This window comes from Scyliorhinus torazame, chromosome 21 (genome assembly GCF_047496885.1).
Source record: "Scyliorhinus torazame isolate Kashiwa2021f chromosome 21, sScyTor2.1, whole genome shotgun sequence".
In the NCBI taxonomy this organism is placed as follows: domain Eukaryota; kingdom Metazoa; phylum Chordata; class Chondrichthyes; order Carcharhiniformes; family Scyliorhinidae; genus Scyliorhinus; species Scyliorhinus torazame.
The window spans coordinates 116870859-116942947 of record NC_092727.1 but is presented as its reverse complement, the minus strand read 5'-3'; the positions used below and the strand labels follow the sequence as shown (position 1 = coordinate 116942947).

General features: G+C 45.0%; 2 protein-coding genes across 2 annotated transcripts in view; both read left to right on the top strand.

Annotated features, from left to right (window-relative positions):
- The window catches only part of LOC140398562 (ORM1-like protein 3), a 55986-nt gene extending 47949 nt beyond the window's left edge, over nucleotides 1–8037 (top strand). The window contains exons 3-4 of the mRNA XM_072487355.1: nucleotides 6198–6349; nucleotides 7104–8037. Coding sequence (XP_072343456.1) covers nucleotides 6198–6349; nucleotides 7104–7239 — 288 coding nt within the window. The 3' untranslated portion in view covers nucleotides 7240–8037. The remainder of the gene's footprint in view (nucleotides 1–6197; nucleotides 6350–7103) is intronic.
- A 15457-nt stretch (nucleotides 8038–23494) lies between these two features.
- On the top strand, nucleotides 23495–63179 carry psmd3 (proteasome 26S subunit, non-ATPase 3). Its single transcript, XM_072487354.1, has 12 exons — nucleotides 23495–23724; nucleotides 39218–39408; nucleotides 42547–42684; nucleotides 44788–44924; nucleotides 47344–47534; nucleotides 48388–48491; nucleotides 48658–48772; nucleotides 50798–50917; nucleotides 54911–55014; nucleotides 58042–58197; nucleotides 60041–60091; nucleotides 62810–63179. Exons 1-12 carry the CDS (start codon nucleotides 23547–23549, stop codon nucleotides 62885–62887), a joined length of 1563 nt encoding a protein of 520 aa, XP_072343455.1. The 5' UTR covers nucleotides 23495–23546; the 3' UTR covers nucleotides 62888–63179.
- The last annotated feature ends 8910 nt before the right edge of the window (nucleotides 63180–72089 follow it).

The following is a 72089-nucleotide window of genomic DNA, read 5'->3' as shown; positions in this document are numbered from 1 at the left end:
GAGCTTTAATCGGGCCAAGGCGGTGCTTCATAAAAAGAAGATAAAATTTGGAATGCTGCAACCGGCAAGACTGTGGGTCACATATCGAGGGAGGCACCACTACTTTGAGACGGCGGATGAAGTGTGGACTTTTATTGTGGAAGAAAAACTGGAATGAGCGGGTTATTTAAAAGAACGTTTGAACAAAGTGGTGGGGCGAATGTGGGGGGCGAAGAGGGGGGTTAAAAAGGGGGGAAAGAGGAGTTTTATGTACTAATCCTGCGATGTGGTAACTTTTCTCTCTTCCACAGGTGGTGATGGGGGAGGTGGAGGAGATGGGGCGTTGGCCATTGGGGGCGGGGCCAAGGGAGAAGCGCGGGCTTGGTTCCCGTGCTATGATAATCATGGCGGGAATAGAGAAGCAGGAAGGAGGGGGCGTCGCACGGTGTGAGCCGAGGTCACGGGGGGAAGCCGAGGTCGTCCAGAGTTTGCTGACTTCTGGGAGCAACATGGGGGGAGTAATTACGCTAGCGGGGGATCTGGTGGGAGGGGGGAATTACTGGGTTGCTGCTGCTGGGGAGAGGGGGGAGCTGGTATGGGAGGGGATGGGCGGGGGGGCACCGCCTGGGGGAGATACAGCTGCGTGGGAACCAGGTGAGGAGCTGGAAAAAGGGGATGGCTAATCGACAAGGGGGGGGGGTAGGAAGCCCCCCAACCCGGCTGGTCACGTGGAACGTGAGAGGGCTGAACGGGCCGATAAAGAGGGCACGGGTACTCGCAAACCTTAAGAAACTTAAGGCAGATGTGGTTATGTTACAGGAAACGCACCTGAAACTGATAGACCAGGTTAGGCTACGCAAAGGATGGGTGGGGCAGGTGTTCCATTCGGGGCTAGATGCGAAAAACAGGGGGGTGGCTATATTAGTGGGGAAGCGGGTAATGTTCGAGGCAAAGACTATAGTGGCGGATAACGGGGGCAGATACGTGATGGTGAGTGGCAAACTACAGGGGGAGACGGTGGTTTTGGTAAACGTATATGCCCCGAACTGGGATGATGCCAATTTTATGAGGCGGATGCTAGGACGCATTCCGGACCTAGAGATGGGAAAGCTGATAATGGGGGGAGATTTTAATACGGTGTTGGAACCAGGGCTGGATAGGTCGAAGTCCAGGACTGGAAGGAGGCCGGCAGCAGCCAAGGTACTTAAAGATTTTATGGAGCAGATGGGAGGTGTAGACCCGTGGAGATTTAGCAGACCTAGGAGTAAGGAGTTCTCGTTTTTCTCCGATGTCCATAAAGTCTACTCGCGAATAGACTTTTTTTGTGCTGGGTAGGGCATTGATCCCGAAGGTGAGGGGAACGGAGTATACGGCTATAGCCAATTCGGATCACGCTCCACACTGGGTGGACTTGGAGATAGGGGAGGAAACAGGAGGGCGCCCACCCTGGAGAATGGACATGGGACTAATGGCAGATGAGGGGGTGTGTCTAAGGGTGAGGGGGTGCATTGAAAAGTACTTGGAACTCAATGATAATGGGGAGATCCAGGTGGGAGTGGTCTGGGAGGCGCTGAAGGCGGTGGTTAGAGGGGAGCTGATATCAATAAGGGCACATAAAGGGAAGCAGGAGAGTAAGGAACGGGAGCGGTTGCTGCAAGAACTTTTGAGGGTGGACAGACAATATGCGAAGCACCGGAGGAGGGACTGTACAGGGAAAGGCAAAGGCTACATGTAGAATTTGACTTGCTGACTACGGGCACTGCAGAGGCACAATGGAGGAAGGCACAGGGTGTACAGTACGAATATGGGGAGAAGGCGAGCAGGTTGCTGGCACACCAATTGAGGAAAAGGGGAGCAGCGAGGGAAATAGGGGGAGTGAGGGATGAGGAAGGAGAGATGGAGCGGGGAGCGGAGAGAGTGAATGGAGTGTTCAAGACATTTTATAAAAAATTATATGAAGCTCAACCCCCGGATGGGAGGGAGAGAATGATGGGCTTTTTGGATCAGCTGGAATTTCCCAAGGTGCAAGAGCAGGAAAGGGTGGGACTGGGAGCACAGATCGAGGTAGAAGAAGTGGTGAAAGGAATTAGGAGCATGCAGGCGGGAAAGGCCCCGGGACCGGATGGATTCCCAGTCGAATTCTATAGAAAATATGTGGACTTGCTCGCCCCGGTATTGACGAGGACCTTTAATGAGGCAAAGGAAAGGGGACAACTGCCCCCGACTATGTCTGAAGCAACGATATCGCTTCTCTTAAAGAAGGAAAAGGACCCGCTACAATGCGGGTCCTATCGACCTATTTCCCTCCTAAATGTAGATGCCTAGATCCTGGCCAAGGTAATGGCAATGAGAATAGAGGAATGTGTCCCGGGGGTGGTCCACGAGGACCAAACTGGGTTTGTGAAGGGGAGACAGCTGAACACGAATATACGGAGGCTGTTAGGGGTAATGATGATGCCCCCACCAGAGGGGGAAACGGAGATAGTAGTGGCGATGGATGCCGAGAAAGCATTTGATAGAGTGGAGTGGGATTATTTGTGGGAGGTGTTGAGGAGATTTGGTTTTGGAGAGGGGTATGTTAGATGGGTGCAGCTGTTGTATAGGGCCCCGATGGCGAGCGTGGTCACGAATGGACGGGGATCTGCATATTTTCGGCTCCATAGAGGGACAAGGCAGGGATGCCCTCTGTCCCCATTATTGTTTGCACTGGCGATTGAGCCCCTGGCGATAGCGTTGAGGGGTTCCAAGAAGTGGAGGGGAGTACTTAGAGGAGGAGAAGAACACCGGGTATCTTTGTATGCGGACGATTTGTTACTATATGTGGCAGACCCGGCGGAGGGGATGCCAGAAATAATGCGGATACTTGGGGAGTTTGGGGATTTTTCAGGGTATAAATTGAACATGGGGAAAAGTGAGTTGTTTGTGGTGCATCCAGGGGAGCAGAGTAGAGAAATAGAGGACCTACCGTTGAGGAAGGTAACAAGGGACTTTCGTTACCTGGGGATCCAGATAGCCAAGAATTGGGGCACATTGCATAGGTTAAATTTAACGCGGTTGGTGGAACAAATGGAGGAGGATTTCAAGAGATGGGATATGGTATCCCTGTCACTGGCAGGGAGGGTGCAGGCGGTTAAGATGGTGGTCCTCCCGAGATTCCTCTTTGTGTTTCAGTGCCTCCCGGTGGTGATCACGAAGGCTTTTTTTTAAAGGATTGAAAAGAGCATCATGGGTTTTGTGTGGGCCGGGAAGACCCCGAGAGTGAGGTAGCAGGGATAGGGGGGGGCTGGCACTACCGAGCCTAAGTGAGTATTATTGGGCCGCTAATATTTCAATGGTGAGTAAGTGGATGGGAGAGGAGGAGGGAGCGGCGTGGAAGAGATTAGAGAGGGCGCCCTGTAGGGGGACTAGCCTACAGGCTATGGTGACAGCCCCATTGCCGTTCTCACCGAGGAACTACACCACAAGCCCGGTGGTGGCTACACTGAAGATTTGGGGACAGTGGAGACGGCATAGGGGAAAGACTGGAGCCTTGGGGGGGGGGGGGGGGTCCCCGATAAGAAACAACCATAGGTTTGCCCCGGGGGGAATGGATGGGGGATATGGAATGTGGCAAAGAGCAGGAATAACGCAACTGAAAGATCTGTTTGTGGATGGGAAGTTCGCGAGTCTGGGAGCGCTGACCGAGAAATATGGGTTGCCCCAAGGGAATGCATTCAGGTATATGCAACTGAGGGCTTTTGCGAGGCAACAGGTGAGGGAATTCCCGCAGCTCCCGACACAAGAGGTGCAGGTCAGAGTGATCTCAAAGACATGGGTGGGGGATGGTAAGGTGTCAGATATATATAGGGAAATGAGGGACGAAGGGGAGACTATGGTAGATGAACTAAAAGGGAAATGGGAAGAAAAGCTGGGGGAGGAGATCGAGGAGGGGCTGTGGGCAGATGCCCTAAGCAGGGTAAACTCGTCGTCCTCGTGTGCCAGGCTAAGCCTGATTCAGTTTAAGGTATTACACAGGGCGCATATGACTGGAGCACAGCTCAGTAAATTGTTTGGGGTGGAGGATAGGTGTGCGAGGTGCTCGAGAAGCCCAGCGAATCATACCCATATGTTTTGGTCATGCCCGGCACTACAGGGGTTTTGGATGGGGGTGACAAAGGTGCTTTCAAAAGTAGTGGGGGTCTGGGTCGAACCAAGCTGGGGGTTGGCTATATTTGGGGTTGCACAAGAGCCGGGAGTGCAGGAGGCGAGAGAGGCCGATGTTTTGGCCTTTGCGTCCCTAGTAGCCCGGCGCAGGATATTGCTAATGTGGAAAGAAGACAAGCCCCCGGGGGTGGAGACCTGGATAAATGACATGGCAGGGTTTATAAAGCTAGAGCGGATTATGTTCGTTCTAAGGGGGTCGGCTCAAGGGTTCACCAGGCGGTGGCAACCGTTCGTCGAATACCTCGCAGAAAGATAGATGGAATGGAAAAAAGAAGGCAGCAGCAGCAGCCCAGGATCGGGGGGGGGGGGGGGGGGGGGGGGAGGAGGAAACAGAAGGACTCTCAGGGTTGTTAATATATACTGTATAATATGTATAGATCGTTGCTACAGATAATTATATATTGGACTGTTAAATTATATTTTTGGAGAGTGTTACTTGTGATAAGGCAGTTGCCAATTAGGGTTAGTTTTCATTTTTGTTATTTATTATTTATTCATTTTCTGTTTATAAAATAGGTCATTGTTATTTGTGTTGTTATAATGTGTAAAGGATGCACAATGTACTGTGTTGGTTGACCAAAAATTTTCAATAAAATATTTTTTTTTTAAAAAAGGAAAAGAGGCGATGGAAGAATCTAGTGAGGGGATTCCAGAACTTGCTGCTTGACAGATAATAGTGAAAAAAAATGAAAATGAACAGGGGGGTGAAGGGATGGGGGGATGCATAAAGGGCCAGGGTCAGAGTTTATGTGAGGGTTTGTACAACTGCAGGAGGTCACAGAAATAGGTGTGAAGCCAGGAAAGGATTTGAACACTTAAGCTGAGAACATCAAATTTGAGGTTTTGGGAAACCGATCAAAAGACCAACAGTGGAGGAGTAGAATCTTGGAATTTACAGTGCGGAAGGGGGCCATTCGGCCCATCAAATCTGCATCAGCCCTTGTAATGAACACCCTACTCAAGTCCACACTCCACCCCATCACGACCTAGTAACACCATCTAACCTTTTTGGTCACTAAGGGCAATTTATCATGGCCAGTCCACCTAATCTCATCTTTGGACTGTGGGAGGAGGCCGGAGAACCCGGAGGAATCCCACGCAGACACTGGGAGGAAGTGCAAACTCCGCACAGTCACCCGAGGCCAGAATTGAATCCGGGACCCTGGAGCTGTGAGGCAGCAGTGCTAACCACCATGCCGCCTATTGGATAGGATTGGAAAGGGGAAGCAGAATTATAAATAAACTGGGTTGCGACGAGGAGGATGGGAAACTACAGAGTATTAAGAGTCTGGAGGTAATGCTTCACAGGGTCAGGTTGGTCTAGCCTTCCGTGGTCCAATGGCCTGCGGATACTCTTTAGTCGTGGAAATGGTGAATAATGGGTGGAATACCAAGTTGCCACTTGAACTGTACCCCAGTATAAACCTCTGTCTTCCTGAGATGAGAGAGGTTTCCTAAATGAGTATTTATGTCGGAACTAGGTTAGCTGAATTGCAAAATATAAGACCATAAGAAGCAGGAGCAGGCCATTCGCCCATGAAATCATTGGCTGATCCAATTATGGCCTTAACACCACTTTTCTGCCTGACCCCCCACAACCCTTGTCAACATAAATCTGGCAAACTCTGCCTTGAATATATTTAAGATCAAAAATGCTGATTGATCTAATGAAGATTGTTTTAAAATATTTTGTAATTTTGTGGTAAAGTATTTATGGGATTATTTTTTTAAATCTAAGCGGCCTCACACTGTCCAAAGTTCTAGACAGAATAATGAGCCATGAGCATCCATAACTTTATTAAAATGTGAAAGCTGTCGAAGTCAACAGACTTGGGAAGCATTTTACGATTGGCACTGGATATTTTCTGAACTGAAACACTATCTTGTATAATGGTGCCTGCTGTCTCGAGATAGGTTTAGTATTTACTGATCACTGGATTGAAGGAATGTACCACTATTGCATGTTTACAGGATTGAATGCCTGTGTAACTCTCTCTTCCCTTCTCTCTCTCCAGGGAATGTACATATTCCTGCACACTGTAAAGGGAACACCGTTTGAAACTCCAGACCAAGGGAAGGCTCGGCTGTTGACACACTGGGAGCAGATGGATTATGGAGTGCAGTTTACAGCCTCGCGCAAATTCCTCACAATCACACCTATTATCTTGTGAGTCTGAGAAGTAACTATTGAAGACTGAGTCGACCCAAGGAGCGGTGACCAATCTGTCACTTGTGAATTTATCTTCCTTTAAGCATAGACTTTCTAATGCATCATCCCTGAAAAATAATAGGTATCTTCCCTTTTCCATGAGTTCCAAGGTTCGATGTACAAATCTATGATCCTGAGCTGTACACTCCAGAAAGCTACCAACTTCTGGTACAGCCAAAGTACCATTGGGGTTCTGACAGTTTGCTTCACATGCTGTTATCAAGCCAAAAGGGTTGAGGATGGGTTTTGCAAATTGGCCGGGGTTCCCTTTGTTGGTAGTTACCTTTGATACCGGAACTCCCTTCTCAGGTTACACGGTGACCTTTTGGTCCCAATAGCCTCCAAGATCAAATGACCTGACAGTGCAATGCTGCCTGGTGGTCAAGTTGGTGAGCCATTGGAGGACTTTTATCACCCGCAGCAACACACCCTGACATAACGCCCTGCCTTGAAGAGAAATATGGGGGGGGGAATAAAAGGTTCGAGAAAGCTGTTCCATTTTTGGCTGTGCTATTGACATGCTCAAATATTTGTATAAAATTCAAAAATTCAAGTAATTTATGAAAAATGTAAAGCCCGTATGAGTTGTCAAAATTTTGAATCTTTACGGTGTTAAAAATCTGTAACTGGTTTTGGCTTTGTTGTGAAAATGCTGCTGAGTTTTCAGGAAGGTTTTGATGCTTTATTTTGTCTTTTCTCATTTCAAAACCAGGTATTTTCTTACCAGTTTTTACACAAAGTACGACAAGTTACATTTTGTTGTAAATACAATTTCGCTGATGAGTGTCCTCATCCCAAAGCTGCCTCAACTTCATGGAGTCAGAATCTTTGGCATCAACAAGTACTGAATGCAACATGGCGAGAGTGAAAGAAAATGCTTTTGAGACAAACCTTCGCAGCAAGGACACATCATATTCAGATGTTAGGACTTCTACCCTGCACCCTATAATCTCATCATGAACTTTTTATTATGAGTAGTATCTTTGTGAATGAAGCAGCTCATGTTGGTTGCTCAGGTATCACATTAAATATTTGCAGTGCTCGGAATAGAAAGCCTGCTTTTTCGTTTACTGCCTGTAGATCCTATTCTCCTTGACAATATTTTTGATGCCTTGATTGCCATATTAAGTGAGGAGACTTTGGTATTGTAGACATTTTAGTTGATACAGTGTGCAAACTTTGCTGTCTATTGTGACCAAACGGATGTAAAAGTACAACATGTAAATACTGCAATGGAAGTAGATTTATGAAGGGATGCTGTTTGATATTTGCGGAAGATTTGTTTTCAGTGTCACAATGGACGCAGTTGCTGAAGGCCATAATATCAGTACATTTATGTGCATGCTCCAATATGGCAGGATTAGGTGTCCTTCACTATACCGAGGTACTTGGAAGCATGGTCTTATATGGCTTCGTAGCTCTTTAAAGAAACAGTGCTGGTCTTACTGTGCATTTTAATTACTATCTTTTGCTGATAATTTTATTTATTGTGTTTTCTTTTTCTCAATCTCCTATACGTTCAGTGTTGTGTGTGGAAAAATTAATTTGGGAGAATGTAAACACTAGTGAGGATGTGTTTTGAAGCACAACTTACGAATGTTTGATTTTTCTTTTTAAATAAAAAGGTGTTTTGGGTTTTTTTTTTTTTTAAAAAAGCATATAAAGTGTTAAATAATATAGATCCTGTGTGTTAAACAAGGACAGTGATTGAGTCTGGATGCTTAAATTTGTCTACCCAGGACCTGTTTGTATGGAATCTCAGAACGTAATTATTTTTTTAACATTCAAAAACAAATCAGGATGCGTTAGTTGTTGGAATACTGCAAAACATCAGCAATCATGCAATTTTCCTGTAAGCTTGCCATGTTGTCTAACTTTTCTGTCCCTTTTTTAACAAAAATGTAATTTTGGTTGTCTGGACCTGATCTGTTTTCCTGTCGGAGTACATTGTGATCTGACCAGCTGAAGAAATGTGTACGAATTTCATCTGATTTTTTTCCTGGATGGTAGCAATGTACCTGACTTCTTTTGTATTCTTTGATATTCCTGCTGCATACTTGAAGTACGGGCTCGTACAGCTGGTCCTGCTTGCAGTCTGCTAGGACTACAAAAATCATAGCACTGTGAATCATGATTTTAAGCAATAACGTATGAAGACATGTACCGTAGCAAGGTATTGAAGCTATGCCTGGCCCGGGGGGGGGGGGGGGGGGGGGGGGGGGGCAGGCAATGGCTGGTACATAGTGGGTTCGACTGCTGAACTTCTTTTGGGAATTGGGCTTTGAAGTCAGTTCTTGGTGGGAGGAAAGAGCTGACGTTAGATTTTGACATCTTAGCCCAGCTCCCAACATTGTAAAACAGCAGAATTTTAGCAAATTCTGTCAAGACCATAAAGTTAGCCGATCTAGGAAATGCTATTGTAATGGTGCAGTTGGGGTTAAGACACATATCTGTGACTTCAGTGAACATCTGATTTGTGCCATCCCTGATCTAGGAAGTGTCCGATGCTGGTGCAGATGCTTAGGGAGATGTGAAGTATTATTTTCCCCAATAGTTTTTGACAAAGAAGTTGTCAGCCAATCAATTGGTTCAGTGTGTTTCGAGAACGATTACTTGAGTCATATGAATCAGGAAGGACAAAGAGGACAGGGACTTGTCCTGTTTTTAATTCCTGTTGTGTTATCTCACTTTAGCTAAGGCAGTGGTAGAGACCCATGATTGGATTAATTGTCTCTAGTATACAGAGAAGAATATCAGTCTATTCGTAAGCATAGTTAACAACTATCCTCATTTGGAGATGTGCTTGTGAGCATATTGAACAAGAAGATTACTGAACTCTGCTAAAATTTCCCCTTAATGACTGAACAAGTCACTCTGAAGGCTCACGCATTTATAACGAGCAACAAAAACAGGAATTGATTGAAATAATGCATTGTCCTGAATAGTGGCCACTTGTGACGAGCTATTGGTGTGAGGAAAGGTACACCAGCGAGAGTTTTATGGCTTTGGTGGAATAAGAGAGTGGAAAGTTGGCATAGAGAGGAAAGAACTAGAGAGAAATTAAACCAATTTCCATTCCCATCTTTAATTCCCTGCTGAGGTGCACATGCAAATATGTTACTACTTTTCAATTAGACCTTCAAAATATTGAAAAATCCTGATCATCTGAAGAAATCTGCCATATATTTGTCTTTTAGAAAGTTATCCTTGCACTGGGAAGAATATCCTGAGGTGTTTTGGGTCAAGAGCCAACATGGAATTGTCTACCAGTATAAGTGAATGAGAAGAGTACTCTATTGTTGGCAATAATTGAAAGTTTACACATTTTTAAATCTTGGAATTTAATCAGAATCCTCTCTCTTGCACTATTACTCAATTGTAGAAGAAATGCTAAAGTTGCACATTTTTAAAAAATGTTTACAAACACACCAGTTTTCTGCGGTGGAAAGGAAAGTTGGAGGAAAACAATTGGACTCCAGACTCGCATTAAAAGTTCAGTGCAAAATTGAACAACTTTCCACAAGTCAATTGTAATTAAAAATGAAACATTACTTATCAAACAAACTAACACTTGCAGCCGTTAACCCTGTCATTTTGACCCGAATAGCAGTACAGATTAAGAGTGCAAGCCTCTGATTACTTTGGACTATTGCTGAAGTCTGTTGAACTTTACTCGCAAATTGCTACAGGCATTGGTTTTGTGTCAAGTTGTTCAAACTCAGTGTAAGGGTGTACCAGTGAAAAGGTTGACCTGCTGTAATCAGGAATTGTTAAACATTTTAAAATATTGCTTTACTATACTAATCCAATGCCTTGTACAAGATGATTAAAGCCTTGAATTTATACATTTTTTGAATGCTGTTAAATTAAGACATCATGGAAGGCTGTTTTTAATAGTGTTTTGATGGGTTCTGGATTGTCAAAAAGTAGCAAACCTTTGTGGTGAAGTACAGTATATATATTTTTGTTTAACTTGCAAGTTCCTTCCATTTTCAATAGCGTATCTTAACTAAATAGTAATGGGTGACAGGTTGGTGCTGCTGCAGTACCAGTGCTGCCCCCAAAGTAGCAAATGTGGGAATTGATGGGGTGATGCAAGTTCAGGACAACCCAGGGTCAAACACCTGCACTATTTTGTATAGTGGCTGTAAGAGGTACGAATACCAAAACTATTTTGGTGGAATCTGAATTAAATATGTGCCAGGCTGGGCCTTTTGAATTTTATACCAGTCTATCAGTTGTGATGTGAACCATTGAAGAATACGTTGAGTTGGGGGCTAGTGTGCTTGTGTATTTGAACATCTTGTAAATAAGAGTTAATTTAGCATCTGGTTGCAAAAGGGTAAGCCAACTGCCCTTCTGCACGCAGATGTTTTTCATTTAGATCTTTGTAAGAAAGTGTGAATAATATTTTTATTACTCCTTTGTACAGTATTCTGATATTTAATAAAGGCCAGTATTCATGTAAATTGTGCAGTCTCTTTTGATCTCGCGTTACAAAGCCAGTTGAATACCTGTCACATTCGCTGGATCTTTCAGTTTTATGGGGAGAGTGGGTGTAAGATTGAAGATAACTTATTGGCCCCAAATTTTCTTCCAGCATACACATCCAAAGTAGACTTAAATATAAGTGAGTGATCATGCCTTAGCCCCACAACCCCAGCATGACCTATTGTTGTAATCAGAATGTTTAATAAACTACAGTAATTGCCACTGTGACCTCAATCACAGACTATTTTTTAATTTAGAGTACCCAATTCTTTTTTTTTCCAATTAAGGGGCAATTTAGCATGGTCCATTCACCTACCATGCACATCTTTTTTGAGTTGTAGGGGTGAGACCCACACAGTCACAGGGAGAATGTGCAAACTCCACATGGACAGGGGCCAGGATCGAACCCAGGCCCTCGGTGCTGTGAGGCAGCAGTGCTAACCACCGTGCCGCCCCTCTCAATCATTGAGACTTGTTCTGTTTAACAGTTGCAGCTTTATTGCAAGATGTGGCCGCATTTACCCCCCCCCCCCCCCCCTAATTACTTTAATGATAAATGTAGAACTTGTAAGATTTTTAATTAGGTGAGCTAATGGAATGTTATTGTTTATTGTCCAGGCAGTTGATTTCAGAAGTAGGGAGGTTATGCCTCAGTTGTACAGGGCATTGGTGAGACTGCATCTGGAGTATTGCGTACAGTATTGGTCTCTTTATTTAAAGAAAGATGCAAATGCATAGAAGCAGTTCAAAGAAAGTTTATTGGACTAATACCAGGAGTGCAGGAGGTGAAATTACCCAGGAGTGGGCAGGCTGTCTTATGAGGAAAGGTTAGGTTTGTATCCACAAGAGTTTAGAAAAGTAAGGGGTGACGTTATCAAAACCCTTAAGATCCTGAGGGGAATTTGCAGGGTGGATGTGGCGAGGATGTTTCCTCTTGTCGGAGAATCTAGAACTAGGGGTCACTCAAAGGATCAGTTTTCATTTTCAATTTAAGACAATGGGATTGCATTACCAAATTTGATGTATTATTACTGGGCGGCAAACATTGAGACTGGGGGTGGGTTGAGAATTTTGGGGTGGCTGGAGGAGGCTTCTTGTGCAGGTTTGAGTTTAAGGGCGCTTGTTGTTGCTACTGTTCCCTTCTCCCTGGCCATGTACTCTGCGAGCCCCGTGGTAACTTCGCTGAGAATATGGAACCAAGTCAGACAGCAGTTTTAGAGTCTGTCGCTACCGATGTCGATCTGTAGGAACCATAGGTCCATACCGACTGGGATGGGTTTGTCGTATATGATCTGGAGAGGGAGGGGGCCGAGAGATTTAGGGTTTTGTTCGTGGAGGGTAGGCTTGCTGGGCTGGAGGAATTGGTGGAGGGTTCCAACTCCGGGAGGGAATGTTTTTAGATATTTGCATGTACGAAACAAACTCTTTTCCTTGGTTACCGCACCTGTTATGGATAAGGTACTGTCTTTTGACAATGGGAAGGGAAGATATCCGGTAAAACTGGGCAATTGAGGGAGTAAAGAGAAAATGGGAGGAAGAGTTGGGTTTTGCTTATGGGTGGGGTGTGGAGCGAGGTGCTGCATAGGGTCAACTCTACCTCGTGTGCAAGACCGAGTTCGAATCAGTTTAATGTGGTACATATGGCGCACATGGCGGACACGTATGAGTGGGGTTTTTTCTGGATGGAGAGGATTGATTTCTGCGTTGCTCGAAAGGGCTGGTGAACCACTTGCATATGTTTCGACCTGCCCTATGTTGGTTAATTTCGGAGCTTCCTTCTTCAAGTCAATGTTTGGAATTCTCAAAGTTAGACCAATGTGTTTTGTATGTGTGGCATATGCACTTTCTTAACCCCTGGTAATTTGTTCCAATTTAAATTATTCCAGCAGTAAGCTTTTTTGTGTATTTTGAAATAAAATTATCTTGCCTCCCAGAGGTTTTAAGAAACATGACATCTCGATCACTTGACTCACCCGTACTATCGCCCTCCCGAATATTAGGTACAGATTTTTAAATTACAATCGCAAAAGTATAATTTGCCTCAGTTTCTCGTCCATGGCAGACCTGTAGTTTCTGAGATGACTTGATACTTTCAGTTGAAGTGAAGTTCTTTTATGCAGTGGATTTCTCAGGAAGCTTTGAGGTGTTTTATTTATTTAATTTCTTATAAATAAATTTAGAGTACCCAATTCATTTTTTCCAATTAAGGGGCAATTTAGCGTGACCAATCCACCTGGCTTGCACATCTTTGGGGTTGTGAGGGTGAAACCCACGGCAACACGGAGAATGTGCAAACTCCACACGGACAGTGACCTAGAGCCGGGATCGAACCTGGGACCTCAACGCCGTGAGGAGCAGTGCTATCCACTGAGCCACCGTGCTGCCCTTGAGGCTTTTTATATTTGTATTTCAAGGAAGCTGGTTAGAACATAGAAAATACAGCACAGAACAGGCCCTTCAGCCCACGATGTTGTGCCAAACTTTTGTCCGAGATTAAGAACAAATTAATCTACACCCCATCATTCTACCGTAATCCATGTATCTATCCAATAGCCGCTTGAAGGTCCCTATGTTTCCGACTCAACTACTTCCAAAGGCAGTGCATTCCATGCCCCCACTACTCTCTGGTTAAAGAACCTACCTCTGACATCCCCCCCCTATAGCTTCCACCATTCACCTTAAATTTATGTCCCCTTGTAATGGTTTGTTCTACCCGGGGGAAAAAGTCTCTGTCTACTTTTATCTATTCCCCTGATCATCTTATAAACCTCTATCAAGTCTCCCCTCATCCTTCTCCGTTCTAATGAGAAAAGGCCTAGCACCCTCAACCTTTCCTCGTAAGACCTACTCTCCATTCCAGGCAACATCCTGGGCACCTTTTCCAAAGCTTCCACATCCTTCCTAAAATGAGGCGACTAGAACTGCACACAGTACTCCAAATGTGGCCTTACCAAGGTTTTGTACAGCTGCATCATCACCTCACGGCTCTTAAATTCAATCCCTCTGCTAATGAATGCTAGCACACCAGAGGCCTTCTTCACAGCTCTATCCACTTGAGTGGCAACTTTCAAAGATCTATGAACATAGACCCCAAGATCTCTCTGCTCCTCCACATTGCCAAGAACTCTACCGCATTCATATTTGTCCTTCCAAAATGGACAACCTCACACTTTTCAGGGTTAAACTCCATCTGCCACTTCTCAGCCCAGCTCTGCATCCTATCTATGTCTTTGCAGCCGACAACAGCCCACCTCACTATACACAACTCCACCAATCTTAGTATCGTCTGCAAATTTACTGACCCACCCTTCAACTCCCTCATCCAAGTCATTAATGAAAATCACAAATAGCAGAGGACCCAGAACTGATCCCTGCGGTACGCCACTGGTAACTGGGCCCCAGGCTGAATATTTGCCATCCACCACTTCTATCGGTTAGCCAGTTCGTTATCCAACTGGCCAAATTTCCCACTATCCCATGCCTCCTTACTTTCTGCATAAGCCTACCATGGGGAACGTTATCAAATGCCTTACTAAAATCCATGTACACTACATCCACTGCTTTACCTTCATCCACATGCTTGGTCACCTCCTCAAAGAATTTAAGACTTGAGGCAAGACCTACCCCTCACAAATCCATGCTGACTATCCCTAATCAAGCAGTGACTTTCCTTTTTAAAAAAAAAAATATTCTGATTTTTCAACAACCCCCCCCCCCCCCCCCCCCCACAAAAAGAAAGAAACAAGAACACAACAATCAGAAATTGTACATTGGATTTCCCCCATATACAATAACCCCCCATATATCACTTTAAAACACAAATAGGAACCCCCCCCCCCCCCACACATTCACCCAAACGCCACCTCAAAAGAACCCCTCCCCCACCCCTGGGCTGCTGCTGCTGACCACCTCCTAACGCTCCGCGAGATAGTCTAGGAACGGTTGCCACCGCCTGAGGAACCCTTGCACAGACCCTCGCAAGGCAAATTTTATCCTCTCCAGCTTGATGAACCCTGCCAAGTCATTGATCCAAGCTTCCACACTAGGGGGCTTTACATCTTTTCATAATAGCAAAATCCTCCACCGGGCTACCAGGGACGCAAAGGCCAGAATACCGGCCTCTTTCGCCTCCTGCACTCCCGGCTCATCCGATACCCCAAATAATGCCAATCCCCAGCTCGGCTTGACCCGGGCGTTCACCACCTTGGACATAGTCCTTGCAAAACCCCTCCAAAACCCATCCAGCGCCGGGCACAACCAGAACATATGGACGTGATTTGCCGGGCTCCCCGAGCACCTCCCACATCTGTCCTCCACCCCAAAGAACCTACTCAACCTCGCCCCTGTCATATGCGCTCTGTGAGTAACTTTGAACTGTATTAGGCTGAGCCTGGCGCAAGAGGAGGAAGAATTAACCCTACTCAGGGCATCAGTCCACAGACCCTCATCTATCTCCTCCCCAAGCTCCTCCTCCCACTTGCCCTTTAACTCCTCCACCGAGGCCTCCTCCTCTTCCTTCAGCTCCTGGCAAATCGCCAAAACCTTGCCTTCTCCAACCCATACACCCGAAATCACCCTGTCCTGAATCCCACGTGCCGGAAGCAGCGGGAATTCCCTCACCTGCCGCCTCACAAACGCCCTCACTTGCATGTACCTGAAAGCGTTTCCCGGGGGTAGCCCAAACTTCCCCTCCAGCGCCCCTAGTCTCGCATACGTCCCATCGATGAACAGGTCCCCTATTCTTCTAATCCCTACCCGATGCCAGCTCCGAAACCCCCCCATCCATCCTTCCCGGGACGAACCGATGATTCCCCCGAATCGCGGACCAAACCGAGGGTCCCACCTCGCCCCTGTGTCGCCTCCCAGATCTTCAGCGTCGCCGCCACCACCGGACCCGTGGTGTACCTTGTTGGCGAGAGCGGCAGCGGTGCCGTCACCAGCGCCAAGCATGCTCAGAATGCTCAGAAATCCTATCCCTCAGTACCCTTTCCATTACTTTGCCTACCACCGAAGTAAGACTAATTGGCCTGTAATTCCCAGGGTTATCCCTATTCCCTTTTTTGAACAGGGGCACAACATTTGCCACTCTCCAATCCCCTGGTCCCACCCTGTTGACAGTGAGGACGTAAAGATCATTGCCAACGGCTCTGCAATTTCATCTCTTGCTTCCCATAGAACCCTTGGATATATCCCGTCAGGCCCGGGAGACTTGTCTATCCTCATGTTTTTCAAAATGCCCAACACATCTTCCTAACAAGTATCTCCTCGAGCTTATCAGTCTGTTTCGCACTGTCCTCTCCCAATAGTATGGCCCCTTTCATTCGTAAATACTGACGAAAAGTACTCGTTCAAGATCTCTCCTATCACTTCAGACTCAATGCACAATCTCCCGCTACTGTCCTTGATCGGACCTACCCTCGCTCTAGTCATTCTCCTATTTCTCACATGTGTAAAAGGCCTTGGGGGTTTTCCTTGATCCACCTCTCCTAATCCCTTTCTTCAGTTCCCTCCTGGCTATCTTATATCCCTCCAGTGCCCTGTCTGAACCTTGTTTCCTCAGATGAACTTGAAGTTGGAACAGGTTGGGGAGTGTCCTCCCAGTTTCAAGGTATTATTTATTACCTTGGCTGCTTAGTTGACCTGCAGCAGGTTCAATTACTTTTTTGATGTGCCCCGCTGGAATTCTTGTCTATGCAAGCTGCTTTTCATGTTTTTTAAAGCTGATAAAAAACCTTGTGCTCATCATGTGACTTGTGCAAGATGAAAGTTCTTTGACAAAAAAAGGGCAGTGTATTGTTACGACCATCATGATACACCAAAAGGTTGATGGGATCCATTTTGCATTCATCTGGGCATGCCCGTTTCTTTTGCCCACGGTGAAACAAATGCGTCGGCTGGAATGTTCTTTTGTTGTCTTGTGTTTCTTTAAACAAAAGGATGTGTGAATTTCTCCGCTGGATGTGTCCATGTTTAATTTGGTATTTGCTTGAGACTGGACTGCCTGCAGCCCTAAATGATAATCGCATGACATTCTGTGGCCATTCTAATAGACTTCAAAATTTTAAAGTATTATCTGAAAGTTAATAATATACTGGAGCATAGAACCAGCTATTGGATTACAATGGGCGGCATGGTAGCACACTTGAGTCACAGCGCCAGCGACCCGAGTTTGGGTCACTGTCTGTGCGGTGTCTAACATGTTCTCCCTGTGTCTGCGTGGGTTTCCTCACGTATTCCGGTTTCTTCCCACAAGACCCGAAAGACGTGCTTGTTAGGTGAATTGGACATTCTGAATTCTCCCTCGGTGTACCTGAACAGGTGCTGGAATGCGGCGACTAGCGTATTTTCACAGTAACTTCATTGCAGTGTTAATGTAAACCTAAATGTGACGCTAATAAAGATTATTATTTTTTAAAAAAAAATTTAGAGTACCCAATTAATTTTTTCCAATTTAAGGGGCAATTTAACGTGGCCAATCCACCTACCCTGCGCATCTTTTTTTTAAATTTAGAATATCCCATTAATTTTTTCCAAGGGGCAATTTAGCGTGGCCAATTCCCCTATCCTGCACATCTTTTGGGTTATGGGGGCAAAACGCACGCAAACACAGGGAGAATGTGCAAACTCCACATGGACAGTGACCCAGAGGCGGGATCGAACCTGGGACCTCGGCGCCGTGAGGCAACAGGGCTAACCCTCTGCACCACCGTGCTGCCCAATAAAGATTATCATTAAAAGTCCATGGAGCACATTGCTTAGGACCAGGGTTAACCCTGCAGCAGGCACAGATATGGATGATTACTTTGTCCTGGTTGTCGTATAACCAACTTGCACTTCCCACGGACAGTTCTGTTCGTTCAGATGCTACACTAACAGCAACATTTAAGACTCCAGTCACATTTTTCCTCCATAATTTCATCCTTGCCAACATTTTAGTTGTAAACCAACTAATAGCCATTTATAGATTCATCTCGTTACTTATCATGTCAGCTGAGGTTCAGCAGGCACAGATTGGGAGCACTTTTGAGTCAACAGGTTCTGGGTTCAAGTGCCACTCCAGGGCATTCTTGGCTGATCCTCCAATGCTGTACTGAGGAAGTCCTGCGCAGTTGGAGATGTGCCTTCTTTTGGATGAAATGTTAAACCGAGGTCCCACCTTAGGGGAACATAAAAGATCTCATAGCACAATTTGAAAGAACTTGCAGTGCAGAAGGAGGCCATTTGGCCCATCAAGTCTGCACCGGCTCTTGGAAAGAGCACCCTACCCAAGGTCAACACCTCCACCCTATCCCCATAACCCAGTAACCCCACCCAACACTAAGGGCAATTTTGGACACTAAGGGCAATTTATCACGGCCAATCCACCTAATCTGCACATCTTTGGACTGTGGGAGGAAACCGGAGCACCCGGAGGAAACCCACGCACATACTGTGAGGATGTGCAGACTCCGCACAGATAGTGACCCAAGCCGGAATCGAACCTGGGACCCTGGAGCTGTGAAGCAATTGTGCTATCCACAATGCTATCGTGCTGCCCACTATCTATTTATTTGATTGTGCTCGCCCGGGCAAGGTTCGAGGTCCCATAGCTGGTTCTGTTGGTCTGCTGGTTGGTATGGAACTTGGCCTTGGCCAACCCCCATTTTGTCTTGGAGCCCTTCGCCCTGCCGGAGGGCCCTGTGTTTGTGGCCTTCTTCTGGCCCCCCCCCCCCCCCCCCCCCATCCCCGTTGTCTATTCCAGCCGTTTCCAATCTCTTCCCCCCCCTTTCCTCCCTCTTCCTGTTCCTTGGTGTCTTGTTGGCACCTGTGTTCCGCCTCCCCCTACCTCCACCCCGCTCTCTTGGCTGTTGGCTTCAACCCGTCCTGGAACAGGCTGATGAATGGCCTCCACAATTTGTAGAAGTCCTCTTCCGACCCTTGGATTGGCGAATTTGATTTTCTGCAGGTGGAGAAATTCCAACAGGTCTGCCAGTAAGTTTGCAACCTTGGCTGGTGCTGCTGATCGCCAAGCAAACAGGATTCTCGTCGATCCCAGATCTGGGTCGAGTCCGTGTGCAGTTTGCATATTCTCCCTGTGTTTGTGTGGGTTTCGCCCCAACAACACAAAAGATATGCATGGTAGGTGGATTGGCCATGCTAAATTGCCCCTTAATTGGAAAAAATGAATTGTCTACTCTAAATCTATATTAAAAAATAATAATTTCAAAAAAAACATTTTCAAAAAAACAATTTCTGGATTTCAAAGCTCTCCTCACACTCGGTTGAGGCTAGCTGTTTCAAGTTTCCTTTCTGGAATTTGAACAATTCTGCATTTATCATCCGCCGTGCCCTGAACATTATCGCATTGGTGTTTGTGGGGAGTTTGCTGTGTGCGTATTGGCTGCTGTGCTTTCCACATTACAACAACGACTATCCTTCAAAAAATACTTTATTGGCTCCAAAGCACTTTGAGAAGTCTGGTGGTTTTGAAATGTGCCACATAAAATGCATGTCTTTCTTTGAATGCTTAAGCGGATGGGATGCTGATCAAGCGGTCTACTTTCCTTAAACGCAATGAGGGTTATACACCACCTTTTCCGGTTGTGAATTTCAGGGTGAAGATAAAAGGATTGCTCAGCACTCCTCTAATCCATTAATATATATATAATATAAAGGGGGAATTGACGGCATGGTTGTAATGTCATTGGCACGGTGGCACAGTGGTTAGCACTGCTGCCTCACAGCTCCAGAGTCCCAGGTTCAACTCCGGATCCGGTGACTGCCTGTGTGGAGTTTGCAGTTTCTTCTCGTGTTTCCTCCGGGTGCTCCAGTTTCCTCCCACAGTGCAAAGATGAGCAGGTTAGGTGGATTGGCCATGCTAAATTGCCCCTTAGTGTCCGTGAGGTTGGATTTCTGGGTTATACGGTGGAGGCGTGGGCTTAAGTAGGGTGCTCTTTCCAAAAGCCGGTGTAGACTCGATGGGCCAAATGGCCTCCTTCTGCACTGCAGATTCTGTGACTATTAATCCAGAAGTCCAGGCTTTGGGGACATGGGTTCAATGGCAGCTGGTGGATTTTAAATTCAGTTAATGAAATCTGGGAATTGAAAGCTGGTCTCAGTAATCAGTAATGGTGACTGTGAAATGACAATTGATTATTGTAAAAGCCCATCTGGTTCACTGACGGCCAGCCTTAGCCTCTCTGGTCTACCTGTAACTCTATAGTTCAGACTTAGTAGACTCATAACTGCCCTGTGAAATGGCCTAGCAAGCCACAGTTCAGGGGCAGCTAGGGATGGGCAACAAAGCTGGCCTTGTCAGCAATGCCCACATCCCACGAAAGAATAAATTAAAAAATAAATATTGTTGAAAGAGAGACATGTTACTGGAGCATTTCCTCTAGCTCCCATCAGGACAAATGCAAGAGTGCCAAATGTCAAACAATTGCGACAATTTAAACGGTACTGATTGGTTGGCAAGTTCTCTCTGCTGAGGTCACGGAGAAAGCAATTGGGAACTATCAGCGCTCCAGGTTCACAGGTAATTCAAAACAGTTATGAGCCTTGAACGTATTTATTTTGTTTGCAGAGAATAGGTCCCTGCATACAGAAATATATGAAATAGCAGCAGCAGTAGGCCATTATGGCCCCTCAAGCCTGCTCCTCCGCCATTCAATAATATCATAGCTGTTCTGTTTGTGTTTCGAGTTCCACATTCCTATCCACCCCTGATAACCTTTGAATTCCTTGCCTAGCAAGAATCTTTCTACCACCGCCTTAAAAATATTCACTGATTCTGCCTCCACCACCTTCTGAGGCAGAGTTCCAACTGTGAGAAAATATTCTCCTCGTCGCTGTCCTAAAAGGGCAACGCCTAATTTTAACAGTGCCCCCAGTTCTGTACTCACCACAAGAGGAAACATCCTTTCCACGTCCACCTTGTCAAGACTAATCAGGATCTTATATACTTAAATCGCACCCCTCACTCTTCTAAACTCCAGTGGGAACAAGCTCAGTCTGTCTAACCTTTCCTCATAAGACATTACATAGTTTACATTGCATAGAATTTACAGTGCAGAAGGAGGCCATTCGGCCCATCGAGTCTGCACTGCTCTTGGAAAGAGCACCCTACCCAAGTCCATACCTCCACCCTATCCCCATAACCCAGTAACCCCACCCAGCACTAAGGGCAATTTATCATGGCCAATCCACCTAACCTGCACATCTTTGGACTGTGGGAGGAAACCGGAGCACCCGGAGGAAACCCACGCACACACAGGGAGAACGTGCAATCTCCGCACAGACAGTGACCCAGCGGGGAATCGAACCTGGGACTTTGGAGCTGTGAAGCAATTGTGCTAACGACCATGCTACCGTGCTGCCCTCACTTATTCCAGGTATCAATCGAATAAACCTCCTCTGAACCACATCCAATGCATTTACATCCTTTTGTTTTTTTTAAGAGTACCCAATTCATTTTTTCCAATTTAGCGTGGCCAATCCACCTACCCTCCATATCTTTGGGTTATGTTGGCGAAACCCACGCAAACACCGGGAGAATGTGCAAACTCCACAGGCTCAGTGACCCAGGGCCGGGATCGAACCTGGGACCTTGGTACCGTGTGGCAGCAGTGCTAACCACTGTGCTGCCCCTATTTATATCCTTTATTAAGGAGACCAAAACTGCGTAAAGTGTTTGAAATGTGGACTCACCAATGCCCTGTATAACTGAAATATGACCGCCTTACTTTTATATTCAGTTCCTCTAGTAATCAAATATAGCATTCTATTAGACTTCTTGATTATGTGCTGTCTACCATTTGTAACTCATGCACCAGATCATCTCGATCCCTCTGCACCTTGGAATTCTGCAGTTGTTCTCCATTTAATTAATGCTGATTTTTAAAATTCTTCGTACCAAAGTGAAAAACTTCACATTTTCCCATATTACTCTCTATCTAGCTAGATTTTTGCCTACTCACTTAACCTATCTATATCCATTTGCAAACTCCTTATGTCTTCTTCATAACATACTTTCCTATTTATCTTTTGTTGTCTGCAAATTTAGCTACCATGCCTTGCCCTCTTCATCTAAGTCATTTTCGTAAATTGTAATAAGTTGAAGCCCCAGCATAGACCCCTGTGGGACTCCATTCATAACATCCTGCCAATTAGACAAAGACCCATTTAGGCATACCCTGTTTTCTGCAGCTGATCAATCTTCTATCCATGTTAATATGTTATCCCCTGCACCATGATCTTTTATTTTCTGTAATAGCCTTTGATATGGCACCTTGTCAAATGTCTTCTGGAAATCCAAGTATCGCACGTCTACAAGCTCCCCTTTATCCACGATGCAAGTTACTCTAATAAATTGTTAAACCTGATTTCCCTTTCACAATACCACGTTGACTCTTCCCAATTACCTTGAGTTTTTCTAAGTATCCAGCCATAGCTTCCTTAATGATTGATTCTAAACCTTCCCCATGCCGGAAGGGTCAAGCTAACAGGCTTCTAGTTTCCTGTTTTCGGCCTCTCTTCTTGAATAGAGACTACTTTCAAGTCTGATGGAACCTTTCCAGAGCCAAGGGAATTTGGGAAAATTACCACCAATGCATCTAATACCTCATCAGCCACCGCTTTTAAGACCCTAGGATGAAGTCCATCTGGACCTGGAGACATGTCAGCCCACAGCTCCATCAGTTTGAATGCATTATACGAATACTTGTTGCCTCGACGTAACATAAATGATCCATTTAATGAGCTTGATTGATCATCTTAAATGGGTTGTTAGTGTAAGTCAGAAAATAATGAACCAGTGGGCATAGATTGAATGATTTATGTCTCTGCAAAGGGAAATATCTATTTCGAAGAGGTTTGATATGACTGACTGAGTGTCGGGACCGCCCAGAGCGGGGCGGGGCGGGGGGTATTGGGGGGGGATCTTCTCGAGGTGGAGGCTGTTCATCGATATCAATGAATGGTAAATGTCGGGGCTGGGGGGGGGTTTAAATAGAAGTGAAATGGGGGGCGGTGGGGGGGGCGGTGAGGAGAGGGGATAGTTCAGAAGTGGGTATCCAGCACCATTTTCATAGAATCCCTACAGTGCAGAAGGAGGCCATTCAGCCCATTGAGTGCACTGACCCCCCCCCCCCCCCAAATTCACAAACTCACCCTATCGCACCAAGGATGCAATTTTATCATAGCCACCTAACTCGCACATCTTTGGACTGTGGGAGGAAACCCATCGGGACACTGGGAGAACCGCCACACGAGTCCACCCAAGGCTGGAATCGAACCCGGGACCCTGGCACTGCGAGGCAGCAGCGCTAACCATTGTGCCACCGCGCTGCAACCGCCGCGCAGCTCGCGCTCCTTGAAGTGACTGCTCCCGGCCATCGATCGGTCTGTGTTCGGTGAGGTGGGGCTGAGGCGGATGATGCGGCTGTCGATTGTGCGCGGCTGGCGGCGCGGCCTAGTCGGGGGTTTGTGCCCAGTCATCGTGGAGAGGGCGTGAGACCCGGCGTGAGAGATCCGCAGAGGGAGACAAATCCACCCGGAGATCACCGCCCGCCGCCGCCGCCGCCGCCGCCGCCGCCGCCCCCCCCCCCCCCCCGCCCGAGGCCGCAACTCGAACCTCACCCCCACAAACCCGGCCTTTCCCCGCTCCCTCCCTCCAGCCGCTGCGATGAAGGACACGACCGGGAAGCACAAGCCCAAGGAGCCGGCCCCGGACAAGGCCAAACTGGCCGCCGGGCCCCCGGCCCCCGATGTGGAAATGAAGGACGTGTCGGCCGAGCCCCAGTGCGAGCAGCCGGAGAGCGGCGAGAAGAGTCAGAAAGAGCTGGACCTGATCACCCTGGAGGGTAAGATTCTCATAGAGATTCTAAACCCCGAGTGACCCGGTCAAAATAAACCCCAGAGTGACCCGGTCAAACTAAACCCCAGAGTGACCCATTCAAACTAAACCCCAGAGTGACCCGGTCAAACTAAACCCCAGAGTGACCCGGTCAAACTAAACCCCAGAGTGACCCATTCAAACTAAACCCCAGAGTGACCCGGTCAAACTAAACCCCAGAGTGACCCGGTCAAACTAAACCCCAGAGTGACCCAGTCAAACTAAACCCCAGAGTGACCCGGTCAAACTAAACCCCAGAGTGACCCAGTCAAACTAAACCCCAGAGTGACCCAGTCAAACTAAACCCTAGAGTGACCCAGTCAAACTAAACCCCAGAGTGACCCGGTCAAACTAAACCCCAGAGTGACCCGAGAGTGACCCGGTCAAACTAAACCCCAGAGTGACCCAGTCAAACTAAACCCCAGAGTGACCCGGTCAAACTAAACCCTAGAGTGACCCAGTCAAACTAAACCCCAGAGTGACCCGGTCAAACTAAACCCCAGAGTGACCCGAGAGTGACCCGGTCAAACTAAACCCCAGAGTGACCCATTCAAACTAAACCCCAGAGTGACCCAGTCAAACTAAACCCCAGAGTGACCCGGTCAAACTAAACCCCAGAGTGACCCGAGAGTGACCCGGTCAAACTAAACCCCAGAGTGACCCATTCAAACTAAACCCCAGAGTGACCCGGTCAAACTAAACCCCAGAGTGACCCGGTCAAACTAAACCCCAGAGTGACCCATTCAAACTAAACCCCAGAGTGACCCATTCAAACTAAACCCCAGTGTGACCCGGTCAAACTAAACCCCAGAGTGACCCGGTCAAACTAAACCCCAGAGTGACCCAGTCAAACTAAACCCCAGAGTGACCCGGTCAAACTAAACCCCAGAGTGACCCGGTCAAACTAAACCCCAGAGTGACCCGAGAGTGACCCGGTCAAACTAAACCCCAGAGTGACCCATTCAAACTAAACCCCAGAGTGACCCAGTCAAACTAAACCCCAGAGTGACCCGGTCAAACTAAACCCCAGAGTGACCCGGTCAAACTAAACCCCAGAGTGACCCATTCAAACTAAACCCCAGAGTGACCCGGTCAAACTAAACCCCAGAGTGACCCGGTCAAACTAAACCCCAGAGTGACCCATTCAAACTAAACCCCAGAGTGACCCATTCAAACTAAACCCCAGTGTGACCCGGTCAAACTAAACCCCAGAGTGACCCAGTCAAACTAAACCCCAGAGTGACCCAGTCAAACTAAACCCCAGAGTGACCCAGACAAACTAAACCCCAGAGTGACCCAGTCAAACTAAACCCCAGAGTGACCCGGTCAAACTAAACCCCAGAGTGACCCAGTCAAACTAAACCCCAGAGTGACCCGATCAAACTAAACCCCAGAGTGACCCGATCAAACTAAACCCAGTCAATCTATAGGGATTGGAATCAGAGCTGGATCACCCTGGAGAGTAAAATATACACAGTATAAACCCAGAATAACCCAGTTAAAACTATAGGAGAGGGGGGCAGAGAGCTGATTACATTGGATATAAAGTATAATTATCTGTAGTTCATCATCAACCATATGAATAGATCAATCATGAACGTATATAACATAACAGAAAATACTGGACAATCTCAGCAGGTCTGACAACATCTGTGGAGAGAGAAGGGAGCTAACATTGAGTCTGGATGAAAGAGTCATCCAGACTTGAAACGTTAGCTCTGCTCTGTCTCCCAGATGCTGTCAGACCTGTTAAGATTGCCCATTTTTTTCTGTTTTTGTTTCAGATTCCAGCATCTGCAGGAATTTGCTTTTATCATCAATATACATAGTTCATCATTACAACTAACTTGGATGATACACACTCTGGTAATAAAATGTGAAGTATGGAGCAGAAATCTGGATGGATCTAATTCCCTCAGAATAAAGTATATTCACTGGCAAAAAATGTATGTAAACATATAGGGTCTATTTTAAATATGTTAAGAGCCAGAGAAGTGATTATGATCTGGAGAAAATTGTACTAATCACATATAAAAGTGGGACGTGTAGTATAATAGTTATGTTGCTGGATCGTGATCTAGAGTTTAAATCTCACCGAGGCAATTTAATTAATTAAACAAATTTGAAATATAAAGCTAACATCATTAATGGTGAGCCTGAAACTACCAGATTATTGTAAAAACCCATCAGGTTCACTGGCACGGCAGCACTGTTGCTTTACAGCTCCAGGATCCCATATTTGATTCCCGGCTTGCGTCACTGTCTGTGTGGAGTCTACGCGTTCTCCATGTGTCTGCGTGGGTTTCCTCTGGGTGCTCCGGTTTCCTCCCAAAGTCCCGAAAGAAACATCTCCGAGTGCTGGCAGCTAATTTGGACATTCTGAATTCTCCCTCTGTGTATCCGAACAGGTGCCGAAATGTGTCGACTAGGTGCTTTTCACAGTAACGTCATTGTAGTGTTAATGTAAGCCTACTTGTGACAATAAAGATTATTAAATTAATGTCCATTAGGGAAGAAAATCTGCCGTCCTTACCTGGTCTGGCTGACACAGATCCTTATGCAATCTGGTCCTCTGAAATGACCTATCAAGCCACTCAGTTGTACTCATGAAATATGGCTCACTAACACTGTCTGAAGGGCAATTGAGGATGGGTAATAAATGCTGGCCTTGCCAGTGCTGTCCCCATCCTGTGAATGAATGGAAGAAAAACATCCTATAAATGTCATGTAAATGAATATAAGTATGCCTCACGGCGCAGAGGACCCGGGTTCGATCCTGGCCCTGGGTCACTATCCGGGTAGAGTTTGCACATTCTTCCCGTGTCGGCGTGGGTCTCACCCCACACCCAAAAATGTTCAGGATAGGTGGTTTGGCCATGCTAAATAGCCCCTTAATTGGAAAAAAAATGTAAAAATGAATATAAGTATAATCTGAGATGTTATGGATAAAAGTAGTGCAGTGTTTGCAGTGATCAGATAACCCTGATGGGTAAAATGTCCACTATGGAATGTATAAGAATTTTCCATAAAATCTGCTGCCCAGGTCGTAACTCACACCATCTCCCATTCACCATCATCACTGTACTCCCTGTCATACATTGGCCCCCAGTTAAGCAATACCTTGATTTTAAAATCCTCCCTTTTCTTTTCCAATCCCTCCATGGCCTCGCCCGTCGCTATGATCTCCAAACGTCCAAGATGCCTACACTCCTCTAATTCTTGTTAATTTGCACAGTATTGTATAGTGTATCTTGCTTTGTGATAGATCCATGGAGAGAGAGCACTGCACAGAGTTTTAAAAAATATTATAAAGTTGCAATGATTGTGGCAGTTAATCCTCTGCAGATTATCAGTCAGTAAACATTTGGTAATTACATCAAAATCATAAATCGGTTGTGCGGAGTGGCCCAGTTGTTGGGATTTTGTTATCTGGTTTTAGAGATGTCACTGGAACCTGGAGCATGTAGGGTGTGATGAAGTGGTTAAAGACAGGAAGTAGTAGCTGATGAAAAACAAGAACAAACTTGCATTTCTACAGCAAAGAAAAGCAAAATACTATGGATGCTGGAAATCTGAAATAAAAGCAAAATGTTGGTAATGTTCAGTGGAACTCGAGTTCAGTTTTCATTGCATTTCTGCAATGCCTTTCAAGACCTTGGGGCACCCTGCCTTTACAGCCAATGCATGACCTTTTTCCAAGTGTAGGCACTGTTGTAATGTAGCGAAAAACATTTACTCAGCACTGTAAATTCTATGATGATTTAAACTCAGCAAGGGATCAGTCACAAAGAGAGGTAAATGACCGTACAATTATTTTTGACTTGCGCTGACCAAGGGATAAGTGTTGGACAGGACACTGAGAACTCCCTTACATAGTGCTGTGAGGGCAGGTGCGACCTTGATTTAACATTTGATCCAAAGCCGGCAGCTTCACACAGTTTTTAATGGGCTCTGGTTTATTTCTTGGCAATCAGGTGAAGACGGTATCATAGAAACTTAGAACATTACAGCGCAGTACAGGCCCTTCGGCCCTCGATGTTGCACCGACCTGTGAAACCACTCTAAAGCCCATCTACACTATTCCCTTATCGTCCATATGTCTATCCAATGACCATTTGAATGCCCTTAGTGCTGGCGAGTCCACTACTGTTGCAGGCAGGGCATTCCACGCCCTTACTACTCTCTGAGTAAAGAACCTACCTCTGACATCTGTCGTATATCTATCTCCCCTCAATTTAAAGCTATGTCCCCTCGTGCTAGACATCACCATCCGAGGAAAAAGGCTCTCGCTGTCCACCCTATCCAATCCTCTGATCATCTTGTATGCCTCAATTAAGTCACCTCTTAACCTTCTTCTCTCTAACGAAAACAGCCTCAAGTCCCTCAGCCTTTCCTCATAAGATCTTCCCTCCATACCAGGCAACATTCTGGTAAATCTCCTCTGCACCCTTTCCAATGCTTCCACATCCTTCCTATAATGGGGCGACCAGAATTGCACGCAATACTCCAAATACGGCCACACCAGAGCTTTGTACAGCTGCAACATGACCTCATGGCTCCGAAACTCAATCCCTCTACCAATAAAAGCTAACACACCGTACGCCTTCTTAACAACCCTCTCAACCTGGGTGGCATCTTTCAGGGATCTATGTACATGGACACCGAGATCTCTCTGCTCATCCACACTGCCAAGAATCTTACCATTAGCCCAGTACTCTGTCTTCCTGTTATTCCTTCCAAAATGAAGCACCTCACACTTTTCTGCACTAAACTCCATTTGCCACCTCTCAGCCCAGCGCTGCAGCTTATCTATGTCCCTCTGTAACTTGTAACATCCGTCCGCACTGCCCACAACTCCACCGACTTTAGTGTCATCTGCAAATTTACTCACCCATCCTTTATAAAAATGACAAACAGCAGTGGCCCCAAAACAGATCCTTGTGGTACACCACTAGTAACTGGACTCCAGTCGGAACATTTCCCATCAACCACCACCCTTTGTCTTCTTCCAGCTAGCCAATTTCTGCTCCAAACTGCTAAATCACCCTGAATCCCATGCCTCTGTATTTTCTGCAGTAGCCTACCGTGGGGAACCTTATCAAATGCTTTACTGAAACCTCTATGCACCACATCAACTGTTTTACCCTCATCCACCTGTTTGGTCACCTTCTCAAAGAACTCAATAAGGTTTGTGAGGCACGACCTACCCTTCACAAAACGGTGTTGACTAGCTCTAATCAAATTATTCCTTTCCAGATGATTATACATCCTATCTCTTATAAACCTTTCCAAGATTTTGCCCACAACAGAAGTAAGGCTCACTGGTCTATAGTTACCGGTGTTGTCTCTACTCCCCTTCTTGAACAAGGGGACAACATTTGCTATCCTCCAGTCTTCTGGCACTATTCCTGTAGACAAAGATGACTTAAAGATCAAAGCCAAAGGCTCAGCAATCTCCTCCCTAGCTTCCCAGAGAATCCTAGGATAAATCCCATCCGGCCCAGGGGACTTATCTATTTTCACACTTTCCAGAATTGCTAACACCTCCTCCTTATGAACCTCAAGCCCTTCTAGTCTAGTAGCCTGAATCTCAGTATTCTCCTCAACAACATTGTCTTTTTCCTGTGTGAATACTGACGAAAAATATTCATTTAGCACCTCTCCTATCTCCTCGGACTCCCAAGCACAACTTCCCACTACTGTCCTTGACTGGCCCTACTCTTACCCTAGTCATTCGTTTATTCCTGACATATATATGGAAAGCTTTAGGGTTATCCTTGATCCTAACTGCCAAAGACTTCTCATGTCCCCTCCTGGCTCTTCTTAGCTCTCTCTTTAGGTCCTTCCTAGCTAACTTGTAATTCTCGAGTGCCCTAACTGAACCTTCATGTCTCATCTTTACATAAGCCTCCTTCTTCCTCTTGACAAGTGTTTTGACTGCTTTAGTAAACCACGGTTCCCTTGCTCGACCACTTCCTCCCTGCCTGACAGGTACATACTTATCAAGGACACGCAGTAGCTGTTCCTTGAACAAGCTCCACATTTCCATTGTGCCCATCCCCTGCAGTTTTCCTCTCCATCCGATGCATCCTAAGTCTTGCCTCATCGCATCATAATTGCCTTTCCCCCAGATCTAACTCTTGCCCCGCGGTATATACCTATCCCTTTCCATCACTAAAGTAAACATAATCGAATTGTGGTCACTATCACCAAAGTGCTCACCTACCTCCAAATCTAACACCTGTCCTGGTTCATTACCCAGTACCAAATCCAATATGGCCTCGCCTCTCGTTGGCCTATCTACATACTGTATCAGGAAACCCTCCTGCACACATTGGACAAAAACGGACCCATCTAAAGTACTCGAACTATCGTGTTTCCAGTCAATATTTGGAAAGTTAAAGTCCCCCATAACAACTACCCTGTTGCTTTCGCTCGTATCCAGAATCATCTTTGCAATCCTTTCCTCTACATCTCTGGAACTTTTCGGAGGCCTATAGAAAACCCCTGACAGGGTGACCTCTCCTTTCCTGTTTCTAACCTCAGCCCATACTACCTCAGTAGACGAGTCCTCATCAAACGTCCTTTCTGCCACCGTAATACTGTCCTTGACTAACAATGCCACCCCTCCCCCTCTTTTACCACCTTCCCTGCACTTACTGAAATATCTTAACCCCGGCACCTGCAACAACCATTCCTGTCCCTGCTCTATCCATGTCTCTGAAATGGCCACAACATTGAAGTCCCAGGTACCACACCCAACATCGAAGTCCCAGGTACCAACCCATGCCGCAAGTTCACCCACCTTATTCCGGATGCTCCTGGCATTGAAGAAGACACACTTTAAACCACCTTCCTGCCTGCCGGTACACTCCTGCAACTTTGAAACCTTACTCATGACCTTACTACTCTCAACCCCCTGTATACTGGAGCTACAATTCAGGTTCCCAAGCCCCTGCTGAACTAGTTTAAACCCTCCCGAAGAGCATTAGCAATTGTCCCCCCCAAGATATTGGTACCCCTCTGGTCCAGGTGTAGACCATCCCGTTTGTAGAGGTCCCACCGACCCCAGAATGAGCCCCAATTATCCAGAAATCTGAAACCCTCCCTCCTGCACCATCCCTATAGCTACGTGTTCAACCCCTCTCTCTCCCTATTCCTCATCTCGCTATCACGTGGCACGGGTAACAACCCAGAGATAATAACTCTGTTTGTCCTAGATCTAAGTTTCCACCCTAGCTCCCTGAATTCCTGCCTTACATCCCTATCCCTTTTCCTACCTATGTCGTTGGTACCTATGTGGACCACAACTTGGGGCTGCTCCTCCTCCCCCTTAAGGATCCCGAAAACACGATCCGAGACATCACGCAGCCTGGCACCTGGGAGGCAACACACCAACCGCGAGTCTCTCTCGTTCCCACAGAATCTCCTCTCTATCCCCCTAACTATGGAGTCTCCAATGACTAATGCTCTACTCCTCTCCCCCTTCCCTTCTGAGCAACAGGGACAGACTCTGTGCCAGAGACCTGTACCCCATGGCTTACCCTTGGTAAGTCTTTCCCTCCCCCCCCCCCCAACAGTATCCAAAGCGGTATACTTGTTACTAAGGGGAACGACCACAGGGGATCCCTGTGTTAAGTAATGGGTTAAGAGACATTGCAATTAGTTGTTTCATTTATATTAAGTATCCATTAATTGACACTGATAAGTAAAGGGGCTTCAGGTGGCCTCTGTCAGGTGATGTACAGTGAGAGTTTTGTGCAAAGGCTGTGGAATGAAATAAATGAGTGTTTGTGAAAAAGGAACAGAACTTTAGACTCTTCATATCACAGCAACTAAAACGTCTAACAATTGGTAGCAGAGGATGGTTGCCGTGTAAATGTGAAGGGTTGAAACATACAACTTTTCCAGATCAAACCAAGGAGTGAGTGAGAAAATTAAAAAAAAAGGGATATATGGCTGAACCAAGGATAAAGATGGCTGGATATGACTTTCAACCCTTATTTTCTGAAAGGGAATCGTACGACAAATAGAGAAGTGCAGTAGTTATGTGGACTAGGGTAACTGCTTTGGGAAAGAGAAAACAAGGTATGGCATTGGCTCTTTCTCTACCATATGGCAGTAAAATCCAAAACAAAGTGCTTTCTGAGCTGGAATTGGAAGAGTTAGACTCAGAAGAAGGTCTGGAGACTTTATTACATTATATGGATAAGATTTATAAGAAAGATGACTTGTTAAGTGCGTGTGATGCATGGTCGGATTTTGATAAGTTCCGGAAAATGGAGGATATCTCCATGGAAGACTATATAATGGAATTTGGCAGACTATATTAAAGGATGTAGGGGTAAGGGATGACGACTATACTAAACTGATAGAACAGGTTAGTGACCGCTGTGAAGTTTGTAAGAAGTACAGAAGGACACCAGCACAACCGATAGTAACCCTACCTTTGGCCAGGGATTTTAATGATATTGTGGCCATGGACCTTAAGATCTGGGATAAAGCAAATAATATATTTATTTTGCATTTTGTAGATTTAGCAACCAGATTTAGTCAATCAACGATTGTACGAAGTAAAGAAAAGAGAGTAATTCTGGATCAAATCGTGGAAAAATGGAAAGGAACAGGAATGGGTCCACCGGCAAAATTCCTTACGGACAATGGGGGAGAATTTGCTAATGATGAGTTTAGGGATATGTGTGAAAACATGAATATCAGAGTTATGAATACGGCTACAGAAAGTCCATTTAGTAATGGTGTCTGTGAAAGAAATCATGCTGTCATCGATGACACGCTTCGGAAAATTTTGGCAGATCGACCAAATTGCAGGCTAAATTCAGCTTTAGCATGGGCAGTACATGCAAAGAATTCATTGCAGATGGTTGGGGGCTATAGTCCTTATCAATTAGTATTTGGTAGAAATCCTAAAATTCCGTCCATTTTGGATGACCACCCTCCAGCTTGGGAGGGGACTACAATTAGCTCTGGTTTTGCTGAACATTTAAATGCATTACATAGCAGTAGAAAAGCTTTTTTGGAAGCAGAAGTCTCTGAAAGAATTTGCAGAGCTTTAAGACATAACGTACGGCCATCAGATTCCGTTTTCAGCAAGGAAGCATAAGAGAGACAATTCTAATGAATGGAAAGGCCCAGGGAAGATCATAGGCATAGATGGCAAAACAATTATTTTGCAACATGGTAATCAAACTGTTAGGGTACATTCATCAAGGATAATGGGTACAGATTACAAATTTTCAAATTTAGACAGAGCAGACAGACATGACGAGGAACCAAAGTCATCTGGTACGCATGTGTTACAGAACTATGAGGACCAATTAACTGATGTAGACAGGGTTTCTGTGGAGGAACACAACATTTCTGATGAATTAGAACAGGCCAGTTTTCCAAAAGGGCAACTGCCAAAAGTTGTACAAAAGTGACATACTTGCCTGAAGGGTCTAGTTAATGGAAGGATGCAACTGTTATTAGTAGAGCAGGGAAGGCCACTGGAAAGTATAAACATTGGTTGAATGTACAGCATTCAGGGGAAGGAGTCAAGACAATGGATGGGGAAAACGAAGTTCAAAATTGGAGGGCACAGAAACGCAGTGCCAGTTAAGATAGTACATCGGATAGTGAACAAGTCCGCAGGAAAAGGTCGATAACTATTGAAAGGACATCCCACAGCAGAAGGGAAAGATCAAGCAGTAGCAGTACAGAACGAGATACGGGAGAGGGGACGTAGTTTATCAAGATCTCGGAACATGAGTAAGACTACGAATACTAATAGGAGTAGAAGCCCACATGCACGTGAGATTTTGGTGGCTTCAAATAAATTAGATGAAAAAGTTATCAAAGAAGCTAAACAGCAAGAATTGCATAGTTGGAGTGAATTTGGGGTATACACGGAAGTATCGGATAGGGGACAAAGAGCTCTATCCCACAGATGGATTTGCACGCAAAAGGTTCTTCCGGATGGAACTTATAAGGCAAAGGCCAGGCTTGTGGCAAGGGGATTTGAAGAAAACTTAGAAGATCAGGATTTAAGGGTAGATTCACCTACAGTGAGAAAGGTTATTTTAAAGATCTTCTTGGCTCTATTAGCCACAAAGGCATGGAAATGCAAATCTATAGATATAAAAGCTGCCATTTTGCAGGGGCATCAGCTCCAGAGAGACATTTTTCTCCGTCCTAAAGAAGCAGCTAACACACAAGGGGTACTCTGGAAGTTGAACAAATGTGTATATGGATTAAATGATGCATCTAGAGTGGTATTTTTCGGTAAGGTCAGTTTTGTTAAAGTTAGGCTGTTGCCAGTTGAAAGCAGATCCTGCAATGTTTTACTGGCACTATAAAGGAAATATTTCTGGCATTTTTATGATGCATGTCGATGATTCTTTGTGGGGTGGGACTAGTAATTTTGAAGCTATTGTAATCTCTGGTTTGAGGAAAGAATTCAGGGTTGGTAGTCAGGCTTCCGGTGCATTTAAATATATTGGACTGGAAATTGGACAGACTAAGTTAGGGGCAACTTTACGTCAGCAATCTTATTTGGAAAGCATCAGCCCAGTAGCAATTAGTCGTGGCCGAGTTTCACAAAAAGATGCAATGGTTTCAAAGATAGAAAAAGAGCAACTGCGAAGTTTAATTGGGCAACTGAACTGGTTAGGTAGACAGACTAGACCGGACGTGAGTTTTGATGTCTTAGAGTTGAGTACAAAAATGAATGATCCCAAAGTGGAAGACTTAATAAGAGCAAATAAAGCGTTGGCTAAACTAAAAATGCAGGAGTGTGTTTTGAAGTTCCCAGTTTTAGGTGACCGTAGGCACTTGAAACTCATAGTTTATAGTGATGCGTCCTACGCAAATCTATGTGATGGGGTTTCAAGCGCAGGAGGTTTTATAATTTTCCTTTTGGGGAACAATGGTAAATGTTGCCTGCTTTTGTGGGAAACAAAGAAAATAAGGAGAGTGGTAAAAAGCACTTTGGCTGCTGAGACGTTAAGCCTTGTAGAGGCGGTGGATATGGTCTTTTATATAAGTATGATATTGACAGAAATTTTGGGATTAAGGGATTTGGGTAATATACCTATTGACTGTCACATTGACAATAAATCCCTGTGGGAAAATGTGCACTCTACAAAAAGTGTAAATGAAAAGAGGTTACGGATAGACATTGCAAGTTTGAAGCAGATGTTGGACAGAGGGGAAATAAAAAAAATTAAATGGGTCGACAGAAGCTATCAACTGTCAGACTGTTTTACGAAAAGAGGGGCGAGTTCACAGAAACTTTTGGATATTGTTAATGAAGGGCGCTTGTTTCTGTGACTTTTTTTTTCTTTCTCGTCCAAACAAAAAAAGGGGGGGGAAATCACGCGTGTGTTTTTGAGTTTCTTGAAATTTTGCTTTCACCTAATTATTTTTTTTCTCCAAGGGGAGACTGTTAAATAATGGGTTAAGAGACATTGCAATTAGTTGTCTCATTTATGTTAAGTATCCATTAATTGACACTGATATGTAAAGGGGCTTCAGGTGGCCTGTCAGGTGATGTATAGTTAGAGTTTTGTGCAAAGGCTGTTGGAATGAAATAAATGTGTGTTTGTGAAAAAGGGACAGAACTTTAGACTCTTCATATCACAGCAACTAAAACGTCTAACACCCTGTACCGACTGCTTCCTCCCAGCCCCTCTCACCGTCACCCATCTATCTTTAGTCTTCGGAGTAACTATATCCCTGAAGATTCTATCTATGACCACCTCTGCCTCCCGAATGATCCGAAGTTCATCCAGTTCCCTAACGTGGTTTCTGAGGAGCTGGAGATGGGTGCACTTCCCACAGATGAAATCAGCAGGGACACTGACGGCGTCCCTCACCTCAAACATTCTGCAGGAGGAATATTGCACTACCTTCCCTGCCATCCCCTCTAGATAAAAAAAAAGAAAGAGCTTACCTGTTATTCACTCCCCTTCTCAGCAAGCACTCACTCAGCAACCTCTGTGCCCCGCACAATAACACCTGAAGGAAAATAAAAGAAAAACTACTTACCGGTCACCAGCCAATCCCTTACCTGCAGGCCGTGACGTCACGGTTCAACTTCTTAAGTTTGGGGAATCTTCCCCAGTCTTGGATTGTGGTTGCCAGCGCACATTACTACACCGGCTATTATTGTTTTGCTACCACTGCAGCTGAATCCTGAGGTTAAGTTGAAGTCCTCGCAGCTGCCTATTATTAGTTTCCTATCAATATATGTGAAATTGGATGTATTTTATTCAGAATTTCTCTCTAGATATCCATGGCTAAAGTGTCTGTTTGCAGCTTAATTGTTGATATGCTCTATATGACTGTAAGGAAATCCCTGAAGGATAAGCATTTGTAATGACTTAATACCAGTTTACAATGTAAATTCAAGAAAGCTGGAAGTGTTCAAATTTTTCCCCTTTAGTGTGCATTGCTATTCATTATGTATGATGAGCAAAACACATTGACTGAGTGGGAATGCTGGTTAACAGACCTGTATGATGGGGCAGCATGGTGGCGCAGTGGTTAGCATGCTGCCTAATGGCGCCGAGGTCCCAGGTTCGATCCCAGCTCTGGGTTACTGTCCTTGTGGAGTTTGCAGATTCTGCCCATGCTTGCGTGGGTTTCACCCACCACAACCCAAAGATGTGCAGGGAGGTGGATTGGCGACGCTAAATTGCCCCTTAATTGGAAAAAATGAATTGGGTACTGTAAAAAATTTTAAAAACAGACCTGTATGATTTATTTTTGATGTGAATTTTAATATTTCCTTGCCCTTGAAAAGTGTGTTTTAAAAAAAATTAATTCATGGGATGGCATTCGTTATCCATCCCGAATTGTCCTTGAGAAAGTGGTGGTGCCTTCTTGAACTGCTGTTGTTAAGGAGGGAGTTTCAGGATTTTATCTGATGCAGACCGTTAATTTAGCAGGTTGTTGGTGGCTGATGCAAATGTTGTGTCACAAGAACATTGTGAGAGGTGTTGTTTTTATTTGTTCAGTGCGTGATGCTGGCCAGGCCACTATCTTTCACTACCTGCCCTAAGACGGTGATGAACCACCACCTTGAATCATTGCCATCATTCTGTTGACAAAGTTCCCATGGGAGTTTTAGATAAGAGACGATAGGCGACTGACCCAGCAATGTGCTAAAATTGCAGAAGCATCAGCCTTCAAACCTATTACTGCTTGGTATGTCTGCCTGATAATTGTTTGCTTCGCGTTGTTGTATTGCTGCTTTCCATTTTGTTTGGTCGCCTAGTTGTTCAGAAACCAAGCAGTGAGTGTTGCGATGTAAGCGGTAACTGCATTGTGAAACCTGGAGATATTTGTGACGGGTAATGTATCCTGGGATCTTGTAGGGCAAGTCTGTCGTTAAGAAACCTCTGGTCTACCCACGCCAAATTGGATGGATTTCTTTCAGAAAATAACATTTTGGAATGCAGCACATGAGTCATTTGAGACGTGATGTGGGAACAGTAATAAGCATGGGGGACATCTGACTTTGGACCTTAGATCTTCTAGCTTTGCATGACTGTGGTTTCCTTTCCGTCATGTCCGGCTCTTTTGTAGACTACAGCTTAATGATGGAGATTGTTTGCTGTGATTCATCAGCAATTCCATTATCAGATGAATCTTGGGTTTCTCACATCCAGCAGTTCTTATGTTCAGAGTCCATTTTGAATTAATCTGAATTCATGGAGTCATAGAATCCCTACAGTGCAGAAAGAGGCCATTCGGCCCATCGCGTGTATACCAACACTTCGAAAGGCCACCCTACCCAGGTCCAATCCCCCGCCCAGTAACCCCACCCTAAGGGCCGATTTAGCATGGCCAATCCACCTAACCTGCACATCTTTGGACTGTGGGAGGAAATTGGAGCATCTGGAGGAAACCCATGCATACACGGGAGAATGTGCAAACTCCACACAGCTACCCGAAGTTGGAATCGGACCCGGGTCCCTGGCGCTGTGAGACAGCAGGCGTGCCGCCCAAAAGGAGGGTAAGGCTTAATGAGCCAGTTGGGACTTTGCTTGGCCTCGGCCTCGTGTAAATACCTCATCCGAGGTTATAAAAACCAGCATATTACTAGATTTGATAACTTCAGTTTTACACTTGCAATGGTGGCATTTGAACTCAACCTCTGGATGGTTAATCTAATGCCTATAACCATTACACTATAAATCAGTCTAATTTCTGACAATACACTATTACTCCATTAATAATATAATTAGGGATGAAGACCTTTTCAATAGTAACAGAGTACAGGAGATATGTCTCCCCTCATTTTATGTTTGTGCAAGGTCTGCAGAGAAAAAGGGGTGGAAATAATCCTGTTGCCATCAATAACAACTTTAGAGGTTTTAGTGTGGAACAAATGCCCCAAGGCATTTTGAGGCATAATCAAGAAAATGGACACCAAACTGAAGATGGCAATATAAGGAGGGTTATATAAATCGGTTTTAAGAGGTTCTTGGTGGTGAATCCGATGGGTTTTGGGAGAGAATCTCCGGGTTTGTCAGTCAGTTGGAAGCATAGATGTAAAATGGTGACACAAGGGTATGGTCAGAATAAGAGGAAAGAGAAGTGTAGGGCTGGCTGTAGGACTAGGAGAGCTCTTGGAGTTTGCTGGGTGAGGTTAAGGCCACAAAGAGATTTGTATTTGAGGGTGAGAATTTTTAATTCAGTTTATGCTTAAATGGCAGTGAAAGCTCAGGACAGGTTCTTTGAACCTCCTGTGATTTCTAGAAAATTATTTAACTTCAAGCCTTGTTCGTAATCATTTCAAGTGTTTTGGAATTCAAATATTCATCTCATAGTAATTAATCCCCGTCCTTGTTACTTGATTTGACAGAGGTGTTTACTGCTGTTCTTCTAAAGGATTGCATTCAGGGACCCTTCAGATGGCCAGCTAATAACATGCCTCCAAAATGACCACACGTGATATTTTTCATTCCTAAGCTTGCAATAACAATTGCAAGAACTTGCCCTAGAAATGGGTACCATCAGAGTGATTCCATCGAAGTGAATTTTGATCCATGTAATCTGTCTGTGTGGACAGGTGGAATATACCCTAACAAGGAGCCCATTCCGCAGGAGTGGAGGCAGGAAGGAAATTAGTTTTCTGCAGTGTCTGGCAGACCTGTGCAGTGTGCGAGATGCCCGTGGAATGGCTCATGGTGCTGATACGTTGTTTTATAACAATAGGGATGTTATCAACATAGCGTGATGTGGGAAAATGTTAGAAGTAAATTTGATTTCTTTTTAAAATTCACCACCCCCCCAGTTGAAATGTACAGAGAGTGGAACTTTGTAAGTTGCAGCCAAGCGTGGTGGTTGATGTCACTGGGGCTCTGGATCTAGATGGTGGGAATCCACAAGGAGACTGTCGCAATTCCAGGTAGTCCAAAACAGATCATCTTTGAACACTTATTTTTTTTCCCCAGATATCAAAGAACACGTGAAGCAGATTGAGAAAGCTGTATCAATCAAAGAGCCACGGTTTGTCCTGCGGGCTCTGCGAGCTCTTCCTCCGACCTGTCGCAGATTGAACCCCACCGTCCTTTACAAGGCCATCAATGGCTTCTTTGTGTCAAATACTTCAATGCGGGATTTCCTGCTGGCTTTCCTTGAGGAGGTGAGTGTTGAGTGCTAAAATGTAGTTGCTTTTACTGATTGCGAATGTGTGAATCGGAGGTGAGTACTCAGTTAATCAAGGAATTCACCAAAGGCGCCAGACGAGTCAGGAGCAAAAGTTGGCCATTCTGCCCCTGGGACATGTTCTGCCATTCAAGGTTGATCTTCTACCAGAACTCTGCTTTCACTCCATCCCTATCGCCATACCCTTGATTCCCGTGATGTCCAAAATGGGAACCTTAACTCATTCACCTGAATTCCTTCTCAAGGTTCATCTGGGTTTGCCATTTAGTCTGTGCCGAGCAATGAACCCTCAGTTTGATGTGCGAAACTGTCTTGCATCAGCCGATTTGGATTATATTAACATTTGCAGCAATAACCACGTGTCAGGATCTTCACAGAATGAGTGAATGAATTTTACTGATTATCAAAGTCACAAATTAACAATTGCTTATTGACTTTAGAGTTATTGATATCAAGATCGAAAGTATTAAACTGACGAGTCGGATGAATTGATGTAATAAAGGTTTACAAAGACAGTTCAATTATGCTGTGTAATTTCAACATTAACTGCTGAATTTACAATTGAGATCAGTGGTCTGAAATTGATATAAATGCGATTAATTTAGGATTGCATTTTTTAGATATCTGACCAGTTAACACATTGGATAGCAAAACTATTGGATCAAATCTACATGGTCTTATTTAGTAATATTTCAATAATTTATACAATCAGGTCTTTGTGAGACAGTGCAGGTGAAATGTTGCCTCGCATTCTATCTGGAAGGTTGGTGTTCACATTCTGACACTAAGAGCTAAGATGAACTATGAAAGGAAACTGGCAGAACACATAGATACTGTACCAAAAGCTTCTATAAGTATATAAAGAGGAAGAGAATAGCTAAAGTAAATACTGGCCCTTTAGAGAATGATACTGGTGAGGTAATAATGGGGAAAACAGAAGGAGGAGGCACTGAACCAATATTTTGCTTCTGTCTTCACGGTAGAAGATAATAAAAATTTTCCCCAAACTACAGTTAATGCAGAGGAACTTGGTGCAATAACCATCACTGGGGAGACAATATTGAATAAACTGGTGGGATTAAGGGCAAATAAGTCTTTGTGACCTGACGACCTGCACCCTGGGGTATTAAGGGAGGTGGCAGCAGAGATAATGGATGCATTGGTTATGATATTTCAGAACTCCCATGGATTCTGGAAGGGTCCCGGCGGATTGGAAACACACTAATTGACACTCCTATTCAAAAAGGGAGAGAGACAAAATGTAGGGAACGATAGAGTGGTTGACTCTGTAGTGGGGAAGTTGCTGAAATCAATCTTTAAGGAGGAGTTGACTGAACATTTGGAAAGCCAAAGCTCAATCCACCATTGTCAGTATGGTATTATGAGGGTTAAGTCATGCTTGGCAAACTTGCTTGAAGTTTTTGAGGACGTAACCTGCAAAGTGGATAATGGGGGAACCTGTGGATGTGGTATATTTGGACTTGAGAAGGTGCCGCACAAAAGACTGATCCAGAAGGTGAGATTACAGGGAATTGGGGGCAGAGTACTAGATTGGATTGAGGATTGGCTGACTGACAGAAAGCAGAGGGTCAGGATCAATGGGTCTTTCTCTGGCTGGCGAACTGTAACTAGCGGGTGCCACAGGGTTCAGTCCTCAGACCTCAACTGTTTATAATTTATATAAATGATCTACAAGCAGGGACAGAGTGTAATAGCAAAATTGCGGATGATACTAAAATAGGTGGCAAAGCAGGTAGTGAAGAGGAGATAAAGATTTTACACAGGATATAGATAGACTGGGAGATTGGGCCAACATTTATCAGATGGAGTTTAATGTAGATTATGCCAAAATGGTTATCCATTTTGGCATCAAAAAATAGAAAGGCAAATTATTATCTAAAATGAAAAGCAGATTCAAGATGCATCTGGGCAGAAGGATCTGGCTGTCTTTGTTCATGAATCACAGACAGTCGGTATGCAGGTACAGCATGTAATTAAAAAGGCAAATGGAATGTTGGCGTTTATAATAATCTTTATTGTCACACGTAGGCTTACATTAACACTGCAATGAAGTTACCGTGAAAAGCCCCTAGTCGCCACATTCTGGCGCCTGTTCGGGTACACAGAGGGAGAATTCAGTGTGCCCAATTCACCTGACAGCACGTTTTTCAGGACTTGTGGGAGGAAACTGGAGCACCCGGAGGAAACCCACGCAGACACGGGGAGAACATGCAAACTCCGCACAGACAGTGACCAGAGCCGGGAATCAAACCTGGGACCCTGGCGCTGTGAAGCAACATTGCGAACTACTGTGCTACCCAAATGGACTGAAGGATAAAAGTAGAGAAGTGTTGCAATTGTTTAGGGCGTTGGTGAGACCACATCTGGAGTACTGTGTGCAGTTTTGGTCTCCTTATTTGAGGAAGGATGTGGTGGCATTGGAGGCTGTTGAGAAGAGGTTCACCAGATTGATTCCAGGGATGAAAGAGTTGACAGATGAGGAGAAATTAAACAGTTTGGGTTTATACTCGCGGAGTTTAGAGGGATGAGAGAGGATCTGATCGAGGTGTATAAAATACTAAATGGGATTGATAAAGTAAACATAGACCAAATGTTCCACCTTGTGGGGAAATGAGAGGTCACATATATAGGTTGAGAGGCGGTAGATTTAGAACTGAGATGAGGAGGAACTATATCTCGCAGAAGATGGTGAACTTGTGGAACTTGCTGCCCCATAGTGTGGCATCTGAGTCATTAAGTGGTTTCAAGAGATAGATATATTTTATAGATATATGTTTGATTAAAAAACGGGTTAAAGGGGATAAGGGCAACAGGTGGGAGGTGGTTTTGAGACCAGGAAGAGATCAGCCATGAACTGATTGAATGGAGGAGAGGCTCAAAGGGCTGAATTGCCGACTTCTGCTCCTAATTCCTACGTTCCTATGACACAGTAGAGTGTAATTGTTGTTGGGTTCACCCGATAGGGTATGCTACAGAAAAGCACCAGCAGAGATTCAGGAGGCCTGCGTAGCCAGTATATTTGAAATGATCACTTTAAAATAACTGCACTGAAGACTGCATAATGTATTATGTGACAGCTATCATTCTTTTTTAGCCAATGGACACAGAGGGAGATGTGCAGTTTCGCCCTCGAACGGGGAAGGCAGCCACGGTACCTCTTTTACCCGAGGCAGAGGCCTACCTTCACCTTTTACTAGTTATTTACTTGACAAACAACAAACGCTACACTGAGGTGAGTGAGCTTCAGCTTCAAAGATAGTCATCCAGTAGAAACGTTTACGCTGCAAAATCCTCAGAAGAGCAGTGACATGAGTCCCACTAATTTGTAAATTGCTTCAGAATTAGTTTTGTAACTTTATAACTTTTGTAGCAGTTGAAGAAAAAAATTATACAGCGCCTTTAGCATCCAAATTCCTTAACAAGCAATACATTGCATTTGAAGTGCAGTTACTGTTTTGTAGGGAAATGTGGCGGCTGGTTTGTATACCAAGTAATTAATGCAATAGATGATCAAACAATGTGATTTATAAGAAGAAAATCATTGAAACAAGTGAACAGTTTTGATCCTCTTACCTGAGGAAAGATATACTGGCATTGGAGGCAGTTGAGAGAAGGTTCACTAGAAGTTTCCCGGGTGTGGAGGAATTTTCTTATGAGGAGAGGTGAAGTAGGTTGGACCTGTACTCAAGAATAAGAGGCGATCTTATTGAGACATACAGGATTCTCAGGAGGCTTAGCAGGGTAGATGCTGAGAGGCTGTTTCCCCTTGTGGGAGAGTCTAGGACCAGAGGGCAAAATCCCAGAGTAAAGGGTCACCTTTAAGACAGATGAGGAGGAGTTTCTTCTCAGAGGGTGGTGAATCTGTGGAATTCGTTACTGCGGAGGGCTGTAAAGGCTGAGTCGTTAAGTATGTTCAAGGCTGAAATGGACAGATTTTTAATCAGCAAGAGAATTGAGAGTTGTGGCTTTAAGGCGGGACAGTGGAGTTGAGAATTATCATATCAAATCAGCCATGACCTCATTAAATGGTGGAGCAGACTTGCTCCTATGTCTTACGGTCTATGGGAAGACTTCATTTCATGACCGCCTGACGTCTCAAAGCACCTGACTGCCAATGAAGTAGTTTTTGCAGCGTCATCTCTTGTAATGTCGGAGCAGAGCAGCCAATATGCTCTCAGCAAACTCCCATAAACCTGAAGGAATTGCCAGATAAACTTATTTTTTGTGATGTTGATTGCGGGATAAATATTGGCCAGAACACCAGGGAGCACACCCCTGATCTTCAAAATAGTGCCATGGGATCTTTTATCTCAATCTGACCAGGAAAACCGAGCCTCAGTTTAACATCTCATCTGAATGACAGTGCTCCCTCAGTACTGCAATAGGAGTGTTAGTCTTGACTCAAGCTCTTGAGTGGGGCTTGAACCTAGAACCTTATGACTCAAATTTGAATGTGCTGCCAACTGAGCCACAGCTGTCATTTGCAATGGTTGATACTAGCCAGGCCACCAGGAGAACCTTCCTGCTCTTTAATAGCGCAGTGTGATTTTTTTTTTTTTAATTCCCACCTGACCAGGTAGAGCCTGGTAATAAAAGGTGCTGACCAAGCCACCGGCATTATCCTTTGAAGAAATGTTTTATTTAAATCCAGATTTCATAAAGGCCTGATGGATAGAGGCACTGTTTGGTTTGGCATTAAACCATAGATGTTCGATCAGAGAGCCCTTGGTTAGATTCAAAGTCTTTGTTTCGTTAAATGTGGCAATTTCCACACCACGTTTCACCTCACTGCCCCCTGGCAGGGCAGGGCTTTCCCACTGCCATGAAATATTGTCCATTGCTCTCTGCTGAAAAACATGAGCAGATTCACGTGAAAATAATTGGCATTTATATGGCAACTTCAATGCAGTAAGAACATCCCAAGTGGCCTCACAGGAGTGCTTTCTGACACAGAGCTGGATTAAAAAAATTATTGGAACAAGACCCAAGGTTTCATTAGAGGGGCAATATTTAGGAGAGAGGGGTGGAGAGGTTTAGGAAGGGAATTCCAGAGCTTAGGCAACTAAAGGCATGCCCATCAATTGTGCACCAGTGAAACGCAAGGATGCTTCACAAGGCCAGAATTAGAAGAGTGCAGTGATTTCAGTTCAGTTTTAGCTGTGACACCTCCAGAAGATTGTCACTGCTGAAGATTTACTCTTGCATTTAAAGAATACTGACTTGCAAGTGACACTGGAAGGCTCTCCAGTGGGATTTAGCACCTTCAAAATAGAGTGGAAGTTGGCACTAAAGAACCTCCAATTCTAATGGCCTTGCCTTTTATTTTCTGATGCAGGCACAGAAATGCTCAGATGATCTGATGCAAAAGATCGCTGCTCAGAATCGCCGTGCTCTAGACTTGGTTGCAGCTAAGTGCTATTATTACCACGCTCGTGTTTATGAATTCCTAAATAAACTCGATGCAGTCAGAAGGTGAGAATGTTATTTCACTTTAGACCTTTGCACGCAGCAATAAAGATATGTTAAAATTGCAGTTCAGTATATGATAATGAAAATGAAGGACAAGGCCTGGTTTGAACTTAGACAAAGTTTGACAGTTAAGTGGTGCATTACCCGTGGCAACACCTCTACCAATCAGAGCCCACTTATCAACCAAACAGCACTCTTCTTATGAGGAATAAATTGTTGTTCTCTTTACATTTGGTATTGCAAATTGTCCTGATGAATGCAAGTCGAAAAGCTTCGACAACATGTCATTTTTCAGCAATACACAAGTTCTGTATTACCAAATAACTAGTTGAAAATGAGGAAATTGGTATATTGGGAGATTGATACATCTTAATACTCCAGCAAATTTTACCACATTCTATCCCAGATGATAGTTACTAAGGCATAGTGTCAGGAACATGTCAGGTTTAATTCCGGTGTTGTGTTTGCCGATTTCGTAGTGGGAATGCCACAACTGGAGTTCAGGTCATCAACAAGGAAGAAATGTTTAGACACTGCCCATTCCTGGTTGCTACCTGCTCAAAGTACAAGAAGGTACATAGAATCATGGAAATATTGTTTGAGCTGAACAGCTGGTTCGTGATGCAGAACAAGACCAGCAGCATGGGTTCAATTCCCGTACCGGCTGAGATTATTCATGAAGGCCCCACCTTCTCAACCTTGCCCCTCGCCTGAGGTGTGGTGATCCTCAGGTTAAACCACCAGCAGTCAGCTCTCCCCCTCAAAGGGGAAGGCAGCTTATGATCATCTGGGACGATGGCAACTTAATCTTATTGTGTGTGCTGGTTCCACATCAGAGTTAGCTAATATCGTTATGATTCTCTGTTCCTTTTAATCAGAAGAATAATAGGGCAGCACGGTGGCGCAGTGGTTAGCACTGCTGCATCACGGCGCCGAGGTCCCAGGTTCGATCCCGGCTCTGGGTCACTGTCCGTGTGGAGTTTGCACATTCTCCCCGTGTTTGCGTGGGTTTCGCCCCCACAACCCACAGATGTGCAGGGTAGGTGGATTGGCCAGGTTAAATTGCTCCTTAATTGGAAAAAATGAATTGGATACTCTAAATTTTTTTTAAAAATAAGAATAATCGTTATTGTCACAAGTATGCTTACATTAACACTGCAATGAAGTTACTGTGAAACGTCCCTAGTTGCCACATTCCGGCGCCTGTTCGAGTACACTGAGGGAGAATTCAGAATGTCCAATTCACCCAACAAGCACGTCTGGAGTACCCGGAGGAAACCCACGCAGATACAGGGAGAACGTGCAGACTCCGCACAGACAGTGACCCAAGCCGCGAATCGAACCTGGGACCCTGGCGCGGTGAAGCAACAGTGCTAACAACTGTGCTACCATGCCGCCCACAGAACCTCTGTGTTAATTGTTCTGGGGCCAGTATATTTATTCTGCCACTTTTCCCCCCTTGTTTTCCAAACGAAATTGCCTGTTGTAATATGTTGTAGATGTGTGAGTAAATAGGCACTGTGATGGATAGGCTTTGAGGTTTAAAACTCAGCTTGCGGCCAAACTGAACACTAAGAAATGTTTCAGTTGAAATGGGGTGAGGGATGAATTAGTGGCAAAGGAGTTAGTTATACGGTGGAGGCTGAAGATGAAGGATATGCTGTTCCCTAAAAAATATTTATTAAGACTAAAACGCTCCCAAATGCTGGCAGACGTGCTCTAGAATTTGATGGTATTGCTACAGATTCTGACCTTGATGTGTTGCAGAATTTCATGTTTAATTAAACGATCAATTTGCTTTCAGTTTTTTTTAAAAAGCCTTCAGCAGCCACTATTTCATGGTCCAATAACCTTTTGTGAGATTAAAATTCTTCTGACTTTCCATCCTTACTTATGCTTCTGGTGTTAGTTCTAAACCCATATCCACATGCCGTCAATTCACAGACCAGGGGAATAATCTTTTTGGCTCTTTATGCTCTCAATCCCCTTTTGCAATCTTACACATCTCGAGCTCCTTCAACGCTTCCTGTTCCAGCGAATCCAAACTGGTTATTCAGTAACTGTATCCGGTCACCCATGATATTGTTCTCGTGAATCAAGCTGCATCCTTTCCTTGGCTTGGGTATCCTTGAAGGAGGAGGTGGGGAGGGTGGTGATGTCAAGCAAGGTATCGGGGCTTTAAAAAAATATATATATATTTGTTGGACGTGGGTCATTCCTAACTGTCCTTGGAAGGTAGTGGTAAGCAGCAATTAGGGATTGGCAATAAATGTTTACCGTGACAGTGATCATGCCCACAAAATATATATATTTTTACAGATGGTTTTATGTACAGTACTGTAATAGACCAGAGTGGTGAGTATCTTTATTTTGGCCAGAGTGTAATTTTATATCCCTGTGTAACTAATCTGTTATTTCTAAGTTTCTTGCATGCACGTTTGAGGACAGCCACCCTTCGCCACGATGCTGACGGACAGGCCACTCTGCTGAACCTGTTATTGAGAAACTACCTACAGTATAACCTGTACGATCAGGCAGAAAAGCTAGTCTCCAAATCCATTTTCCCAGAACAGGCTAATAACAACGAGTGGGCAAGATATCTGTATTACACTGGTGAGGCTCAGTCCAATCCTGCAATGTGAAGTAAAACAGTTGTGCACTTATAAAAGGAAGTTTGTATTTATATAGTACCATTGACAACTTCAGGATACCCTAAAGCATTTTACAGCCAATGGTGTATTTGAAGTGTAGTCACTATTGTAATGTAGGAAATGTGGCAGCGAATTTATGTGATCATTATCAGATCTCTTTTTACAATTATGTTGATTGAGGGATAAATATTGGCCAGGACCTATGCTGTTCTTTGAAAGAATGCCATTGGTTCTTTGGTCAACACTAGTTTAACCTTTCATTTGAAAGTCAGCACCTCTGGCTGTGTGGCACTCCCTCGGTACGGCACTGATTTTTGTGCTCCAGGTCTTTGAAGTGGGACTTGAACCCCCAATCTTCTGACTCAGAGGCGAGAGTGCTACCAACTGAGTCACGGCTAATAGAATCCCTTGGGAGTGAAAGCAATATAAAGACATTTGTGAGATATTGTGCTTTCTAAAATGCCCGTTCAGTTATTCCCCGGTCACGACAAAGCCTTTTCCCTTTTTGTGCGTGAATCATAGTTTTTGAAGTGTTACCAGTAATTACCTTTCACGTTGACAGATCTCCCTTCACTCTAGATAGCTGGTGAATACTCCTGTAGTTCTGTAGTGCATTATACTGTATACGGCTTGCTTCCAAATGGCTGTGACAAAGATGTTTAACAGTTCCAGCAAAATGTCAGTTCGTGAATAATTCATTAGCTGAGTTGAATTTCTTTCTGTAACTGCACACTTTATAGATGCTGGTGGGATATTATTGGTATATCCAAATAGGTTTTTGTGTTATTAAAAAAAAAACTCTTTGTTGCTTTCAGGTCGTATTAAAGCAATTCAGTTAGAATACTCCGAAGCACGGAGAACCCTGACTAATGCTCTGCGAAAGGCACCACAGCACACCGCAGTCGGTTTTAAGCAAACGGTGAGTTAAAAACTTACTGCTTTGTTTCAAAAGAATTATAGCTTAGTGGGGTAATTTTTAAAGATGATATTTTCTCCCGTAAATGTTATTCCTCTTCAATACATTGATGGCTCTATAGATGCGTTGACAAAACTAATTTTATGAGGAATGTGTATTTCATTGCCAGGTTCATAAGTTACTTATTGTGGTGGAGTTGCTGTTGGGCGAGATCCCAGACAGGCTACAGTTCCGACAACCGTCGCTCAAGCGGTCCCTGATGCCATACTTCCTGCTCACTCAGGGTCAGTACAATACAGCGAGACACAAGCACTTTGGCTTGAAGCAGATTGAATTTTTTCTTCCCTCGGAACATTTCTTGTGAATTAAGCAAGTGAAAATTGCCTGGTATGAATCTGTACAAGTGTCACTTATTTGCGAAGCGGCCAATAGCACCATCTAGTTGAAGTAAGTTGTTTCACCCCTTGTGTGGACGCAACCCTTCAGCCATCTCAAACCAGTCTATATGCAACTTTCAACAGCACGGTGGCACAGTGGGTAGCACTGTTGCTTCACAGCTCCAAAGTCCCAGGTTCGATTCCCGGCTTGGGTCACTGTCAGTGCGGAGTCTGCACGTTCTCCCCGTGTCTGCGTGGGTTTCCTCCGGGTGCTCCGGTTTCCTCCCACAAGTCCTGAAAGACGTGCTGTTAGGTAATTTGGACATTCTGAATTCTCCCTCCGTGTACCCGAGCAGGTGCTGGGATGTGGCGACTGGGGCTTTTCACAATAACTTCATTGCAGTGTTAATATAAGCCTACTTGTGACAATAAAGATTATTTAAAAAAACAGCATTGCTCTGTACAATATCGAGAGGAAGTATTAACTCTGGATAGAAGTAGTTTAGCCACATTACTAGGCTGTGGAATCAGCATTAAGGCAAAACTATATTAGGAATTTGTTTTTAGTCCATATGGACTCAATGGGCCAAATGTGCCATGATGACTCTGTGACTTTTACCTTGTGTCTTTTGAGATGTTGAACCAATAAGTACAGTTTGTTTACAATTTATGCTGTTTAACTCTGTGATTAATTTGATGCAATCCCTGTTGGGGTTAAATGGGCTCTTGATTTCATTAACCTCCCTAAATGTTCTTTTAGGTCCTGTACACCATATTAGCAACAGAGAATCTCGGAATTGTTATGGTGCAGAAGGAGGCCATTTGGCTCACCCATGTCTGCACCGGCTCTCCAAATGAACACTATGGCTTAGTGTCATTCCGCTGCCTTTTCCCCATACCCTTGTGCATTGTTTCTGTTCAAATAATAATCTGACGCCAGACAGAAGACAGCCACCTGCTGGTTTATTAAAACAATAGCAGCTTTTCCATTCAGCATGGGGCTAATGGCACAATGAATTAGTATATCTGCCTCTGGTTTTGAAACCAGCTTAGGCTACCAAGGTGGCACAGTGGTTAGCACTGCTATCACACTGCGCCAAGATCCGGGTTCAATTTCTGCATTGAATGACTGTGTGGAGTTTGCATGTTCTCCCCCGGGTGCTCTGGTTTCCTCCCACAGTCCAAAAATGTGCAGGTTAGATGGGGTTACGGGGATAGGGCGGGTGAGTGGGCCTAGTTAGGGCGCTCTTTCAGAGGGTCGGTGCAGACTTGATGGATTAAATGGCCTCCTTCACTGTAGGACTTCTATGGCTCTATGATGAGATCAAAATTTCATCATTTTTGGCCAGAATTGTGATCATTTCGAACAGCCTCAATCGAGACTGAACGTAAAGCTTCAGAACAAACTGTCCCTAAATTGGTAGGAGAGCTCAGTGTGACCATGGGAATGTTGTGACCCTTGAGGCTGTGATATACATAACCACAAGGCCACAAAGTCAAAAAGCTTAGATAACATGGAGAGGTTTTATGGTGCCTTCCACTAGATTGGCACTAAGTGCCAAAACAGACACCTTTGTTGAATTTCAGAAATGCGCAAACTTCTGTGGTGTAAAGTTTTGATCTCGGAACCTCAGGCTTGATCTCAATCATGACTGGCAAAAAATCTGATTTCTTCTAATTGGGTCTTAGCATTATTCTTTTGTGTTTGTCACTGAATTTGCACTGGTGTTTTGTAACAGAAAGGTTTGTTTTCTCTTTATTCTCCAGTTGCCATAGTTTAATAGGATATTTTCCTTGAACTGCTAATATGTCAATTGGACAAAAACTCTGCACTTAAAATTAAATCTGTTATCATTTGTCCCGAACGAACTGTACTCGCCTTGTTCTCGATGAGGACAAATTGCTTCACATTTCTGTCTTCTCCACCACCAGCTGTGCGAACTGGGAACTTGGCCAAGTTTAACCAGGTTTTAGAGCAGTTTGGTGAGAAGTTTCAGACTGACGGCACCTACACACTGATCATCCGCCTACGACACAATGTCATCAAAACAGGTCAGAATTCAGTATTAAAATATTTGTCATTTGCTGCCCCTTTTCGTTAATCTAGCACCTGCTCCCGCACAATCTTGATTGACCTTCGGGAAAATTCATTTTTCACTTATTGTTTTTCCAGCAGGTTTGCTCGAGTCTCCTGGAGTGGGATCAGCTGTGGGCCACAAACCACAAATTTGATCCGGTTTGATTCTCAGTCCATGTTGATCTGCGCTAGGGTTGGAGTTGGGAAATTACTCAATATCCCTAAGTAGAAAATTCATGAGTGGAGTAATATATCTGAGGCTTAAGGTGCAATGTCAGATCTTGGAAGAGGGTAACAGTTATTTTATATTCTGACTTTAGGTGACCCAGTATAAGAAAAGCCTCTCTAGAGTCTCAAAAAATAAATGACTGGTGCATAAGGTGGTCAACATTTCAACTGTATCGCAATCCTAACTTCAAACAGCAAAGTAAAGTCACCAGAGTCCCAGATGACCAGAGGCTGCTTTCCCCTTTGAGGGAGGCAGCTGACTGGTGGTGATTTAGCCTGAGGATCACCACACCTCTGGCGAGGGACAAGGTTGAGAAGGTGGGGACTTCATGAATAGCCTCAGGGGGCGGCACGGTAGCACAGTGGTTAGCACTGCTGCCTCATGGCACCAAGGACCCGGGTTCGATCCCGGCCCTGGGTTACTGTCCGTGTGGAGTTTGCACATTCTCCCCATGTCTGTGTTTGTCTCACCCCCACAATCCAAAGATGTGCAGGGTAGGTGGATTGACCACGCTAAATTGCCCTTTAAATGGAAAAAAAAGAATTGGGCACTTTAAATTTAAAAATAAATAAATAAATAACCTCATCTAGTACGTGAATTGAACCCGTGCTGTTGGCCTTGTTCTGCATCGTAAACCAGCTGTCCAGCCCCAGCAAACAGCAGCAGATGACTGAACATCATATGGTTTGCCAGCTTTATAGTGATGGCTCAGATATCAGAACAAACAAGCCTGGTGTTCTCTCTCTCTCTCGCACTCACTCACTCACTGACAAGTTAATTACACTCAACCACAAACTCTAACCACATGGCCTGGCATATCCCCCAATCTACCATTGCCATCAACCCTGGTTCACTTAAGAGTGCAGGAGGGCATGCCAGGCATACCTAAGAATGAGGTGTCAACCTGCTGAAGCAGCAACACAGGACTACTTGCATGCTAAACAGCATAAGCAGCAAGTAATAGACAGAAATAAGCAATTCCACAACCCACTGATCTGATCAAAGCTCTGCAGTGCTTCCACATCCAGCCGTAAATAATGGTGGACAGTTAAGCAACTCATCAGTGAGGAGGAAGCTCCACAGATAACCCCATCCTCAATAATGAGGGAAGTCCAGCACATCAGTGCAAAAGATAAGATACTGGATACTGTAAAGGCTATGGGTCCTAACAATCTTCCAGCAATAGTATTGAAGGCTTGTGCTTCAGACTTTGTCGTGCCGCTAGCCAGCCTGTTCTGGTACAGTTACAGCATTGGCATCTACCCAGTAATGTGGAATATTACCCAGGTATGTCCTGTATGCAGAAAGCCGGACAAATCCAACCTGGCCAATACCGCTCAATCAGTCCACTCTCAGTCATCTTTAAAGCGATGGAAGGAGTCATCAACAGTGCTATCAAGCGGCACATTCTTACCACTAACCTGCTCACTGATGCTCAGTTTGGGTTCTGCCAGGGCCACTCAGTCCTGACCTCATTACAGCCTTGGTTCAAATATGGACAAAAGAGCTAAATTCCAGAGGTGAGGTGAGAGTGACTGTCCTTGACATCAAGGCAGCATTTGATTTTGTGGCATCAAGGAGCCATAGCAAAACCGGAGTCGGTGGGAATCGGGGGAAACTCTCCATTGGTTGGAGTCATACCTGGCACAAAGGAAGATGGTTGAGGTTGTTGGGGGTCAATCATTTCAGTTCCAGGTCATTGCAGCAGGGGTTCCTTAGGATAGTGTCCTAGGCCCAACCATCTGATGATTGCACAATGTTCACCGCCATTCGTGACTCCTCAGTTGCTAAAACAGTCCATGGCCAGATGTAGCAAGACCTAGACAATAGCCAGGCTTGGGCTGACAAGTGGCAAGTAACATTCATACCAGACAAGTGACCGGCAATGACCATTTTCAACAAGAAAGAATGTAACCATCACTCCTTGACATTCAATGACATTACTATTGCTGAATCTCCCACTATCAACATCCTGTGGGTTACCATTGACCAGAAACTGAACTGGACTAGCCATATAAATGCTGTGGCTACAAGAGCAGGTCGGAGATTAGGAATCCTGTGACAAGTAACTCACCTCCTGACTCCCCAAAGCCTATCCACCATTGACAAGGCACAAGTCAGGAGTGTGTTGGCATATTCTTTACTTATCTGGATGACGATAGCTTAGCAACACTCAAGAAGCTCCAAACCATCTAGGACAAAGCAGCCCACTTGATTGGCAACCCAGCCACAAAGATTCACTCCTTCCACTGACGGTGGGCGGCACGATTGCACAGTGGTTAGCACTACTGCCTCACAGCACCAGGTACCCGGGTTCATTTCCAGCCTCTGGTGACTGTCTGTGTGAAGTTTACACATTTTCTCCTTGTGTCTGCTTGGGTTTCCTCCAGGTGCTCCGGGAGTTTCCTCCCACAGTCCAAAGATGTGCAGTTTCCGTGGATTGGCCATGCTAAATTGTCCCTTAGTGTCCAAGGATGTGTAGGTTAGGCGAAAGGGTTAGAGGAGCAGGGCGGGGTAGTGGGCTTAGGTGGAGTACTCTTTCATTGGTCGGTGCAGACTCGATGGGCCGAATGGCCTCCTTCTGCACTGTAGGGATTCTATGACGCACATTAGCAGCCGTCTGTAACGTCTACAAGATGCACTGCAGGAACTCACCTGGGCTCGGCAACACCTTCCAAACCCGTGACCACTACCATTTAGGAGGACAAGGGCAGCAGATACATCGGGACACCACCATTTGGAGGTCCCCCTGCAAGCCACTCACCATCCTTTTTTAAAAATAAATTTAGAGCACCCAATTATTTTTCTCCAATTAAGGGGCAATTTAGCGTGGCCAATCCACCTAACCTGCACATCTTTTGGGTTGTGAGGGTGAAACCCACGCAGACACGGGGAGAATGTGCAAACTCCACACAAACAGTGACCCAGGGCCGGGATTCGAACCCGGGTCCTCAGCGCTGCAGTCCCAGTGCTAACCACTGTGCCACATGCCGCCCTCTCTACTCACCATCCTGACTTGGAATATATCGCTGTTCCTTCACTGTCAGTGGTCAGTATCCTGGAACTGCTCCTTACAGCACCCTGGATATACCTACACCACATTGATCGCAGCATTTGAAGAAGACAGCTCTCCTGAGTGATTAGGGATAGGCAATGACAACTGTCCTAGCCAGTGATGCCCACATCCTATGAATGAATAAAAAATTAATAAATGAAGATTTGATTTCTGGTTGCCTCTTTGCTTCCTGTGAGCAATGGCAGGAGAGACCATCAGGAAATTAATGTGCTGCTTTTTCAGGAGTCACTGCAGATGCCCAGAATGTAAACAGTTTAATTTTAATATATACTTGGTGCGTTATTCATTGCCGCTGCAGCACAGGAATAGAAACTGGACCTTTAGTTCCATCATTGCAGCTTTTAAGACGGGATATCCTTGGAGAGTTGGGGCAGCATTTTAAAATATCGAAAAATTAGGGAAAGGGCAGGAGCGCACTGGGAACCGGAGAGGCCAATGGCAGATTGAGAGCCTGAGAGATGGAAGCAGTAGACTGGGAGGACAAGAGTGCAGAGCTTATCGGATTATCTGCTGAAATAAATCTGATAGAAGGCTGTGTTCCTCTGTTTAATACACTGCCCATCAAAATAAAAACCCTGATACCTTTAGTATGTTTCGCTAATGCTTGCTAATCGCTAAAAATCATGCACAAGTTTTAAAATTACTTCTCTTTTCCCCCTGCAGGTGTAAGGATGATTAGTTTATCTTACTCCCGCATCTCTCTCACTGACATAGCACAGAAACTGCAGCTGGACAGTCCTGAAGACGCTGAATTTATAGTTGCCAAGGTAACTTCAATAGGAGGTGTTAGAAAAGAAAGTTTGGTTGCTAGAAATCTGAAATTAAAAACAAAATATACTGCTAGTGGACAGGAGATTGATCAATATCCGAAAGATATAAATTCACATTTCAGGTTGGCTATACATTTTCTATTTTTCACTGCATTAAAAATATTGAAGAGTTTTAGAATTTCTCTCAAACCAACAAACATTGTCTTGTTGTTTGATTATAGTATATTATAATCTTTTATTGTCACAAGTATGAAGTTACTGTGAAAATCCCTTGGTCGCCACATTCCGGCACCTGTTCAGGTAAGCTGGTACAGGAATTGAACCCGTGCTACTAGCCTTGTTCTGCATTACATACCAGCTGCCTGGCCCACTGAGCTAAACCAGCTCTGTGTTGGAAGGCCAGATTTCTGAGCATCTGGAAAGACACTGCTTGATTAGGGATAGTCAGCACGGATTTGTGAGGGGTAGGTCTTGCCTTACAAGTCTTATTGAATTCTTTGAGGAGGTGACCAAGCATGTGGATGAAGGTAAAGCAGTGGATGTAGCGTACATGGATTTTAGTAAGGCATTTGATAAGGTTCCCCATGGTAGGCTTCTGCAGAAAGTAAGGAGGCATGGGATAGTGGGAAATTTGGCCAATTGGATAACGAACTGGCTAACTGATAGAAGTGGTGGATGGCAAATATTCAGCCTGGATCCCAGTTACCAGTGGCGTACCACAGGGATCAGTTCTGGGTCCTCTGCTGTTTGTGATTTTCAGTAATGACCTGGATGAGGGAGTTGAAGGGTGGGTCAGTAAATTTGCAGACGATACGAAGATTGGTGGAGTTGTGGATAGTGAGGAGGGCTGTTGTCGGCTGCAAAGAGACATAGATAGGATGCAGAGCTGGGCTGAGAAGTGGCAGATGGAGTTTAACCCTGAAAAGTGTGAGGTTGTCCATTTTGGAAGGACAAATATGAATGCGGAATACAGGGTTAACGGTAGAGTTCTTGGCAATGTGGAGGAGCAGAGAGATCTTAGGGTCTATGTTCATACATCTTTAAAAGTTGCCACTCAAGTGGATAGAGCTATGAAGAAGGGCTATGGTGTGCTAGCGTTCATTAACAGAGGGATTGAATTTAAGAGCCGTGAGGTGATGATGCAGCTGTACAAAACTTTGGTAAGGCCACATTTGGAGTACTGTGTACAGTTCTGGTCGCCTCATTTTAGGAAGGATGTGGAAGCTTTGGAAAAGGTGATTTACCAGGATGTTGTCTGGAATGGAGAGTAAGTGTTACGAGGAAAGGTTGAGGGTGCTAGGCCTTTTCTCATTAGAACGGAGAAGGATGAGGGGCGACTTGATAGAGGTTTATAAGATGATCAGGGGAATAGATAGAGTAGACAGTCAGAGACTTTTTCCCCGGGTGGAACAAACCATTACAAGGGGACATAAATTTAAGGTGAATGATGGAAGATATAGGGGGGATGTCAGAGGTAGGTTCTTTACCCAGAGAGTAGAGGGGACATGGAATGCACTGCCTGTGGAAGTAGTTGAGTCGGAAACATTAGGGACCTTCAAGCAGCTATTGGATAGGTACATGGATTATGGTAGAATGATCTATTGTAGATTTATTTGTTCTTAAGGGCAGCACAGTAGCATTGTGGATAGCACAATTGCTTCACAGCTCCAGGGTCCCAGGTTCGATTCCGGCTTGGGTCACTGCCTGTGCGGAGTCTACACATCCTCCCCGTGTCTGCGTGGGTTTCCTCCGGATTCCTCCCACAGTCCAAAGATGTGCAGGTTAGGTGGATTGGCCATGATAAATTGCCCTTAGTGTCCAAAATTGCCCTTAGTGTTGGGTGGATGTGTTGACTTTGGGTAGGGTGCTCTTTTCAAGAGCCAGTGCAGACTCAATGGGCCGAATGGCCTCCTTCTGCACTGTAGATTCAATGATAATCTATGATTAATCTAGGACAAAGGTTCGGCACAACATCGTGGGCCGAAGGGCCTGCTCTGTGCTGTATTTTTCTATGTTCTATGTTTACTGTGAATTTATATGAGGTGGTTTATATGAGGTCCATATGTCATAGGCTAGCACTTCTTCGCTAGAAGCAAACTACTACGGATGCTGGAAATCTGAAATAAGAACGGAAAATGCTGGAAGTTCTCAGCAGGTCTGGCAGCATTTGGAGAGAAAAACATTTTGAGTCCCGTATGACTCTTCTTCAGAGCATGAAGACTCAAAACATTGACCCTGTCTCTCTCCACAGATGCTGCCAAACCTGCTGAGTTTATCCAGCATTTTCTGTTATTATTATAGGTGGTGCCTCTTTATGGAGTAGGGAAATAGCTGCCCCGGCTGGGTTGGTCTTGCCAGCACCCAGGTATAAATGTTTATTGAGCACTTGGTTGGAAAATGAAACATGATACTGAAACCTAAGAAGGAGTGATGGGAAAATAAAAATTATTGGGTGGGGGTGGGGCGGGGGGGAGAATGTAATTGGCACAATGGTAGTCTTCTCTGAGTGAAGGTTTTGGAATGGAGTTTAATCAGCAATGGGGTCACCCTGAGCAGAGGCTTCTCTATACTTTGCCTGTTTTCCTTCTCCATTGGTTGTTATGACCCAGTGCTTTGCCGACCAAATCGTGAACACTTGAATTAAAGGTCCTAGAGGCAGTCAGTGATTAAAATGAGCAGGTTCCGATGGTAGACTGAGCAGAAAGTCAAAGTCTGATGATGGGGGAGTAATTTAAGTGATTCTGCCAGCAAGTGTTACAACTGACCTCTTGTTAGCAGGGAGAAAATTATCCGGTGGGTATCCAGTGACTCCTACTGTAAAGTGTAGTGGCCTGGCATTCTTCAACCATCTGCTATCATTCACTTTCTGGCCTCTCGCACAAAGGGTGTCCGCTTAAGTCAGAAAGTTTGGAGCTTCAGACATTTGCGAAACCCAGCAGGAGACAGCACTTTCAGAATAGGAAGAGAGAAAGTTGTTGCTGGGGGTGGGGAAAATGTGTCATTCTAATTGTCTTTTTTCACCAGGCCATTCGTGATGGAGTGATTGAAGCATCTATTAACCATGAGAGAGGATACGTCCAATCTAAAGAGACCATCGACATTTATGGCACAAGAGAGCCTCAACTGGCATTTCACCAGAGAATCTCCTTCTGTCTGGATATCCACAACATGTCTGTCAAAGTAAGGCGGAAAGAAACCTAGCTCTTTCCATAGTTGATTGATTGAATTGAACTTTTAGGATGAGAAGTGAACAACTAAGACTGACATGAATGTAGAATTATTTCTGATCCATAGCTTTCAGATTGGAGTGATACATAATTCAGCCATTTAAAAAATTTGCATTGGTCAACTCGACATCTCATAAAGATGGCTGTTTGGGTTGTTGCTCACATAGACCAAGTGCTCTTCTCAGGAAAAAATACTCCTGCATATTCTTTCTACTACCATTTCTGCTTCTAGACCTGAAGCCTGTGCAGAATTTGTGTGAGGGAGTGAGAGTATTTGTTTCTATTTGGATGTGTGTGTTGCTGGCAAGGCCAGCATTTGTTACCCATCCCTAGTTGCACTTGAGAAGGTGAGCATCCTTGTTGACAATTTGAGAGGCTTGTTAGGCCATTTCAGAAGAAAGTTAACAGTCAACTACATTGCTGTGGGTCTGAAGTCACATATAGATCAGACTGGGTAAGAATCGCAGATTTCTTTTTTGTTTTTGTTGTTTTTTTTAGTTTAGAGTACCCAATTCCTTTTTCTTTTCAATTAAGGGGCAATTTAGTGTGGCCAACCAACCTACCCTGCACATCTTTGGGTTGTGGGGGCAAAACCCATGCAAACACAGGGAGAATGTGCAAACTCCACACGGACAGCGACCCAGAGCCGGGGTCAAACCTGGGACCTCGGTGTCGAGATTTCTTTTTTAATTAAATTTAGAGTACCCAATTATTTTTTTTTCCCAATTAAGGGCAATTTAGCGTGGCAAATCCACCTAACCTACACATCTTTGGGTTGTGGGGGGGTGAAACCCATGCAGACTTGGGGAGAATGTGCAAACTCCACACGGACAGTGACCCAGGGCCGGGATTTGAACCCGGGTCCTTAGCGCCACAGTCCCAGTGCTAACCACTGCACCACATGCCGCCCCTAGATTTCTTTTTCTAAAGGATATTTGTGAACCAGATGTGTTCGTATGACAATCTGCTGTTACATGGTCACCATTGTGGGTACACTACCAGTTTTTAAAAAAGATTAATTCCAGATTTATTTAATTAGTAACAATTAAATTCCCCAACTACCTTGGTGGGAAATGAAGTCACCTCTCTGCCTCTGGGTGAATAGTCCAGTGATGTGGTCCTGATAAGGGAGGAACCCATCCAAATGGTACAGTTTATATGGATTGGTAGAATCTGATTCTCCAGCAACTGTTTTTATTCTTTAGCTTCCAATGTCTACTTCACAAAAATATTTCTATTCACTGAAAGAATTATGTGACAAGATTATTTTGCAACAATTGATGACATATTCTTTAAAAGTTATCGTATTTGAAGGTTAGTGTTGTGTAGCTCAGTGCCACATCTTGGTGGCAGTGCTGAGATTAATGGCTTTGAATCAAGCGACCTCTGTAGTCACAAAGTGCTTGACTGACCAAACATTTAGTGCTTTGCGTTGGAAAGTATTTAGGTCTGGCGGGAGAAAAAATATGAGTACTTTGATTCTTGTGCTAACAGAGCCCATAGAATCCCTGCAGTGTAGATGGAGGCCACTTGGCCCATGAAATCCGCACTGACCCTCTGAAAGAGCACTCTACCTAGGCCCACAACCCCACCCTATCCCCATTACCCCAGTTAACCAGTACATCTTTGGACACTATGGAGAAATTTAACATGACAGATCCATCTAACCTGCATATCTTTGGACAGGATGTGCCCCAAGACAATTCTATTGCATCAGTATGTAAAGACGGACTTATCGTTCAGAGCATTTATTATTTTGAACCTATAGAAATCTCAAATGTCCATTTGTTTTACAGGCAATGCGATTCCCACCCAAATCATACAACAAAGACCTGGAGTCAGCTGAGGTGAGATTGGTATTGTTGTTTTAAAAATTATTTCAGGGATGCGAGCGTTGCTGGCTAAGCCAGCAATTGATTCCCATCTGTAATTGCTCTTGCGAAGGTGCCTTGTAGATAGTGGACAGGCTTTGGGGAGCCAGGAGGTGATTTACTCACCTCAGAATTCCCAGCCTCTGACCTGCTTTTGTAGACACAGTATTTATATGGCTGGTCCTTATAAATTGATGAAAGTAGCAATGATTATAGGGAAGCTGTTTGGAGTTTTGATGTAAAGGTTTGGGGGGGGGGGGGGGGGGGCAGTGGAGAAACAACAGGAGAGAGTATCTGGAAGCACTGATTTAGACATGATCCACCAGAAGGGAATTTGTTTTAAAATAATTTCTTATAAATTGTGGAGCAATTTAGTGTGGCCGATTCACATACCCTGCACATCGGGTAAAAGCAAATTACTGCGGATGCTGGAATCTAAAACAAAAGAGGAAATGCTGGAAAATCTCATGCTGGAAGCATCTGTAGGGAGAGAAAAGAGCTAACGTTTCGAGTCCGATAACTCTTGGTCAAAGCTTTGACAGAGTTATCGGACTTGAAACGTTAGCTCTTTTCTCTCCCTACAGATGCTTCCAGCATGAGATTTTCCAGCATTTTCTCTTTCGTTACCCTGCACATCTTTGGGTTGTAGGGGTGAGATCCACGCAGACACAGGGAGAATGTGCAAACTGCACACGGACAGTGACCCGGGGCCGGGATCAAATCCGGGTCCTCAGCGCCGTGAGGCAGCAGTGCTAACCACTGGGTCATTGTCCGCCCCTTCAGAAGGGAATGTTTGACCAATTCAGCTGATTTCTTTAACAAGATTCTGTATCTATTTGGTAAGGATCAGGCAGTAGATGTTTTCTACCTGGAGTTGAACATAACAGTCTGATCTGCAAAATGTATTCCATGGGATAGATGCAGAGTTAAAGACAGGATTGATGTGTAACTGAAAAGTAGATGAAAAGGTGCCATGCTGGTAATAATTGCTGGTGCCATTAATCAGGGGTTGGTGTTGGGACTACTACTTTGATATAAATGAGAGGACAGATCATTTCCAAGGTGCCTATGCTTGTGGATGTCACCAAATTGGATGCAGCAACTGCTGATGGTAATGTGTGATCACTCAGATGGATTTGGGCAGTCAAAGTCAATGGGCAGAGAGATGGCAGATGGCATTCTAAACATTATGGTCAAAGTGATTAAATTAGATGGGAGCATAAAAGTGAGTACGTATTAAGCGATCGTCTGGAATGCACTGTCTGAGAGTGTGGTGGTGGCAGATTGTGGCTTTCAAATTATCTGAAGAGAAATTTGAAGAACTACAGGGCAAGGTGGGAGTAGGGCTAACCAAGCCTCTCTTACAGAGAATTGGTAGAGAGACTGTGGTCAGAATGGCCTCTTTCATGCAGTAACCATTCTGTGACTTGCTTCAAGTGTCAGGGGAGGAATGAGATTTCGGGGAGCTAGTTAGGCAGATTGCTAAAATCAATTTCGCAGGCAGTAAATAAAACAAATAGAATATTGGGAAGGACAATATGTAAGACTGGGGCTTATGTTGATGGAGTTGTATCTGATCTTGTTAAAGCCAAATATGGATAAATGTCTTTAATTTGGGTATTCTGTATTACAAGGAAGGTGTGGAATTATTGTTGGGTATATCAAAGATAGATATAACGTTAACTCCTGAACTTGAGGAAAATTATATGGGAATGCTGCATTTCCTGGCCGTCATTCTGGAATGGAGCAGGACTTAGTGGCCGTTGTTGAGATTTTGCAGCTGCGACAAAAATTGGATTCAGGAACATTCTTCTGATGACACAGGATACAAGGAAGCAATTTAAAATTAAGGGTGTCAAATGAAAATAGGAAACTTGAGCAACTTTTAAAATAAAATTAGGATAATGGAATGGTGGAGTAAGAAACCCTAGCTAAGTCTGAGAAGGAGATTGGATGACTTTCCAATGGGAGATGTGGGGGGGCCATTGATTTCAATCGGGTCTGCCGGTTGGACGAATGCTTGGTGGAGTCGACGTGTGGAAAACCACAGTGGGGTGGGTTTTAGTTGGGGGTTTAGGGGAGTCTCCGGAGGGGGGGGTCAGTCAGTCTGGATCTTTACGATAGTTACCCAGAAGTTAAAAGAGCTTTTAATTCTTGTAACTTTTTCAGAGTAACCAAATCATAACCATCCAAAGTGTAACGTTTTAAGTCGCATTTTCAGATGATGCCCAGCACAGCACAATTGCCCAGAGCAAATTAGAAACCCCTTAACGGGCAGCATGGTGGCGCAGTGGGTTAGCTCTGCTGCCTCACGGCGCCGAGGTCCCAGGTTCGATCCCGGCTCTGGGTCACTGTCCGTGTGGAGTTTGCACATTCTCCCCTTGTTTGCGTGGGTTTCTCCCCCACAACCCAAAGATGTGTAAGGTAGGTGGATTGAACACTCTAAATTGCCCCTTAATTGAAAAAAAAAATGAATTGGGTACACTAAATTTATTTTTAAAAAAGAACCCCCTTAACAATGTGAAAATGCTTAACTGCAAAGGTCCGAGAGGGATTCCCCAGCTCATCTCTGGGGTATCCCCCAAATCCGCCGTTGGGGAGCTCGGAAGTTACGGGCCATGATTCAGATCTATAGCTCTGGAAAATAAAAGTGAATATATTGTACAGATTTTAAATGCCCCCTCTGCCTCACAGGAGCGGCGAGAGCGGGAACAGCAAGACCTGGAGTTTGCAAAAGAAATGGCAGAGGATGATGATGATGGATTCCCATGAACCTGTGTGGGATATTGATTCTGAAATATTTGGAATACTGTAACCGCAAACAGTAGAAATAAATAAAGCCAGAATCGTGACTTTAAAGTATGGTCGAAACCTTTTAATAGACTCAAGTCTGCCAGCATGTTTGAGAATGGGAGTGTTATTACTCTGTCCCGGTTTGACATATGTTTACCTGCTTTTATTTCTTTTCATTCACTGTTGTTTTCCTAGGAATAGTTACCTTTGTCTCTTTAAACCTTGTAAACAATGATGATAAATATATGGTCAATAAAACCGATAACAAATAGTTGTGGTTTTTAAAAAGATTATTTCTCCTTGAATGGGCTACCAAAACGGCAGAGAGAATTCCATGGAAATCAGTGAAACCAGATTTTAGCTTCTTCAGTTGTAATTTGTGTTCTGAATGGTTTGAACAGTGGAGAATTATCAGTTGTCAGCCCTCAACATTGAGTGCTTTTTGAGAATTTGCAGGTAAACACTTAGAGCACACAAGGCTTGACGATACTTTCAAGGTTAATTTTTGCCGATGCTCCGTATTTATCAACTGAGTGTATTGCTTTGACATTGCTTTTCAATGAACATCAACTTTCTAACCTTGTGTACATGCTGGGGTTATCCGAAATGGTGAGACCTTTGGAGAAAGACGTTCAGGAGCAAAGCCACACAAAGCACAAAAGCTTTAAGGTTCAGTTTCCAGTCTCATTTCAACTGTGGTGATAACAGGGGTCGCTACGATTGGCCTGAAAGCCTCAAGACCAGGAATGAAACTTGCACCAAATCACTATCCAGTGACATATTGAAAATGCACGCGCGCGCATCATCAAATTAGGATAGGATTGGTTTTGGCTGTCAACACTCACTGTTTAGGTTGACGATAACGAACACTAATTGGATGAAGGTGCTAAACCAACTTGACAGCTTCAACTTGGATCATAGAATTTACAGACTGAGGCCATTCGGGCCATCGAGTCTGCACCGGCTCTTGGAAAGACACCCTACTTAAACCCACGCCTCCACCCTATCCAAATAACCCAGTAACGCCACCTAATTGTTTGGATACTTAAGGGGCAATTTAGCATGGCCAATCCACCTAATCTGCACATCTTTGGACAGTGGGAAAAAACCAGAGCACCCGGAGATGCAGACACAGGGAGAGAAAGTGCAAACTTCACACAGTCAAATCACCCTAGGCTGGAATTGAATCTGGGACCCTGGAGCTGTGAGGAGCAGTGCTAACCACTGTGCCACCATGCCACGCCTAAGATCTGTCTTTGAAGACTGGGCATCAATCCTGCTGTCTGAACAAACACACTTTTAGCATTGGTTATGACCAGTGATCAGAGCTGAGATTCCTCCCTCATTTGTGTCTTGCCTCCTTCCTACCCCAGTAATGTTAAGACCAGTTGCAAAGCCCCTGTTGCTGCCCAGCTAAGATTTGCTATCAGCCCGGACCAGGACGAAGGGCTTAAATAAAAGCAGAAAATGCTGGAAAAGTTCAGCAGGCCTGACAGCATCTGTGGAGGAAGAAACGGTTAACGTTTCGAGTCGAACATGACTTCTTCAGAACATTCCAATTTGAGCATTTTCTGTTTTTATTTCCGATTTGGAGCCTTTGTTGTGTGTCGCTTTTATTTTAGGAACTTTCCATTGAGCTATAGGGAGGGGGTGACTTGAAGATTTGAAACACATGTGTTTACTGCATGGTGAACCCCACCCCCTGATGTCCATGTACTTTGTTCTCTTTGCTTTCCGACTTTGTAAAAAAAAAAAACCACCATTTAGAGAATGAACCGTGATCTGTAAAACCAAAGCCGAGCAGTGGAGCAAGAGAATAAAGAACATCTCCTACTGCTGACAATGGTAAAACTATATTCTGTGCTCACACACAAAGAATAGTATTTGTATTTAGAAACTGCCTCCTCTTACCAACATCTCAAATGCTCGATAAAGTAAATTACCGTTGAAGTGCAATGATTTGAGATGGCAAGGAAATCTTGTACAGAGTATTGGCTCTCTGCAAATTGCCTTTGACAGTGATCTAGGAAAAAGCTTAACGCTTTTCCTCTTTTTCCCAGTTACCTTGGGAATTCTTATGACACCCTGTGTAAGAATGTTGTTCTTTTGTCATGGTTTGAACCGAGAGGGAATGAGAATTTAAAAAAAATGTTTTTATTAGATAAATTTAGAGTGCTTAATTCATTTTTCCCAAATAAGGAGCAGTTTAGTACGGCCAATCCACTTACCCTGCGCATCTTTGGGTTGTGGGGACGAAACCCACGCAAACACAGGGAGAATGTGCAAACTCCACACGGACAGTGACCCAGGGCCGGTATCGAATCTGGGACCTTGGCGCCGTGAGGTAGCAGTGCTAACCACTGCACCACCTTGCTGCCCTCAAGTTTTAATTTTCATAGTCCTGTGTACAATTACTTTCCAGTGAACATCAGGATCCATAATCTGGCAGTAAGTATTTGTACCACAGTGGGCAGCACGGCGGCACAGTGGTTAGCACTGCTGCCTCATGCGCTGAGGTCCCAGGTTCGATGCCGGCTCTGGGTCACTGTCCGTCTGGAGTTTGCACGTTCTCCCCGTGTTTGCGTGGGTTTCGTCCCCACAACCCAAAGATGTGCAGGGTAGGTGGATTGGCCACGCTAAAATTGCCCCTTAATTGGAAAAAATGAATTGGGTACTCTAAAAAAAAATTTTTTTTTAAGTATTTGTACCACTGATGGAGATTGCTCGCTTGGGAAAAGAAAGTGACATACATTATTGAGGGTGCCATGCTGGAGGTTGTTTGAACCATATTAAGGTTGATTGCTGCTGCACCTAACTATGTATTTGATGCAGATTGAAATATGAAGAACAAAGTTCACAGAAAACTTGCAATGCAATTAGCGAACCAAAGATCGATTTCAATAACAATCAGACTGCAGAATCTGGTTCAGCCACGCTGCAAGGAATTCAACATTAGGGCAAACTGCATTAGCAAATGTTTTGTTGGTATGGACTTGATGGGCCAGATAGCTTCCTGTGCCATAATGACTCTGAAGCTTTATTCATCAGCAGCGCATGGGCCTTTGAACTTCAGCCAATGGAAAAATCCTTTTATTTTCTCTCTTATATTTGCTGGTCTATTAGAGGTTTCTACGAGGGCCAAATGCTCCCCCTGGCACCTTCTCAAACTCCTGTTGGCTGGAGTATTTTCCACAGCCCTCCAGTTTATGTCATCCATGTCTTCTCATGATGCCCACACTGATGTACAAATCTCCGCGTGCTGACTCCAATTGTAATGCGACCGCTGCCACTTTGGGCGAAATTGGGCCACTCGCCGCAAACTGGGGTTGTCACTGGGATCTTCCTGTTGTGCGAGGCTTGGCTACTCCTTCATTTAAATTAGTTGAACCTCTGGGAGAGCTAGTGACATTTATGAAAAAGTTATTACTTCCACCTCTGAAATACTCCAGACGAGTGGTGAGAAAAGGTTTTTTTTATAAACTTAAGAAGAAAAGGTCAAACCAGATGGAACAAAATAACATTTGAAGTAATAGCACAGTGAGAGAAGGCAGTACAAGAACATTTTTATTTTTGGAGGTCTTTGGGGTTAATATTCAGTTATTACAGCTTTTTCTGATGTTTAAGCTTTACTGCTGTTACAGCATTTATTTTAAGTCTGCCTGTGGTTTACAGAACCGGAGCATCCGCTGGCAAGTCTTATAGGTTGGAAAATACTAGCGAGAATATATATAATAGAAACGATGGGGGTGGAGCGGGAAAAGGGAAGTTAGATACTAAGCCCAAATAAAGTACGGTCACTGTCTCAATTAATTAGTATTGTACAGTTAATTCTCAGTGTTGGGTTAGATTTAGAATCCCTACAGCGGAGAAGGAGGCCATTCAGCCCATCGAGTCTGTTCCGACCCTCCTGCAGAGAGCATCCTACCTAGGCCCAAGTCCTCCTCTGCCCTATCCCCCTAACCCACACACCTTTGGACTGTTTTGGCCATTTAGTTGTTACTGTTGCTGCATCGTCGTTTAGTTTAGGCTCTCACACCAGTTTCTGGAGTTCTTTTTTTAAATGTAAAGTACCGACATCATTTTCTTTCCAAATAAGGGGCAATTTAGCGTGGACAATCCACCTACCCTGCACATATGGGTTGTGGGGTTAAGACCCACGCAGACATGGGGAGAATGTGCAAATTCCACACGGACAGTGACCCGGGTCCTCGGTGCTATGAGGCAGCCTTGCTAACCACTGCGCCTGTGTTTTTGAAGTTCTACAGAATAACGTATGTCACGGGAGACGAGCTGAGTGTAGGGCAGCACAGTGGATAGCACTGTTGCTTCACAGCTCCAGGGTCACAGGATCAATTCCCGGCTTAGGTCACTGTCTGTGTGGAGTCTGCACAATCTCTCTCTGCATGGGTTTCCTCTGGGTGCTCTGTGTCATGATATGCACTCATGCACATAATGAGATACAGACAGGCAGTGACAGACACCCAGTATAGCCAATCAACACACAGGACAGAACACAACCAATCACGAGGCAGAACACTAGAAGGTGGTCTCCCACTTTAAAACACATGCGGCATCAACACTCTGCCTCTTTCCACTGGTGACAACTGGAGTAACAGTCAGGGTGTATATATCAGTGAGCACCTTCTACACGTGGCTCAGAGCTAGTCTGGTCTAGTTAGTTATAGTAAGCACGCTTAGATTAGTAGAGTGCCAAACCCACAGCGAACTGTGCACTGCTTAACAAGTTCAATAAAGCGTATTGAACCAACACCATAGTTTGGAGTCTACTTTCAAGTACAACTGCATCCAGTTGCAGTCTGTGTTACCCCAGGGTGATTAACACGACATGGTACCAGTAGTCTACTATCTCTAAGTGGTTTACCTCGAGTGATTCCGTGACGACCAGCAAGTGCCTTCCAGCGGCATGGAGAAGATCCAGGCCCCTCCACAGCTACGGATCTTCGGCAATCTCAGAGCCAACTGGCGGGTCTTCAAGCAAAGGTTCCTTCTCTACATTGAGGCCTCAGACCTCGAGGATGCGTCCGATGCTAGAAAAATCCGCTGCTCCTATCAATTGTGGGGGTCCAAGCCATCCAGATTTTCAACTCGCTTAATTTTTCTGACGGCCAGGACAAGACCAAATTCAAGACCGTTTTGGAGAAGTTCGATAGTCACTGTGAAGTCGAAACAAACGAGTCCTTTGAGCGCTATATCTCCCAGCAATGCCTTCAGGGTAAGGATGAACCATTCCAATCCTTTCTAACTCATCTCCATATATTAGCACAGTCCTGCAATGATGCTGCAACCGCTGATTCCATGATCAGGGATCAGATCGTGTTTTAGGTGCACTCCGATTCCTTGCGGGAGCAACTCCTCAAAATTAAGCACATGACCCTGCCAGTCGCAATCGAGATGTGTATAGTGCATGAGTATGCGAGAAATCGGCAAAATACGAAAAACTTGCCCCCCACGAGGCAGAGAGTGTACAGGCCAACGCCCGGATGCAGCGCCTCAGTATCAATGAAAGCGGCCATTTCGCACGCTTTTCCCGGGGCCCCACGCATGCGCAACACGAACAGGAGAACGAAGCGGCTGAAAACCAAACTACGCAGGTGCGAACGTTGGCTGACCGCACTGCGCGTGTGCGACGATGCACGGAGCGTAACGACATCAATGTCATGACGTGCCCGAACTGTGGCACCGCCCACTTAAAGCGGCAATGCCCTGCAAAAGGCAGGCGATGTTTAAATTGTGGGAAGCCTGGACATTATGCAGCCTTGTGCAGGTCTGCACCACCAGTCAAGGGCCAGTGATCCCAATTCCAACGCAAGTGCGTTCGATGTGTACAGCAAGGCTTACTGGATTCTGATGCTGGTAGCACTACGGATCCAGAGGACGACTGCCTGGAGTCCCCCTATCGTGTGGGCATCATCACTACATGTGAGTATGCCGCCTGAAATTCAGAAAGACGCCTATCCATCCTCAATGTGGATTCCGCGGACGAATGGCGTGCTGTCATACAAGTTAACCAATGCAGCATCCAGTTCAAGCTGGACATTGGTGCTTCTGCCAATCTCATCTCTCAAGCTGATTTTGACTGCATTAAAAAGCAACCCAAAATTCTTCCGCCAGCCTGCCAGCTCCTTGATTATAATGGCAATGCCATAACTGCACTAGGATCTTGTCATCTATTCGTCTCCAACAAGACTATCAATGTCACACTGCGATTCAAAATCGTCAAGCCTGATAAGGCATCCCTGCTCGGTGCCCATACTCAACCTCGTACAGTGAGTCCATGCCATGTCTTCTTCCAATGTGGATCTTCAGGCTGACATTGATGACATCCTTGTTCCATATCCGGATGTGTTTGATGGAATGGGCACTCTGCCATACAGCTACAAGATCCTACTCAGGCCTGATGCCACGCCTGTAATCCATGCATCACGCCGGGTGCCGGCTCCTCTGAAGGAACATTTAAAGGCACAGCTACAGAAGCTCCAAGACCAGGGCATCATCTCCAAAGTGACAGAACCGAGTGACTGGGTCAGCTCGATGGTCTGTGTGAGGAAGCCCTCAGGAGAGTTGTGGATATGCATAGATCCCAAAGATCTTAACCAGAACATAATATGGGAACACTACCCGATCCCGAAGTGGGAGGAACTGACCAGTGAGATGGCATACGCCAAATTCTTCACAAAGCTAGATGCATCGCGTGGTTTCTGGCAGATACAACTGGACGAGTCCAGCAGGAAGCTCTGCACGTTCAACACACTATTTGGCAGGTACTGTTATAACCGTATGCCGTTCGGCATTGTTTCAGCCTCTGAAATTTTCCACAGGATCATGGAGCAGATGATGGAGGGCATTGAGGCTGTGCGTATCTATGTAGATGATGTAATCATATGGTCCACGACCCCCGAGGAATACATATCTCATCTCAAACAAGTCTTTTGGCCTATCCACGCAAACGGCCTCAAGCTGAACAAGGCCAAGTGCTCCTTTGGCATGTTAACCATCAAGTTCTTGGGCGACCAGATATCCCAGCAGGGTGTGACCAGATTGGGACAGATAAGGCCATTAATGCCATGAAGACCCCGGAAGACAAGAAGGCGATACTACGCTTCCTGGGAATGGTGAACTTCTTGGGAAAATTCATTCCCAACTTGGCCTCACACACCACGGCTCTCAGGCAACTGTTAAAGAAGTCCACTGCATTCCAGTGGCTACCCACACATCAAGCAGAGTGGCTCGAGCGCAAAGCAAAGCTCACCACTGCTCCAGTACTAGCGTTTTTTGACCCGGACAGGGAAACAAAAATCTCCACGGACGCAAGCCAGGACGGCATTGGTGCAGTGCTCCTCCAGAGGGATGACTCCTCATCCTGGGCTCCAGTTGCTTATGCATCAAGGGCCGTGACTCCTACTGAACAGAGGTCCGCCCAAATAGAAAAAGAGTGCCTGGGCCTCCTAACCAGCATTGTAAAGTTCCATGACTACGTCTACAGTCTACCAACATTCACAGTGGAGACTGACCACAGACTCTTGGTCCATATCATTCATAAGGACCTGAATGACATGACGCCCAGGCTTCAGCGCAATCTCCTTCGACTCCGAAAGTTCGATTCTGAGTTAGTATACACCCCAGGCAAGGAGCTGATAATTGCGGATGCCCTGTCACGTTCCATCACCTCACCCTGTGAACAGGTTGACTTCATCCGCCAGATTGAGGCACAGGTGCAGCTGTGTGCCAGCAACCTCGCAGCGTCAGATGAAAGAGTGATCAGCATTCGTGAAGAGACTGCCAAAGACCCTCTTCTGCAGCGTGTAATGCACCACCTTGCAAATGGCTGGCAAAAAGGGCAGTGCCCTCAGTTCTTTAATGTGAAGGACGACCTGACAGTCGTCGAGGGGATCCGCCTCAAGCTAGATTGTATCGTTAGTCCTCACAGTCTGCAGAGTTTAGTGCTCAAACAGATCCACGAGGGATACCTAGGGGTCAAAAAGTGTAGGCGCAGGGCCCGGCAGGCTGTCTATTGGCCTGGATCAGCCAGGACATATCCAACATGGTCCTCAATTGTGTGGCCTGCCAGTGTTTCCAGCCTGCTCAAACAAAAGAAACACTCCAGCAACACAAAATCGTGACCTCTCCGTGGTCCAAGGTGGGAATCAACCTTTTTCACGCCAATGAACGTGACTATGTGCTCATCATAGATTACTTCTCAAATTACCCGGAAGTTGTGAGGCTGTCAGACCTCGCATCAAGGACAGTCATCAAGGCCTGCAAGGAGACTGTTCCAGCCATACACTTACCAGACCTGGATCACCTCCCAATGCTGCAAAAGGTGCAGCAACTCAGGAACCGGCAAGAGCTGACGTACGGTGCTCATGTTACCGATTTTCCTGTGCTATCTCCGGAAGATGCTGTTCGGATCAAGCTACCTGATGGAGGCTGGTCAGCTCCAGTTGTTGTTCGACAGGCTGCTCCCAGAACGTTTGTAGTTCGTATGGCTGATGGCTCCATTGTCAGGCGCAACAGAAGGGCACTGTGCAAAGTTGTCTGCCCGCCACCAGATCCTACTTTTCCATATGTTGTCGTGCCTCCTCTGGACACCTCGCTCCACGAGGCCAGCAATCTGGCAGCAATCCCGCCCGTCAAGGCGCCGTCGTCCCCACCTCCACCTCTCAGGCGGTCGACAAGGATCAGACACAAGCCCCAAAGATTGGACTTCTAGACATTTATCTTGAAAATGTTGTTCTGTATCTGCATGCTAGACACCTCTTATGTATATATTCATCCACTCGCCATTTTATGTAAATAGCTCTACATGTAAATACAGTTGCATATGCTCCAAGCAACCAACACTTTTTTTTAAAAGGGGAGATGTCATGATATGCACTCATGCACATAATGAGATACAGACAGGCAGTGACAGACACCCAGTACAGCCAATCAACACACAGGACAGAACACAACCAATCACCAGGCAGAACACTAGAAGGTGGTCTCCCACTTTAAAACACACGAGGCATCAACGCTCTGCCTCTTTCTACTGGTGACAATTGGAGTAACAGTCAGGGTGTAGATATCAGTTAGCACCTTCTACACGTGGCTCAGAGCTAGTCTGGTCTAGTTAGTTATAACAAGCACGCTTAGAATAGTAGAGTGTCAAATCCACAACGAA

Coding starts and splice junctions, on each gene's coding strand:
- psmd3 (XM_072487354.1), top strand. CDS start 23,547: ATGAAGGACACGACCGGGAAGCACAAGCCCAAGGAGCCGGCCCCGGAC. Junction 23,725..39,217: donor GGACCTGATCACCCTGGAGG/GTAAGATTCTCA, acceptor TTTTTTCCCCAG/ATATCAAAGAACACGTGAAG. Junction 50,918..54,910: donor ACACAATGTCATCAAAACAG/GTCAGAATTCAG, acceptor TTCCCCCTGCAG/GTGTAAGGATGATTAGTTTA.